The sequence below is a fragment of the Zingiber officinale genome, chromosome 10B, assembly GCF_018446385.1.
Source record: "Zingiber officinale cultivar Zhangliang chromosome 10B, Zo_v1.1, whole genome shotgun sequence".
Lineage (NCBI taxonomy): Eukaryota > Viridiplantae > Streptophyta > Magnoliopsida > Zingiberales > Zingiberaceae > Zingiber > Zingiber officinale.
Window position 1 is genome coordinate 6,030,394 of NC_056005.1, and position 72,089 is coordinate 6,102,482.

The 72,089-nt window shown below is 38.1% G+C and overlaps 2 protein-coding genes and 1 long non-coding RNA gene across 3 annotated transcripts; 2 read left to right on the plus strand and 1 right to left on the minus strand.

Annotated features, from left to right (window-relative positions):
• The first annotated feature begins 20,135 nt into the window (after positions 1-20,135).
• On the plus strand, positions 20,136-21,679 carry LOC122030084 (protein SOB FIVE-LIKE 5-like). The gene is made up of 4 exons (XM_042589240.1): positions 20,136-20,935; positions 21,017-21,112; positions 21,201-21,275; positions 21,392-21,679. The coding sequence occupies exons 1-4, from the start codon at positions 20,561-20,563 to the stop codon at positions 21,422-21,424; spliced, it is 579 nt and encodes a 192-aa protein (XP_042445174.1). The 5' UTR covers positions 20,136-20,560; the 3' UTR covers positions 21,425-21,679.
• Positions 21,680-28,411: 6,732 nt separating this feature from the next.
• LOC122030077 lies at positions 28,412-31,500 on the minus strand. Its single transcript, XR_006125305.1, has 3 exons — positions 31,361-31,500; positions 31,103-31,192; positions 28,412-28,657 (listed from the first exon to the last, which is right to left on the minus strand). It is a non-coding gene; the product is annotated as an uncharacterized LOC122030077 (long non-coding RNA).
• On the plus strand, positions 31,282-35,499 carry LOC122030076 (long chain base biosynthesis protein 2a-like). The gene is made up of 12 exons (XM_042589224.1): positions 31,282-31,806; positions 31,891-31,956; positions 33,031-33,119; positions 33,243-33,388; positions 33,466-33,590; positions 33,693-33,786; positions 33,896-34,059; positions 34,173-34,334; positions 34,422-34,548; positions 34,628-34,794; positions 34,895-35,002; positions 35,176-35,499. Exons 1-12 carry the CDS (start codon positions 31,603-31,605, stop codon positions 35,248-35,250), a joined length of 1,527 nt encoding a protein of 508 aa, XP_042445158.1. The 5' UTR covers positions 31,282-31,602; the 3' UTR covers positions 35,251-35,499.
• Positions 35,500-72,089: the final 36,590 nt, after the last annotated feature.

Consider the following 72,089-nt stretch of genomic DNA (forward strand, 5'->3'; position numbering starts at 1 on the left):
TCTTTCTTGAGGTGTTCCTAGGCATGTGTCTAGTTGATTTAGGGTTTCTACCTAGGTTTTCCTTAACCTTAGAAGTGTTAAACCTAGGGTTAGCATTCCTAGTAGTATCCCTATCTAGGTTGACATGTTTAGCACCTAAGCACATGTGTTGATTTCTAGTGTTAACATGCTCATCATTATTGACTAATGCAATAAAATTACTAGCATGTATCCTACTAGAATTGCACGAATGAGCCTTAAAAGATACCTTAGGGTTTGCCTTAGCTCCCCCTATCGATGTGCTCGATCTCTTGTCCTTGCGAGGTTTCCTCCCCTTCGGACATTGGCTCCTATAGTGTCCCCGTTGCTTGCATTGAAAGCACACCACGTGCTTCTTGCCTTTGCGTGTTGGGACTCCGGCTTCCTTGACCTTTGGTGCCGGTGGAGTCTTCCTAACTCTCTTTGGACATTTGCTCTTGTAATGTCCACACTCCCTACACTCAAAGCATATTATATGTAACTTATTTGAAATTGAAATGCTTGAGTTACCTAGGTTTGGGCATGGGTGTGAGCTCTCTTCCTCATCCCTTCCGGAGGTAGATGCCTCTTCTTCTTGCTCCGAACTTGAACAAGAGGAACTCTCCTCCTCTTCTTCCTTGGATGTTGAGTAGCCCTCAACTCCCAATTCGCTCCCTCCATGATGTGAGCTACTTGGCTCACTTAGCTCCTCTTCATGGCTTGAACTTGAGCTATCCTCATGGAACTTTGCCAAGTTGTTCCACAACTCCTTGGCATTGTTGTATTTACCTATCTTACACAAAACACTAGTAGGTAATGAAAATTCAATTGTTTTAGTTACCTCATTGTTGATCGTGAATTGGTGGACTTGTTCCTTCGTCCACTTGTTCTTCTCTAGAGGCTCTCCTTCTTTATCCATTGGAGGAGTAAACCCTTCTTGTACACAAAACCAGTTCCACATATTAGTCCTAAGAAAATACATCATCCTTACCTTCCAATATGCGAAGTTGTCGTTGTAGAAGGGTGGAATGGTGATGTCTTCTCCAAATTGATCCATCTCTAGCTTGTGCTCCCACGGGTGTGAATCCGATGAAGAGCGGCCTCGCTCTGATACCACTTGTTAGGATCTCTTCGTACTCGGCTAGAGAGGGGGGTGTGAATAGCCGCCCCAAATCGCTCGTTTCTTCCTACAATTCGTTAGCGCAGCGGAAAAATAAACTAGAAACGAAAGGAAGACTACAAACCTCAAACAAACCGATGTAACGAGGTTCGGAGATTAGGGCTCCTACTCCTCGGCGTGTCCGTAAGGTGGACGACTCCAGTCAATCCGTCGGTGGATGAGTCCCCGGAGAACCGGCTAATACAAACTCCTTATGGGTGGAGAAACCTCGCCACAACACACTCTTGCAACAGCAAGTAAGGAGAGTACAGAAATACAAAGAAAAACAGCAAGAAATACAACAGTAAGAAAACTCTTGCTTGCCTTCTCTTCGACTGGAAGAAGCAGCAGCTCCAAGCGCCTACAACAGCAGGTGACCAGCCAAAAGGAAGCTCACGCAAAGCTTCAACGCTTCAAGAACTCAGCAGAGCTCAGCAGCAGAAAGAAGAGGAAGAAGAAGTTCAACAGTAGCTTCTCAACCTCTTTTATAACCTGCGAAGAAGACAGAAGAAACTAGCCGTTGCGTCGCAACGGCTAGAACCCTGATCGGTCTGTGGACCGATCAGGGAAGAGGCCTTTGCTTCTGTTCCGTCCCTGATTGGTCCACAGACCGATCAGGGAACTTCCTGATCGGTCTGGGGACCGATCAGGGAAGAAGCTTTGCTTCTGTTCCGTCCCTGATCGGTCCATGGACCGATCAGGGAACCTCCTGATCGGTCCATAGACGGGGCACGCAGGCGCCGGGCAGCGTCCATCGCCAGATCAGGGTCGATTTCGACGCCAACGTCTCCTCGCGCCTCGCCTGGACGTTCAAGCCCGAAAATCCGCACGAAACCGTCGATATCGGCACGCGATGTTTCTGCTTCACCCAGCAGACGCTGAAACCCGGCGATCACGGTTCGATCCGATCATCGTTTTCGTCGAAACCAAGTTCAAACCAACATCCGGTCAATCTTGACTGTTGGTACATCATGCTTAGCATCCGGTCAGTCCTTGACCTGCTAAGACTCTCCACCAGTGTTCCGTCAACCTTTGACCCACTTGGACTTTCCTCTTCGTGCCAAGTATCTGATCACTCCCTTGATCTACTTGGACTTCCCAACACCAGATGTCCGATCACCCTTGATCCATCTGGATTTTCCCTTGCCTGGCTTCACTCACCAGGACTTTCACCTAGCTTCACTCACTAGGGTTTTCACCTGGCTTCACTCACCAGGATTTCCAATCTGCCTGGCTTCACTCACCAGGACTTCCAAACTGCCTGGCTTCACTCACCAGGACTTTCCCGAATGCCTGGCTTCACTCACCAGGACTTTCACCTGGCTTCACTCACCAGGATTTCCACACTGCCTAACATCCCAGTTAGGACTTTCCCACTGCCTGGCTTCACTCACCAGGACTTTCACCTGGCTTCACTCACCAGGACTTTCCCTTTCACCTAGCTTCACTCACTAGGATTTTCACCTGGCTTCACTCACCAGGATTTCCACACTGCCTAGCTTCACTCACTAGGTCTTTCCCCTGCCTGGCTTCACTCACCAGGACTTTCTCCAACTGCCTGGCTTCACTCACCAGGACTTTCCGACTGCCTGGCTTCACTCACCAGGACTTTCTCCCGTGCCAAACTCCCTGTTTGGACTTTCCCCGTGCCAAGTCTCCATACTTGGACTTTCCGCGTGCCAAGTCTCCGTACTTGGACTTTTCCAGTGCCAAGTCTCCATACTTGGACTTTTCGCGTGCCAAGCTCCCTGCTTGGACTTTTTCGTTTGCCAAGTCTCCATACTTGGACTTTTCAGGTCAACCAGGTCAACCTTGACCTAGGGTTGCACCAATAATCTCCCAACCATCTATTCTTGTCCCATAACAAGAATAGAACTCTCTCACAAGAGTCAAACATCAACATGCAACTCAACTAGGTCAATCTTGACCTAAAGTTGCATCAACAATCTTCCCAAGTCAAACATCAAAATACAACTCGAGTCAAGTCAACTCGAGTCGGTTCACCAACAATCTCCCCCTTTTTGATGTTTGACAAAATCATAATCAAGTTAGGTTAACCCGATAACCTAACTTAGGTTTTCCAACCATCTTCCAATGTCCAATGTTCTTTCCTTGAACATTCTCTGGACATTTTCCCCTTAGGTTAACCCGATAACCTAACTTGGGTTCTCCAATAATTCTCCCCCTTTTTGACACACATCAAAAGGTATTCCAATGTTCTTCCTCGAACATTCCTTGACATTCTTTCCCTAGCTTAGGTTAAACCGATAACCTAACTTGGGTTCTCTAATAATTCTCCAATGAACACTCTCCCCTTTTTGACACACATCAAAAAGAAAAAGGAGAGTATCAAGGTCAAGAGTTTCTTCCTAATGAAAGTCCCATACCTTTCATTGAAACTCTTATTTTCCCTTTGATACTAAGCTCAACAATCCACTTAATGATAATCCCATATCACTAATCCTCAAGGAGTAAAAACTCCCCCTAAAAGCCAACTCCCCCTTGACCATTGCACCAACAATGTCTTGGAGAGTTTCAAACCTTTATAAATCTAAAAACCAACTGTCAGCTGAAATTTCAGACATGCATTCCTGTTCGGCTTCTATCGACTCCGGATCGGTCACCAGACCGATCCACACCGACTGGATCGGTCCGGTGACCGATCCAGCCCTCTGGATCGGTCCGGTCGATCCAGACAGATCACAGGATTTGATTTTCTTCTCCGAAATTCGAAACCCCTAATAAATTCCGAAAATTCGAAAATTGTGAAATTTTGAGGATACATTCCTCATAACATACATTATCATGGAAAATAGTTTTCTATGAAAATAGTTTCCATTTTCAAATCTTGATACAAAATTCAAAACTTTGAAATAGTTCAAAGTTAAGTCATCTTTGTATCATCTTGCTCAATGAAGAATGCTATCACTAGGAAAGCTTCATCAAGGTTTTTCAAATCAATTTTAAAATGCTTTTAAAACCATTTGAATTTAGGACCATAATCTTAGGGCTAAATGTACATGACTTGTACACAAGCTTTCCTATGATCCCTATTTTCTTGAATTAGGCTCATCTAGGTACAAAACCTATGCACCTTGATCCTAACTCATGATCCTAATATCTCACACACATCTAAAGTGTATCAAACACATCCAAGTCAATTTTGATGTGAGATATGGGTTAAGGTCAACTTAGGCTAAGTTCTCATGCATTTTCTAAACACCAATTTGATCTCAATATCAAATTATATGTTTGTCCTTAAATCAATTCAATTGATTATTAATGCAAGAGATGATGACATGGCATAAAATGGTATCATAAATGAAAACATGTGCCAATGTCATGATGTCATGGCATAAAGTTTGAAACTAAACTAACACATGACATATAGATAACCTAAGCATTATCATGACATTTCAAATGATAATAAGATAAATATGATGTCATGGCATGGCATATGGCAACCAATCATGGTAAGTTAGCATAGATAAATATACCTAGATTACCTATCTAAGTATCCTTAACCACTTTGCTAACTTAAAATCTAACCCTAGATTGCCCAAAGTGCTCCAAGAAAATGTCAAAACCCAAATTGGCATTTCTTGATCTCTTGTTTGATTTATACCATTTAAAATTCTACAAGAGTAGCACTTCTAATTTAAGGCCCGGATTGCCTTGATTACCTAAGAGAATATCAAAATCCCAATTTGATATTTCTCTAGGTTTTTCAAAATTGTGTCAACTTAAAGTGAGATTAATATATTCTCACTTTGGCACACTTTACTCTTCCAAGGAGTGAATGATAAAGATTATTCCATTTCATTTTCAAAGGTTCCCAAAAACCTTGAAAATGCTCCTTGAGTGTCAATTTCTTTAAAGTTGGTTTAACTACCCTTCCTATTGGAGTTGACACTCTCAACCCATCTATGGGGTAGAGAAAATGCTCCTAGGAACCCAATACCTACTTGAGCTCATTGGGTTCACTAAAAATTCACTAGGGATAACTTCCCTAGCAACCCTCCTAATGACCCTCTTAGGCTTTGAAGCCTTGGTCATTTGGGTCTCATCAAGGTCAACTATAGGGGTGACTCCCCTTGTAACCTTGGTAATGGTCTTCCTAGCCCTAGGTTTTGTTCCATAATCGAATGGAACATTATGATAGGTGGGCTTGACCATTTGGGACTTAGGTTTGTGACCCAAACCTTTCTTGTCCTTGGACTTGGGTTTTTGACCCCTAGACCCTAGAGTCAAATCCTTAAGAGCCTTTTCTAGAGAGTCAAGTCTTGACCTCAAGACTTGATTTTCTTTCTCTAATACCTCAAGTTTTGGTTTGTCATTCTTTCTTGAGGTGTTCCTAGGCATGTGTCTAGTTGATTTAGGGTTTCTACCTAGGTTTTCCTTAACCTTAGAAGTGTTAAACCTAGGGTTAGCATTCCTAGTAGTATCCCTATCTAGGTTGACATGTTTAGCACCTAAGCACATGTGTTGATTTCTAGTGTTAACATGCTCATCATTATTGACTAATGCAATAAAATTACTAGCATGTATCCTACTAGGTTGACATGTTTAGCACCTAAGCACTGGTGAAGTTTTTGGATGATAGTACGTCAGGGAAGCTTGGGCATCGCATGTCTAGAAAGATATGGCTTCGATCTGGTGCATTTGGCCAAGTGGAACTGACCGAAGCTACCCTTAAACGAATCCTAACCAGTTAGATAAAGATTTAGTACTAAGTTCCGTGGATAGGACTATTCGGAAAACTTCGAAAGGTTGGTTACTTCTAATGATGTCCATGTGACTCACCAAGCTTAGAAATTTATCCGAAGAATGCCTATTTGTGGAAACCAAAACTAAATCTGAATCTAACACAAGTTAAAACAAAACTCTGTAATCAAACTAATTTCATCTCACAAAATCATAGGATTCCTTGATTGATAATATAGATCGGGTGAGATGAATAAAACTTAAAAATTAATTTCAAAATTTTAATTTTAAAACTTAAATTAATTTCAAAACTTAAATTAATTTCAAAATGTTAAAACTTAAATTAATTTCAAAATTTCAAAACTTAAATTAATTTCAAAATTTTAATTTTAAAACTTAAATTAATTTTAAAACTTAAATTAATTTCGAAATTTCAATTTTAAATTTAAAAATTAATTTCAAAATTTCAATTTTAAAACTTAAATTAATTTCAAAATTTTAATTTTAAAACTTAAATTAATTTCAATATTTCAATTTTAAAACTTAAATTAATTTCAATATTTCAATTTTAAAACTTAAATTAATTTCAAAATTTCAATTTTAAACTTAAATTAATTTCAAAATTTGAATTTTAAAACTTAAATTAATTTCAAAATTTTAATTTTAAAACTTAAATTGATTTCAAAATTTAATTTTAAACTTAAAAAATTAACTTCAAAATTCTAAATCTTAAATTAATTTCAAAATTTTAAAATTAAGATTTTTCTACTTAAATAATGATTGATTAAAAATTGATAAACTAAGACTAACATAAAAATCCTACTTGTTGTAGGAAACCAAGTGGATTTTGGACAGTGGTTGCTCCAAACATATGACTGGAGATCACACCAAGTTCACTCAATTAACCTACAAAAGCCTAGGAACAGTTGTCTTTGGAAACAACGGTAAACTCAAGGTAATTGGTATAGGTAATATTGAATTAAAAATAGATTTCATAATTACAAATGTTCTACTTGTTGAAAATTTTAAATACAATCTTCTGAGCATAAGTCAATTATGTGACACTAGATATAAGGTAAAATTTCTATCCACAGAATGTTTGATCAAACATCTAGATAATCCAACTATAAGCCTAAAAGGCTTTAGAAAAGACAATATCTATGCCATTAACTTAACCACTTCTTCAGCCAAGTGTTATTTAACACAAAAAGAAGAAACCTGGCTATGGCATAGAAGAATGTCACACACACATTTCAGAAACATAAGTAAATTAAATGGTCTAGTTAGAGGTTTACCAAAATTACCTAACTTAGATTTAACAATATGTAATGCTTGTTAACAAGGCAAACAAACAAAATCTACCCACAAACCAATTAATGAATCCCAACCAACTCAGTCCTAGAACTTTTACACTTAGACCTATTTGACTCCCATGGAGTTAAATCAATAAATGGAAGTCTATACTGTTTAGTTATAATAGATGACTATTCTAGGTTCACTTGGGTCAAATTCTTAAAAAATAAAGATGAAACCTTTGAAGTTTTTACAAATTTCTGCAAACAAATTGAAAATGAAAAAGGCATAAAAATTAAAAGAACCAGAAGTGATAATGGAGGAGAATTTAAAAATCATAATTTTGATAAATTTTGCCTTGAAAATGGCTACCATCATGAATTTTCTTGCCCTAAAACTCCCCAACAAAATGGAATTGTAGAAAGGAAAAATAGAACTTTACTTGAAGCATCTAGAACTATGCTAAACGAATACAACTTACCTAAATATTTTTGGGCAGAAGCTGTTAGTACAGCCTGCTATGTACAAAACCGAACAACACTAAACAAAAAACACAATAAAACATTTTTTGAAATATTTTACAACAAACAACCTAATATAAAACACTTTAAGGTATTTGGTTGCCCAGCCTTTATCCTAAATACTAGAGAACACTTAGGCAAATTCACTTCCAAAATAGAAAATGGAATTTTTCTAGGGTACTCTCTAAATAGCAGAGGCTACAGAATTTATAATAAAGTTACCTTAAGAATTGAGGAAACCACCAATGTAAAATTCAAAGAATCCAATCAAAACCTAGAACATGCCCAACCTCAACCAGTTGACCCTGTTCACGAACATATCAATTCTGAAGGAACAAACCAAACCCAAAATCATGAAGAAGAAGAACAACTACAAGAAAGTCAACCTTCTAGAACCATAAGAGTCAACCCAAACCATCCTACTGATCAAATAATTGGTGACCCAGACCTTAGAGTCCAAACCAGGTCATCTTTCAGAAACCTAAGTCAAATCTCGTTAATCTCAAATATTGAACCCAAAATTGTAGCTGAATCCCTACTTGACCCAGACTGGGTCATAGCTATGCAAGAAGAATTAGCTCAATTTGAGCGCAATGAAGTCTGGGACCTAGTACCTCCACCTAACGATAAGAAAATAATAGAAACCAAATGGGTATTTAGAAACAAGTTAAGTGAAACTGGAGAAATTACTAGAAACAAGGCCAGGTTAGTTGCCAAAGGGTTCAGTCAAGTTGAAGGACTTGACTATGATGAAACTTATGCCCCGGTAGCTAGACTAGAGTCCATTAGAATGTTACTAAGCTATGCAGCCCATAAAGGATTCAAACTATACCAAATGGATGTCAAGTCTGCCTTTCTTAATGGATTGATAAAAGAAGAAGTTTATGTAGGTCAGCCACCAGGTTTTGAAAGCCTAGAACACCCTGATTATGTCTACAAATTAAAAAAGGCATTATATGGACTTAAACAGGCACCTAGGGCATGGTATGAAAGACTAACCTCTTACTTAACCTCTAAAGAGTTCAACCAAGGTCAAATTGACCCAACACTATTTGTGAAATCAATAAAAGAAGATATTTTTATAGCTCAAATTTATGTAGATGATATCATCTTTGGTTCAACAAACTCAGAGTTTTTAAACGAATTTACAAACCTAATGGAACACGAATTCGAAATGAGTCTGGTAGGAAAATTAACTTATTTTCTAGGGTTACAAGTCAAACAAACAAATGAAGGAAATTATATTTATCAACAAAAATATACTAAGGAATTACTTAGAAAATTTGGAATGGAAAATACTAAAGAAATAAAAACACCTATGGCCGTAAACACAATCCTAGATGATGATCCTAATGGAAAATCAGTAGACTTAAAACATTATCGGAGCGCAATAGGTAGTCTACTTTACCTAATTGCAAGCCGACCTGACATTTTATTTGCAGTTAGTATGTGTGCTCGATACCAAACCTGTGCTAAAGAATCTCATTTGACTCAAGTCAAAAGAATCTTTAGATACCTCAAGGGAACCACAAATGTAGGAATTTGGTATCCTAGGACCAACAACTTTGAATTAATAGGATATTCTGACTCAGATTATGCCGGATGCAAATTAGACCGCAAAAGCACAAGTGGTGGATGCCAACTACTTGGTCCATCCCTTGTCAGCTGGTTTAGTAGAAAGCAACACTGTGTTGCACTATCTACAACTGAGTCAGAATACATAGCTATAGGCGAGTGTGTTGCACAAATATTATGGATGATGCATACTCTAAAAGATTTCAACTTAAATATCACAAATGTAAAAGTATTAATTGATAATATAAGTTCAATTAACTTAACCAAGAATCATGTACATCATTCAAGAACCAAACATATTGAAGTCAGGCATCACTTCATCAGGGATCATGTTACTAAAGGTGATATTGAACTCAAGTACATTGAGTCTAAATCAAATTTAGCTGATATTTTTACAAAACCACTCTCTGAGAGTGAATTTAGCAACTTACGACGACAATTAGGGATGTGCTCAATAGACTAGGAAATTTCAAAATACTTTCAAAAATGGTTTTATCAAATTATAGGTTAAACTTGTTTGTTTTCAAAACTTTCCATTTTTAGATTTTTCAAAAACAGTTTTGGCCTTAGACTGGTTTTGAATCCTTAGAATGCATGTGCCCATAGGTCTAGTTCTTGAGCATCTCACCAACACCTTAGGTTTACCTTGCTTGTGTTTGATAAACATAGAAAGGGGTGAGATGCATAGGCCAACTGTCTGGACTTAAGATGCTAATTTCAGTGCATCAACATAAGTCTGGACGTTAAATACAATTCAGATATTAATCAGATTAAAGTTCATCAGTCAAGTCAAACACTGACTGGTTGTAATTAACTTAATCTGACTAACCAAGTGAAAGCTACTATCTTCTGATAGTTAGTTAGTATCTAATTGGTTAGACAGCTGGTTAAAGTTATGTCAGGTTCAGGGGGAGGAATTAATTAAAAATTTTCCTTTATATAAAATATTTTAAATTTTGTTTGAAAAATGTTCTCTTAAAAATTTCTTAAACCTACTTTTGAAAACTAACTCTTATAAAACTAAGTTGTTTTTAAGAATTGGGTTTTACTTTTTATTGAAAATTGATTTTGAAAATTAGATTTGAAAATTGTGGAAATTAGATTTTTCAAAACTTAAGTTTACAAACTAAGCTTCTCAAAATCATTTCCCTTAATTTTGATTATCAAAGTTTAAAAATCAATTTTCAAAATCAACTTGCTTAAAATTATGAAATTTTTTAAATCAACTCAAAATTGTTTCTTTTAAATCACAAACTTTTTATCCATTTTTCTTAGTTTTTGAAAACTCAACTTTTCAAATATTTTAAACAATGGTTTTGAAACTAGTACTTTTGAACTTTAAAATTTTGATTTTTGAAAATTAGATTTAATTATTTTACTTTATCAAAATTAGTTCTACCAAACTCCTTTGAAAACTAAAAGTAAAGTTCAAAATCAATATTTACAAACTGAAATTTGATTTGCAAAAACTCAAGTGTTAAAAATTATGAAAGTTAGATTTTTTCAAACTTAAATCACTGTCAAAACTTAAGTTTTAAATTAAATCGTTTACAAACTTAGTGTTGAAAAATAAAATTTTCAAACTTAGTTTTGGAATTCTGGTTTTTGAAAACTTGTGTTTGAAAATGAAAACTTAGCTAGCTTTCTAAAAGCTAAAAGCTAATGCTTTAAACAAATTTTCAAAAGCTTAAACTCCCCCAAGTCAACTTGACTATTTTTTAACTTGCTGTTAAAAATTGTACTTTTATCAGTATCTTTGAATTTTTTATTACTCTACACTATGCTTGTTTACCCCTACTTGCTTTTTGATGAATGCCAAAGGGGGAGAAGGGTTAGGTGGTTAAGTTAGCTAAACCAATTTGAAAACACAAACTGACTTTAAAACCACACAAATGCATGTTGTTTCGTACATATGCTTTCACTAACTTAACAGTTGTCATTCCATCAAAAGGGAGATTGTTGGTGCGGGTAGCACTAACGGTCTAACCAGTTTTGATGAATGACAAATAGGTTAAGTTAGTTGTGTTGTTGTCCGACACTTTGATCAAGTGTGCAGAAAAGTCCAACTAGGTCAATGAGCCGGATAGGTGGCGAGAAGTCCAAGCGGTCGACGGGTGACCGGACGCTTGGCGAGAAGTCCACCTAGGTCGACGGGGCCGGAGTAGCGAGAAGTCAGCGGTCGGAGCTGGCGAGAAGTCCAGACGGGTCGACGGGCTGGCCGGACGTCTGGCGGGTAAGTGAGGTAAGTCACGAGAGTGTGAGGACGCGTTCGGGAAGGGACATTAGGCGTCGATCCGGCTTAGATCCATTTCGGATATCTAAGTCGAGATCGTGACTAGATTCCGGTCTCGGAAAGACGGAATCTAAGTCATACTCTTGATGCTAATTTTTATTACTTAGCGTATCTGTAAAAATGTGCTAACAAACTGTGCTGCAGGGTTTATTTGCCTCGGACTAACACTGTTTTGCGGTAGGGAACAGTGAGGGTCCGGGCGCCCGGCCTGGAAGGGATCCAGGCGCCCGGAGGCAAATTTTATCCCCAGGACAACGTTGACACTTGGAGCATGCTGGTTGGGAGTGTTACGTCACACTCCAGGCGCCCGGAAGGGATCCAGGCGCCCGGAGCAGCATATAAAAGAAGCCCCAGGCAGGAGCTTCAAGATATCAGTCTTCTGAGAACTCTGAGTCCAATCACTCTGCTGCTCTGCGCTCCAACAACGTTCACAAAGCTCCGACGACTCACTCCGGCTCTCTTTTTAATTCATTGTTTGTCGGTTAGCTTTGTTTTCTTTCTTTTCATTAGCAATATTTGTACGTAAATTGTAATTATCCGAATTGCTAGTGAATTGCCCAACGAAAGTACTCAAGGAGTACGGACCTTCGAGTAGGAGTCGTCACAGGCTCCGAACGAAGTAAAAATCAACAGTGTTCATCTCTTTACTTCTTTACTTTTCCGCTGCGTCTTAACTCGAGATTTTCGAATCGATATTCACCCCCCTCTCTATCGAATCTAACGGTATTACAGCTGGTACTCAAGTAGATGAATTACAAAACTTAATTGAATACTTATTATGAAAATTAGCTAGGTATAATATCCGAATCAAGTCACTCCAAAAGGATTGGATCCCTTAAGGAAGAAACTAACCCAAGCTCTTTGACTGAACAAGTTCAAGATAAAATCTCAACTTAAGTCCAACAACTTGAGAAACAGAATTCCAACTTAAAAACTCAAGTAAAAAAACTCAAGAACTCATTAGAACGGTTTACTTTGGGTTCTAAGAACCTTGATCTGATTCTTGGAAAACAAAGAGTTGTATACAATCGATCCAGACTCGGATATAAGGCCAAACAAAGATTCAGATCATACCTATCTTTAGTAAATTGATCAAATAGAAACTTAGTCCAAGTATGGGTCTCCAAGTCTAACTTGAGTAATCAAGTTGAACTTAATCAATATTGGATCCCTAAGGATCAAATCCATTACCTTGATAGACCTTATCGAGACTATGATCTAGGGGGAGCCAATAAAAAGACCATTTTTGTCATTAAGTATACTTGTTTGATGTTTAATTTACTGCTTTCCCTATACATGCTTAGATTAGGATAGATAAGGATTTAGGTTTGATCGATATTTGTTTAGTTAGACCAAGGATTTTTAAAAATAAAATTAAATATTTAATTTCTTTAAAAAACTTTGTCTAGAAGTAGTTGTTGTTCTAATATCTAAGAAAGTCTAATGTCCTACTAAAGTCTGGAAGTCAATTATTGAAATGAATATTTAATTAACTAACTATTAAACCTTAGTCTAAATTAAATGTAAATCAATCCTTATAGTTTAATCTAGATTGAAGATTAAAATAACCATCTCACAAAACTAATAAGATTTCCTGGTTGAAAATCTAGAAAGAGTGAGATGGATTTAGGTTTAATTTGAGAATTAGTCTAACTTAATTCAAACCAATCAAATTCAAAACTATGCTCAAAATTTTAATTAATTTTAAAACTTTAATTAATTTTAAAATTTTAATTAATTTCAATTATTTTTAAAATTTAGTTACTCTTCAAACTTAATTATTCTTCTAATTTAATTATTCAAACTTAATTATTTTCAAATCAGAAACTAATTTCAAAATCTTATTAACTTTGAAATAATAATTAATTTCAAAATTATATTGACTTTCAGATATTAATTAATTTTCAAATTTAAATATTTTTATAATCTTAATTATTTTTTCAAATGTTAATTAATTATAATTAAGTTTTAAAATTTAAAATCTTAATTATTTTTAAATATCAATTAATGTTCAAATCTTTGTATTTTAATAAACTCAGACTTAAATATCTTTCAAGTTTTATTTTTAAGACTAAAATTTAAGTTTAATCTGAACTATTTATAAATACAAACTTAAATATTTTAAAATTTTCAAATTCAGACTAAATAATTTTTAAAATTCAAAATCAACTTCAAAATTAACCTAACTCCATCTCACACAAACTAATAAGCTTAACATATTTGACAAGTTATAAAGGGTGAGATAGAAAATAAGGAAAATAAATCATTATTTTAAATATGTTCTTAATTTTATGCTTGGACTCTAGATTCTCAAATTTAAATAAGTTACCTAATTTTGTGAGGCATTAATCAATGGGAAGAAAAAGAGAATTAACTTAGTTTCAAATGTCAAAGTATTTTTCAAAAGGAAGTTAAGTTTTTTGTAGTTTAATTATTTTTGAAAGTTTAACTATTAAAAAAAATAACCTTAAATATTTTAAAAAAGAAAGTTTAAATACTTTTAATATATGGAAAAATAAATTTTTGAAAAAGTATTTTTAACTAGATTTTTATAATATTTTCAAAAGGCTAAGTATTTAACAAAGTTTTTTAAATATAAGAATTTAGCTAAGTTTTTTATTAAGGAAAAAGATAAGTTCTTTTTTCAAAACCCTTAGGTATCCTTTAAAAATTTTCTTTTGAGACTTTACAAAAAAGCTAAGTTTTTTGTTAAATTAAAAGTGGTAAATTTCTAAAAAACTAAGTTTCAAAACTATATATTTAAAGTACTTAAAAAGAAGAGTTTTGTTCCAAAGTATTTTTCAAAGTACTTGAAAAATTACAATATTAGATTTTGAAATTAAGGGTTTGTTCCTCCTTAAATTGTTTTTGATATATGTCAAAGGGAGAGAAAATATTCAAAAGTTAAGGGGGAGAGAGTTAAGTGATTAAGGGGGATCCAACAAGTTAATTCTTTTCTCTATGAATGAATCCCTTAACTTTTGCTATATGTTGCATTTTTGTTGTATGTTGCTATATGTTTTACTTAACTTTTGAATTAAGTTGTTGTTAGAACCCCGGGATAGTTTTGATGTGGTCAACCAAGTTTAGTTAGGTCCTGTTGTGGTTAATCCTTGTGTTTAAGTATGTAGGAGCTTAAGAACACAAGAAGTCAAGCGGAAGACGCAACTAGCGAGAAGGATGACATGAGAGAGAATCGACGAATTCGGTGCATTCGAGGGATGAGGTGCTACGGAAAAGTACACCGGTGGACGAGAAAGACGTGTGCGACGTTCGAGGGATGAGAAGTCTGAGAGGAAACTTGCTCGAGGAGAAGGTTGAAAAATAGGTTCGGGTGAGCCCTATTTCGGTTGGTCAAAATCACCCAAGCAAATAGAGCAGCGAAAAAGCCAAAGGAGAAGTTTGGAGCTCAGTAGCAGCTGCTAAAGACCCCTTCAATGGAATTGAAGGCGCCCTCACGCCTTTCGGGAGGAAGGCGCCTTCAACCCCTTGAAGGCGCCTTCAAACAATGACCATTACGAAGATAAACTTTATCTTCACATGAATAGGAATTGTCATGTTGAAGGCGTCTTCCAAGGTGCCTTCCATGCTATAAAAAGACTCCTGGAGCTAGGAATTAAATAACAACTTCTGTATTAACTTTTTAGCAACTTTCTGAGCTTTTCAAAGAGTGTAAGAGGCTTCTCCGACTTCTCCGACCTAGGTGGTTGCAACCGCCTTAAATTAACAACCACCTAGGTTGTAATCAAGTAAAAATCATAGTTTCTTACTTATTTTCTTTTTAAGTTGTTATTTCGTCTATTATCGTTGCTTAATTAGAATTGTGCTACAAATACAAATCAAAAGAACGGGAAGGAGTTTTATTTTCTTCTTACAGGCAATTCACCCCCCTTTTGCCGGCCCCGCTGAACCAACAGTTGCTATAATCAAAAAGGGAGAGATTGTTGATACAAGGAAAACCAGACGATCAAACTTGAGGTTTGATTATGGAAAAGAGATCAAAAGTTAAGATGTCTTGTGATCTAACAAGTTAAACCGAGTTTGCAGAAAAGTCCTAAGTGTTCTTAGGCAAAAGTCCTAGTGGACTCTAGGCAGGTGGAAAATCCTAGAGGGAGGGAGGTAAACCTAGGTCCTAGAGGGAGGTAATCCTAGGTTGTGGAAAGTTCTAACTGCGGCGAGGCAACAAAGTCCTGGTCCGGGGGGCTGGGCGAAGTCTTGGCGGGTCGAGAGCTTTTGGGCGAAATCCTAGAGTCGAGACTCTAGGTGAAAATCCTGAGGGTCTCAGACACCAGGTGGAAGTCTGGACGGGTCATGGAATGGACGTTCAGCAGAAAGTCCTAGAGTCTCGGATGCTAATTAAGTCCAGATGGCCTGGAGGACCAATCTGACAAAAGGTAATTTCTTGTAAGAGGATTAGGTGAGGGCGGGTTTCCCGAAGAGAGAACAGTAGGCGTCACTTCGACCTAAGGTTTCTGGGAAATCCAAAAGTTAGAATCGGAGAATCCGAAGACTCTCAAAGTTACATTTTATACTATTTGCCTATTTCTCTAACTTTGTTTTGCAGGAAACTAACATTTTGCAGGTTGAAGTTTGCAACCTTGATCGATCGACTGAACTTCTGGATCGGTCAACCGAACCTCGGAGATCATATTAGCTTCCAGCTAAGTTTCAACCAAGGGATCGGTCGACCAAACCTCGGGTTCAGTCGCTCAAACGGTGGATAGACGCTGACTCAATCAGACGGGGTTGATCGGAGTAGGTAAGCTAGCGAGGAAAGTGGAACCGGTCGACCAACCGATGGGATTGGTCGACCAGACGAAGATTCTATCCGAAGCGGCAACATTTGGATGGAATGTCGGGCGGGTTCAGCAGGTTCGGTCGGTCGATCAAGGGGTCGGTCAACCGATCAACGTCGAGTCAAACCTAGCTAATCCCGAGATCAGTGGATCTAGATCAGGTCCAACTCGACTATAAAAGGAGGCCTCGACCTAGCACTTCGTAACATCGAAACTGAACAACTTCTACTCTCTTGTGCGCTACTCAGAGACGATTTGACGATGTCCAAACACTGCTCCAATAAATGACGAACAATTGCTAATCGTTTGTTGTCAGTAAACTTTGTTGTTAATTTCAATACTTGTAATTGCTATCTCTATAAGATTTCTCGAGCTTATAGTGATTGCCCAACGAAAGTGATCAACGATCGCGGGTCTTGAAGTATGAGTCGTCATAGACTCAAAACCAAGTAAATTCTACTTGTGTTTGTGATTGTATTTTTATCTTCCGTTGCGTTTTATTCTGTGCTTTCTGAAAAGAAAAGTGAAATAGTCACAAACGCTATTCATCTCCACTCTAATGCGCATTGATCCTATAGAAATTATATTTTAGTTTGGACTTTTTTGCTAAAAATATGAGACCAATTGAATAAATTGATGTACACTAGGGATTGAAGTAAAGAAAAATTTACGTAAGGGGTGAGAATAAATTTTTACTGACGTTGGGACTCGGGTGAGAGTTGACTTTGCATGTGTCAATCGAGTCATGCAATACAATAATCAATTCACATGCATATATTGCACTATTTCACGTAAGGAAAAAGGTATTAATTGATTGGAACAAATCCAATCGACTAATAAAACATTTTAATGTATTAGAAACTAATGAAATCAATTGATAAAGCTTTTAATCGATGGAATCATTCTGTCGTGAATTTAAGACGGTTAATTAATTAGAAAAAAATTCTCAATCAATTAAAATTATTTTAATCAATTGATCGATGATTTCAATCATGATTTCAAACTGTTGATCAATTGATAATAATTGTCAATCGATTGGTAGTATTAAATTGATTGATCTTGATTGATTAAAATTGATCCCATATTTCATTCAGTCGTGTTAATTGATTGACAAAATTCATCAATCGATTAATGTCAATTAAATATTGGGTAATCGATTCAGCTCAATTTTGTTTATAATTTTAGACTCAGTAATCGATTGACCGACCAAGCCAATCGATGGTTGGCCAATCAATTGAGTCATCATGATTTGACATAAAAATAGGTTAAATACAACAGTTCTTACGCCATTCTTCGTATTCTTCAAGAACTAAAAAAACATAGAAAAGCAAGTCTTTCCTAGATTTTGATATCAAGAGTTTTCAATGATCAAACATGGTATATACTAGAAAATCCTAATCTAGCATCAACACAACAAATCGGAGAAAAAATTCTAACTTTATTACTATGAAAACGATGAAATAATGCCTGGGCTCTAATACCATATGTTAGTTCTTGAAAAACCTAAGCTACATAAATTCTAAAATATGAAGAACTCACATATAAGAAATATAGGAAATAAAAAATAAGAAGATCTAATTTCATCAATTAAATATGACATAGATCAAAATAATAAGAATTGAAATTAAACAATAGAATTTGAATGCGGAATAGCCGTTGTCTCAAGCGTCGTCTTCGAATATGGAATCCCTGTGAAAGAAGAATGATAAGAAGGTTGGTCTTCCATAAGACTTAGGGTTAAGGGCATCGAAAACTCTCTTGTCAATAGTGAATAAGGAGTCTATCAAGATTGCCCTAATTCTCTGGGACTAATCTATTATATAATGCACGTATATTATCAGCACATAGATGATAATGAATATGAATAATAAATTCTATACATAAGAGGTTCACATTTAATAATCTAATAATAACATTAAGTTAGATCATAAATTTAGATACTGTAACTCTTAAATCACATATGAACCACGTTAAGGGATATTAAATCCAACCCAAAGGTGCATCAATATACGTACATATTCACATAGGCATGCAAGAATATATAGAAAGAGACACGTTCATCCTTCGTCCTCAAATTGGTCCGATGATAGAACCCATGCAAGCAAAGGGACGCATTCTCTATGCTGATTGCTGCACATGGCTTGGGCTATGGCACATAATTTGCTAAAAGACGGGCAACTGCTCACTCTCTAAAGCACATAAAGCATCTCTTCATATATTCAAATCAATATAAGTATATATTACTATACAAGTCAACTCTTGGAATTGGTTAATATGATACAGTGAGACATGCAGGATCAACTCCTTTCGCTGTTAGCTCGAAGGATAAAAGTAGCATAGCAGAGGAGAAGATCAAATCAATCATCAGCTACCTCGGCCTCCAAATGGATGGGGCATTAAATTTGACGATCCAAAACTGGCTGGCCAATCTCAACACACAGCAAGCATGCGGGCATGTGACAAGGTAAAGAATCATGGTCCCGAGCTCCGTTACGCGCGAGAGCAAAGAGGTGGGCGCGCGCGCTCGCCATGGGCCATGGCCAACCGTGCATGTTCATGCATGTTTAGACTGAAAAGGATCCAGACTCCAGAGAGATTAGGTGGTTCTAATTAATTCACCCCCCGATTCCGTGAAAATAAGGATGACAACTAATTGAAATGTTTATTATGACATCTATGTTCGAAAGAAATTGTACTAAATTCAATGTAGGACGTACCTTGCAGCTAGCAACTGAACCATAAATTTGCTTGGAATGCAATTTCATCCCTGGTAACCAGCTGTGTCTCGATCCAATTCACTCGCTCTCCCTCCTGTCATCTCAATGATGGGACGCCTTTCCTTGTTTCCCGGAGGGAATAAATCACCCAAACAAAGGGGAAAAAAGTCCTCCGTCTTCTCTTAGCAAGTCATGCAACCTACAAAATAACTAGCTTATAACAACTTCAATTCCATGTTCCCCACTTTGTCCGATGACTCACAAATTAAATCTACTACGCCAGAGGAAAGGAGTCTATTTCTTTGATTGATTAGTGGATTTTGACAGTCAAGATTGAGCATTTAGGTGACTGATCGTTTTGCCGATGCAGATCAAAGTTTGCAGAAGAAATATATCTCCGCTGTATCCATTGCAGTGCAAATTAAAGCTCCGTAATAACTCACACTTGGTAGTTCGATGTCAGCCTGGAGCATTATTGACAATGTTGATTGCAGGGCACCGAGTATGCATGTTTTTTTGGAGCTCTATATTTTGTTTTAACAGTGTGTGCAACTAAAACAAATAACTTAATATTAATATATCTGAATTACTAATCCAAATATTAAATAAAGACTATACTAACTGGATTGTAAATAAATTTTTTAAAAAAACTCTTCATATGAGATTATAGATTTGGAGTGAAATAACTGGTTCGGACAGGAGAATTGACTTCCAGCATGACACATGCTCTTTCATTACTCCATAACCCTGACCGGACTTAAAAAGTGTCAGGTTACACACGAGGGAAGTGATAAAAAGGAATTAGGATGGAAGAGAGTTTCACAGGTCTTAATTGGGCCTTCAATGATTTGTTTTATGAAGAATATTTATTTAAACGAGTGAGAATCATTTAAATGGGGCGACAGTGAGATGGAGGGTTACGTCCGTACAGATAGTAATAGGATGCGTCTCACCTCTTCAACGCCAATATTTCCTCCGTTCACGGGATTTTAAAGGCGAATTATAATGAAACTTAAGCCGGGCTGGAGAGGTACATTTTGCCTCGCTGTATTGCATGTGAGGCCGTTTTGGCTCCATTCCTTCTACGGGATGAGAGAGAAGCAAAGATTTCGATAGAAGCAGAGCATGAGATGAGATCAGAGTGAGTGTATTCATGAGTGAGACACCCCCCTTCTCTCTCTGTTCCTAAATCTATGTGGTATAGTGTTGTAGTCTCACTCACTGTCCTTCAAGTCCAAGTTCACCAACAAAGCCTCCATTGCCCAACTGGCAGTCTTAATTTTTCATGTGCACCGAGGAAAGCAGGGTGCGGGGAAGAAAGAATGGCAAGGGCATAAGGACAAAGCTAGTCTCCGGTTTGGTTCTCATGCTCTTCATTTCATCTCTCTCCGCTTCTCTTCTCCCCCCTCTCCTTCCCACTGCTTCCCACCGCCACACCTACGTACACTGACGGACACATAATATAGAAACTGCAAATACTGCTGGGTAGAGATCAAATACCGATCATGCTGGGGGAGGAGTTGGATGTCAGCTCAGAGTGCAGCAGTGGATGCCAATCGGGTTGGACAGCTTACTTAGACCACTCCTCCTGTGGCTCCTCTCTGTCTCTAGAGTACAAGAAAGGTGATGACTCCTTGGAGGAGGTGGAGGAAGAAGACTTGTCCATGGTCTCCGATGCATCCTCTGGGCCTCCTCACTTTGTTGAACAGGATGAGCTCTCCCTCCGCTGTATCAACTCCCGCACTTGCTTGGAAGGAAATGGCTTGGCCAAGTGTGGTAGTGCCAAGAAGAGGCGAGTTGAGCCAGAACAGCAATGCCAGGAGCATTGCTCTTCTCTGTTGGATGACACTGCCAGTTCACCTCTCCTCGGCCAACCCAAGGTATGTATGTGAATCTGGGTTATGTTCCACTTCGCTTTCTCTCGTTTGTCACTAACCTCTTAGGGTTCACTCGTATTGCAGGCCATCTTCGCTGGCGAGGACAGCAGCAGCTACATGAAGACTCCCATGGAAGGGGATTTGGAGTTCTCTGGTGGCTTCTCAGCTACCCATTTCAAGGTACATATTTCTCTCCCATAAGCGCTCACTTCACGACATCTGCCGGTGTTGCTTTTTGTGTCTTAATTGGTAGTCAAATATTGAGCAGAGAAACAATACGACAGAAAAGCAAATGGGCTTCCTTCAATCCACTTCTCTAGTGAAGCCAATACCTGCAAGACCAGTTAAGAGATTTCCATGATCAGCATTGTCTCATGTTAATAATAAATAAATCAGGTTACGCGTGTGGTGTGTTCTCTGACTCATTCTCGTTTGCTTTGGTTTGTTCGACTTCTATAGATGTCAAGGAAAGAAAGTGGAAAGAAGATTTGAAGAGATTGATCCTATATCCCCTGCTCAGTAGAAGAATCAGAAGGATGAATCTAAGAGATCTCAAAGAGATCTTGCTTAATTTTTTTTGTGTCGTCTCTCTCTCCGTCTCCTCTCTGTTATTTTTCTTGTGGCATGTCAATGTTGTTGGAAGCAAACAGTGGCATGCCAACGTAGTTGGAAGTAAGCACCCTAAGCAACAGAGGAGGGAAAACAGAAATAAACAGTCTTCTGTTTTCTTTATTTTATTTTTTTTAACTTCGTTTTTTTTTGTCATGAATGGAGGTAACCACATGAGGCTCGGAGGTTTTATACAGTTATGGATCCATACTTACCATGATCTTTCTCATTCAGCCTCATCTCCAACTTTCCACGAGCACTCCAAATAGAACATGCCCATGGTCGATCCACAACCTTCCAGCCTGCCATCACGTGATTAGAAATATATCAGTTAACTAATTTATTTACTGCCACAATAATATTAAAATGCACAGACCAAAAACCCTTATCCAATCAGCAAATTTCCCAAGTGCTACGACTTACCGAATAGTGGACAACAAGAGTTACCATAGGATGTCGCTTGTCAACAGAAGTTACACTCGTAGTCACAGTCATAGTCGCTTTCATTATCAGCGTGACAGAGGAACAAAACACTTACCCGTTGATGGGTAAGATCGAAGATTTAACTCCCGATGAATGTTAACGAATGGTACATGTCACTCTCTTGCGAAAAAATGGAAAAAGGAGAAAAAGTTGAACGTTTCCTGCGACTACGACTGCCTGCTGCTTTGTATCAAAAAGGACGCATGCATGACAAATTTATCCATAGGAGGTTTGATCCAACAACAAAGGACACGTGAAAGAGAAACATGGGTACCTTGTTTTGGCTTCAGTGCAATCCTTGTAGGATTCTTTTACTGTTTCCTGAAGGGCCCAAATTCTTTGAAATTTCCTTTCTTTTTCAAATTCTCTGAATTGCTATCCAATTGAAAGCGATATTGATACTAAAGCCTGGGTTTATTTCTCATTTGAGTGATCCTTTCACAGAGATGGAGAATACAGTGGTCTTTTCTTCCCAGTAGACATAGTACGGGGATAAAACAGTGTCTGTGTTTTTGAGGACAAAGTCCACAGGTGCTGCACCCTTTATTTAGTCTAACCAAAGCCTAGGTTTACTTGGTTAATTTGAAGGAAAATTCCAACAAGATGCCCTTGAGCAAGTGCCAGCCAGACCCCCACACAGGATACTTGTGAACTTTTAAATCTGAGATCCTTCCTTTAAATCTTCCATGCCCGGAGCATGTGGTAAATATAAATATAATGATCCCTCAACTCAATGAAGCTCAATATCTTCATGTCCCCCAATTTTTTTTAAGGTCTAGTGCCTACAACACTGTCCCCTTTGGAACTGTCTTTGTCCATGTGTTCGTGCTACTATGTAATTAAATTAATTCTCCAGTCAATCATGCCCGTGGAGCACTTGGAGTTTGGAATGTTCACCCATTTCTACTGTTGTTCTCCTCAGTTTCATTTAAAAATAATCTATCAGCGGAGAGAGAACAGAAGACAACTAAACAAATGAGGGCCAGCCTTGCTGCAGTCACCTACGTGGTATGGAATAAACATCCCATTGTTTCCAATCACCCCAACCTTCTCCTAAACTCTCTCCATCATAAATGGATTTGGTTGTGCCATCAAGTTATCACCAGAGATGGGTCATTCATGGAGAGGATTGGGGAATGGCGAGGGTGTAGCACTTGCCTTGCATGTGTGCCCAACCATCACACTACTCTTCATGTGAGCACGTGCACAGTCACACAGGCACATACTCTCATATGCGCACATGTGCACGTGCAATTAATGCGTATTTCGATGCCGGTCTCACCTCAAACACAGGCCTCATGTGCACTAGGTCTGAGGCTCTTAGCTCCATAGACTCTTAATCCAAGACATAAGCACAAGCGGGAGTAACATGCTACCTTGGTAATCCCGATCACCTTCTCAGAGCGTGATAGTAGATTTACTGACTATTGTTCAACAGCAGCAACGGAAGGCAAATTCTTTGACCAGATTAGTTTCCATCTGAGAATGTTAAACCTGCATTCCTTTGAGTTTGTTGCATAGGAGAGTCCCAACCCCATGTAATCAATGCGCAAATCTGTTTAAAAGCGAAAGTGAGGCTCTTGATGATCTATTCATCAGGGAGCAAATGAAAACTAAATAAAACTACCATCTTGAAGTCACTTTAAGGAGTCTTTCCTGCTCCAGAAATCTTAAAATCACTAAAGAAGAATCCCCCAAAAGGACGGTCAATATATCAAGGTCTGGGATAACTTATAAGAAGAGACATTATTAATGGGAAACATCAACCCTTGAAAACAGTTTTCAAATTGACCATATATCAATAGGAAGATTTTTCCTATTGAGCGAACTGTTCACTCCATCCTTTTTCAAAAAAAAAAAAAAGAAAAAGAAAGTTCCCCCACCCCACCCCCCAATCACTAGTTTGTCTTGCAATAATTTAACAGACTTAACAATCTATCAAGCGCAAAATATAAGGACAGGATAAAAGGGACCTGGCTGCAGAAAGTAATAAGAATGTCTAAGCAAATGAAGTTCATCAGAAGGATGCAGCTTTTGACTTAGTCCAGGGATCCCACAAGTTCAAACAAGACTTAAACTAAGGCACAAACATATGCGACAAGAACCACAACGCCCCAACTTTATGACTGCTTTACTCATCATTATCGTCACCTTTATCAGCATCGCAGGCCACTCATCACGTGCTGGTTCTGATGTTCATTATAAATCACTCTGATCAAAAGCGCGAGGGATAAACCACTTGTATTTTTCTCTAGCGACGACCATTTAGCAGAATTCATCGCTGGCAGTGGCTGGCAAGGCTATACTAAACATCTGAAAGTTATTCCTTTCACTAAATTGATCTGGTCCAGTTATTGATTGACGGGCCAATAAATCAATAGGAGTGTTCTGGCCAAATATCATAGATAGTCAAGTCACTAGTCAATGAATGATTCGACTAGTCAATGAATGATTCGACGTGTGCGTACTTCAAAGATCGTTGGTGAAGAGTATAAGGAGGACTTGAAACACACTTCAAGAGAGTTAGACAAGCGTTGGAGAGTCCTGACAGGCTACTGATAGGCTACTCCAACGCTTAAATTAGGATTTACTTGAGGCATGAAAAGTAGAGCAGGAAGAAGAAGCAAGCGAGAGTTTGATGGTGCCGAAAAAAAGAATGCATGACCAGATCTGATAGTCGTTAGTTGTCTCTCTATCCACTAGGCACCACATGTTTGAAGGAGGATATCTAAGGAACCAGATCTGACAACCACATAACTACTTCTCCATTCACTAGTGCCACGTGTTCTAGAATATTCGCCATCGTTGTCTGCATCTTTTGAAAAAATGATTTCGTCAAATTAGAGTTTAGTGCCAGTCAGATCCAAGGACAGATGAGGAGATGACGTCAATGTTGAGTAGTCTTAAGGATAGATAAAGTCGGCGACTGAAGCTGAGGCACGGAGGATGTCGACGACTAAAGACGAAGGTAGAGATGATACTGAGATCTCAGACTAAAGCATGGAGAATGTCGACAATTGAGCCTGAGAGAGGATGATGTCGAGATCTGAGATTAAGGTCGAGACATGGAGAGTATTAGCAATTGAGACTGAGAGAGGTGCGATGCCGATATCTGAGATTGAGGCGTGAAGGATGTCAGCGGCTAAGGCTAAAACATGGAGAGTGCCGACGATTGAGGTCGAGAGAGGTGCGATGCATGCCTAGATCTAAGACTGAGCCGTGGAAAATGTCGACGACTAAGGTCGAGACATGGAGAGTGTTGGTGACTGAGGCCGAGAGAGGTGCAATGCAAGGATCTAAGATTGAGACGTGGATGATGTTGGCAATTGAAGCCGAGACATGAATGATGCTGAATCTAAGACTGAGTCTGAGAGGATGTCAACGACTGAGGCCAAGACATGAAGGAATATCAACTACTGAGGTTGAGAGAATGTTGAGATCTAAGCCTAAGAGGATGTCGAGTTTCGGTGCGAAGACATGGATGATGCCGGATTCTAAGGCTAAATTTTAGCAGTTATCTTATCTTCAAGCAAATCCTTAGGATGAAGGCACTGAGAAGGTTCGATCAAATCCAAATCCCATCTGGACCAGGTCTGATTTTTTTAGGGTCAAGTTTAACTTACCTTGACTTTGATTGACAGCACAACACCACTTTTGACCATATGAGTCACATGGGAGCTGCAGGATCCCACCACATCAAGGAGAAGTTTGGGGAAAGCAAGAGGAATATAGTAGCTTCTCTTCGAACAGATAATTGGTTTTTAATTTCGTTCTTGAGCAACCATCTGACTTCCAAAGAGAGTCATGTCTTCTACTACATCAACTAAATATCTTGGGCTCCACATCAACAGTGAAGATTACATCCTGGAGGCATCCTAGATAAATGCATTTGCTTTAGTCTTGGCTATTTTGTATTTTAACTATTCATCTTGTTATAGTAGTAACTAATTTTTATTGAAAGAGTTTAGGGAGTCAGTCCACCAGGGGCTGACGTATACGTAATATTATAGGAAGTGAACCAAGAGTTCTACACTAAGTTTCAGTGGAACTAAGTTTATAGCGGGAAAAGTCGTGAATACATATGTGATTTTTTTTCCCATCAATAAATAAATAAATCTTTGAGTCTCTTCTCTAAACAAATCATAAGTGGTTAACTAGTAGGTGTGCAGCAGGTATTCCAAGAGTAGCAATCCGGCTATATATTTGTCCCGTGATTTAGGCACCTGGGAAATTAACTGAAAAACAACTACGTAAGTGGTCGTTTTTGTCTTTGATGATTGTGACATGGCTCTGATGACCACTCCAAGTCGACTTTTGGACAATGACAAGTTTAGGTCATCCAATTCTCCAAGGTTTTGTTTTGAAGGAATGGGACTTCTAGCAAGAGGTGGACCACCCTAACTAAGCAGGACAACTAAGGGACAGCCTTTAAGTTTTCCTTCAGTTCTGAGCTCTGACACCTCGTATCGGGACAGGATTCAACGAGCACAGATCTCTTGGATCACTTTTTTGTGATCCAGAGGATGTGCCACTCGTATTTGTGGCCGGTTCGTGGTCGCAATTTGGCCGCAAATGGTTGCGATCCCTTCCTGGGTTCATCGTCCCTACCATGTTATAGTTTTTGTTCGGAGCGGGCGGCCGGACGGCCTTCGGCCGCCCGTTCTGAACAAAAACTATAACCTGGTGGGACGGTGAACCCAGGAAGGGATCGCAACCATTTGCGACCGGATCGCGACCACGATTTGGTCGCAAATACGAGTGACACATCCCCTGGACCACAAAAGGAGATCTTGCCTTGGATTCAACAGGTAATAACTGCTAAAATGTCCTAATATACAAATCAGAGTTCAAAACAATAATCAGAATATGTAAACAATTTGCGAAGGGCAATGAACACTTTAGATTTCCAAACTGTAATTAGCCATAAAAAATAAAATAAAATGACTCAAAATGCTAAGGCTATTAAGAATTTAGATTATAAGTTCTGATGCGAACAAATAGTATGCTTTGATGTTCAAACCAATTTAAGTAATCCAGAACTGGTCAGAGCTCCCACGACATCAAATTCTCATGTTTGATTAACATAATCAGGTATTTTGACCCTGCAAGCATAAGGGGACAAACATATTGCCAATACCCACCAAGTGAAGAGACGAATCAAGAAGCTCAAACTCAAGTGAAGAGACGAATCAAGATGCTCAAACTCTATTTTCCCAGGGAAAAAAAAGAAGCTGAATAAAGTAGCATAACAAACATGTAAGATCTCTAAATATTTGTGTACCACCTGGATGTAATGCAAGCTCAATCCAGGAACAAAATTTGTCTCTGAATCACAAAGGTCCATCAGCATCCCAGGAGAACTCGTCTCAGATCATATTCTGACTATCTACTCATTTCTGAAGTACAATTTATATAAACAAACCAATGCTTATTCTTCCAAATTAAGAATAATCATAGTCCTTCGTTTTCATTTTGAAGTAATATCTAGTTTCTACAGACAGTGGCATGAACAAAGCATAAAAACATAATTAACCATCAATTTCTAGCCTGGATGCATTACTAGTTCAATTATCCAAATCAGAATAAACTTCAACAACTATCCATCAATTATAACATTTACTGCTGCTGCTTGAGCAGCATAGGGTGTCCCTCTTCTTGGGCCTTTGAATCCAGAAGTACTAGCGGAGGCCTAAGAAAGCACTTGACCTCATACATTAGTAATAGTTACAATAGTATTGTTCAAACTTTCTTGAACATGAATAATTTCTTTTGGTATTCTACATCCATTCTTACGTGAACTAATACGTCCTATGTAAACCAATTAAGCCTTAGTAAGGAAACCTGCTAAGTGGTAACTTCCAAATTCATAGAAACCTTAGAATTTAAAATGGGCAATCTTAAGACAGATCCTTAGTCTGATAAACCTTAGTTTTATCAAACTAAAATAAAAAAAAGTATAGGTGCATGGACTCAAGGAAAGCTGTTCTAACTCTATGGTTTCTGAATGTGACAGAAAATCACACTGACAAAACAATTTTAAATTATTAAGAGTGTCTAGCATCATTAGCTACAAAGGTAGTTTGAAAATGAAAAAGCATGATGATGTTTGGTTGTTATTTGACTTGCGTATTTACAAAATTCTAAAACAAGAAAAATTGATGAGATAATATAAAATAAGTCAGGAGAAACCATTTTGCTTGTTTGTAAGCAAATCTAGCTTTTCCTGAATCATATCTGAGTTCTTCGAGTACTTCAAATGGAACTACATAAGTTTCAGAAATAGTTGATTAAATTGTTAATCCATTAGGATCTGGTTGCGGAGAATTCAAGTTTTTCTGCTACGGTGATTCTCAAGGGATTTGGATTTTCATAATATAAAAAGTGTCTATATAAGCTCGTTAGAATTTGTCACAGTAAATCCATTGAATCAAAGATTAAAAAAAATAACAAATTTGTGAAATACAGATAATAAAAACTAAATGTGGTTATCTTAAGATGGTAACATGTATTGCTCTATGTTTCTCTCTTTAGTTCTCTTCACCAGAGATATTCCCCGTCTTCCCTGGAACTCCCATTATTTCAGAACCTTTTCTAATGCTAATTCATGATGCATCCTTTAGCTTCCTTCGATATCTGGAAATATTCACAATAATAGACTTATTGACAGGTGTAAGGAAGAAAACCGTCAGATAATATCTCACGAGTCGCATTACTGAGATTTGGACAGACCTCAGTAATTTCTATGCAAGTTATAAAAGGCATAGAGGAAAAAGGAAAAGCTTAATGGAGTTTCAGAAAGCAGTGGTTATTCCACCATCCTTCTCTCTGAAATTGCCAGGGTACGAAGTCATATCAATTCATTTGACTCAAAATTATATGCAGAATTGGTTCAGGTAGCAGATTGAGATCAAGGAATGGAAGCATCCTACAAACATAACTAAAGTCTGGTTCAGCACAAATCCTATAATTAAATGTAATATATAAACAATAAAACTGTCAAAATTTTTGATGAGAAAAATACTCCAATGTGAATCCAAAGGAACGAGAAGTGTGTTTTTTGTTTCTTACATTTCCAATTTTAACAAGGAACTATGACATTGTAACATTGTGAAACATGCATTCAAGTTAACTATGGCCGTATAAAGTTTTGTTACACCATGATTAAGCACCGTTAGTACTTCTAGCATAAAAGTAAAATTTAAAAGCATAGAATTTGACTATCTCATACTTTGAAGTTTCCATGTCTTAATCTTTCTGATAGACCAATTAAACAACTCTTATGAAGACAAAATAATAACTGTTTGTGCTCGTGATAGAGGGCCCAACAATATTATACTTAATTAAAGAGCGATTTACTCTTGATTTTATTGTTGGTTTACATATATTAAGCGAATATGACGTCCCTCATCATTAAGTCATATACACTTGCAAGAAGCAAAAGTTGGTATGGTGCTTTTAAAGTAGAAGACTTCCTTAATTGCATTGAGTCCCCATAGGAAAACATGAATAAAAGGAACTCCATCTACCATAATGGCTTCAAGAGCAAGTACAAACGCCCTCGGAGCTATGATGCAGCGGTAGAGTATCCAGGTTATCACCCAGGTATCCACGATTCGAGCCCCAGTTATGATGAATTTGTAAAAAAAATTTCTTCAAATGGGGCACGCAACTAAAAGATGTTGGGTTCCTGGGCTGCCCACTGCGAACGCTTCCCGATTTATCCTGGTGGTCGGTGGGAAACTTCCGTGTGACCGGGCCGATCACCCAGGCTCGATGCTATCCAACCTGATTAATCATTTTTTTTTTCAAGAGCAAGTGCAATGCCCTCAGTGCGTAGCGTAGACGGTGAACGCATGACATCTCTGGCGTAATGGTCGGGGTCGATTCTCAGGAACCGACCTGGGATTTATCCCACCATGTGTCTATGACCTCTAAAATGCATGGAAAGAATAATGAATGACGGAAACACTTAAAACTAGTGTTGAATAGAAGATATATATATATAGTTATAGATTGAAGATAGCGAAAGAATTAGAAAACGAAGAGTAAATTAACTGAGGAAGAACAGTAATAACTAAATTTTTGCATTAATTGTTTCGAATGACTAGTGACCAAGGTGATACAAATAGAAAAATAGCTTTCATATTGCTACTACTTTTATACAATTTGTTGGAATATCGTCCTACCATGATAGCAGAACATATAACAAATTTGAAGTCTTTCTCACGGCTACTACTAAAAGAACGCCAAGGGCATTCAAAGAATTGCCATTACAACGGATGGTACCTCATAAACTAGGAAATTTTCACAAATTATATTGGATAATGGGCCTCATATTCAATTCGGGTCAATAAAACTTCGTAATTGCCATGTTTTGCTTTCTAATTCCTTCATAAACAAACCAATCTCCTACATTATGTTCTTCCAATTGCAACTGAATTCTTATTGTTGAAGGGACCTTGTAAGATGACTCCTTGTTCACATAATATCAAGTTGGAGAATGATGATTTATTAAGTTCCCCCATGGACCAGAGTGGGTCTATAATATGGTGAAGCATTTTTATGCAGGTTGGAATGACTGTACAAAAGACCTTTCGTAAAACTTGCCTACTGTGGACAGAATGAAGGCAGGAACGTAAGTTTGTCAAATCATCTCCCTGGTTTTTCCTATTCTTTTTTCTGGTGGAAATGGAATGTTTTTTCTCTATTCTCTTAGCAAACTGACCAAATGACTACTACATGACTTCAAGATTCTGGCTTCCCTATTGACAAAGATAACAAACTGTAGCACTCATTAAAGTCTCAACAAAAGGGATCAAAGATAAGCTGTATTGCCCCTCTTGGAGCGTTGAGGTATAGTAAGGACTGTTCATGCTTGTCACGGGCCGCCTTGACTGGCTTGCAAATGTTGGTAGAACAAAAAAGTTAACGTTTACTCTTTAAATGTAAACTACCACCCCGTCATCTACCATGGTAGTCACATCAATGTTGGAGCAGTAGACATACTTAAGAGCTAGCATCAGGAAGAAAGAAACACCTTTTTTTTCTATTTAACTTGAAGTATGGAAGAAGCCATACCCAATCCGATCTCTTCGTCTCCTCCAACCATCCACATCCGAGCTGTTAAAGTTGAGGTCGATCCCACCAGGTTACATGGTCAACGTTCACCTGCTTTGGATAAAGAAAGCAACCAGGTCTAAGCACATTCAGTGGTGATGTACATAAATAGACGTGTAGATTGGGGGAGGTGTGGAGGAATACGATTACAAAACGATAAAGTGCCTCCCCAAGAGGAGTACGGGCGAAGTATTAGCAGTCGATGGGGGAGGTGCTTACGAAAAAAAAATTACTGTCACTGGATCCGCCATGGCCCCGCTTCAATTCGGCGCTGGTGCGTGCAGACCTCTCTCAACGCCAACCAAACAACAACTTTAATAACGACATATGTTCGGCGGTCACCGTCCGCCATGGGCGTCGAGAGTAGCCATTAAAAGCCCGACTTAGAGCGCACCCTCTCCCTCCACGAATACTCTTCCCTCCATCCCTCCCCTATCATTTCAGCGGCAGAACGGCCGGCGATGTCGCCGCCGCTGTTCCTCCTACTCCCGCCGCTACCGCCCATTCCCCCACTCGCGGTGCCGCGGGAGATCCGCCGGATGGTGAGGCTCACTTTCCCGACCGCCCTCCTCACCCTCATCGGCTACGGAATCTTTTTCGCTTTCGGTCTCCTCCGCGACCTCTTCCGCAAGCTCCTCAACTGGTCCAAGTCCGACGACCCCAAGGTGTTTGCTCTTTTCTCCTCCACCGCCAGACTTTTCGCCGGTCGCATCAGGGTTAAAGGATCGAGTTTTTTTTATTTCTGGCAGGGTTATGCGCCCATATGTCCGGCGTTCGAGGATTTCTACACCCGTCGCATCTACCACCGCATCCAGGTCGGTCCAATTTCCTTTTGGCATTTTGTTCTTCTGCGTCTTCTTCCTCTTCGGAATTGTTAGGATCTTTGTGCTCGAGTGGAAGTGAAGTGCTGATTGTTGTCTAGTCAGATCGAAAAGCCGAATTTCTTAAACGGTTCAACTCGCACAAATGCCCGAACCCGGTTCAATTAATCTTCCCTGAACACGCCAGCAGATGCTGCTTAGCGCCGCCGCCGCCGCCCCACGCGTTTGTTCGTATTACCACCGGGGAGGCGGGCCAGCGGCGGAGAAACGACACGCTTCTGGAAGACAAAAGGCAGAGTAGGAAAAGGACGTAGTTTTTTTGGTTTATCTTCATCGTTCAGGGTGGATCATCTGCGTCCAGTTTCGTTCGGCTCGGATCGGTCAATGATTCAATTTCTTTTGAATCAAATGACATCGATGCCCAGGATCTTGTAACCTATATACGCCATCTTTTTTACCTGCCGCAATTTTCTTTTGAATGCGTCTCTTTGCTCGGGTCAATGAAAATTTTTCTTAATCGACGTGATTGATGTTGGAAGAGACTTTGTTTAGCTTGTGCTTAGCACGTCCAACTAGTGTAGGCTTCTTTTGGGAGAGGGAGTCTTCTCGCATCAAGTTGTCAGTTAGCTTGGTCAGCATATGGTATTTGGTTTTCTAGTCCGTGAATGGAGATCCAATATTTTTTTCTAGGTTAGAGAATCTTCATAATTTTAATCCACTAATATTTGTTTTTGTTGCTGTTATCCTTCATTTTTGCTTCTATTTTGGATTTGTTTGGGTGTTGCAAAGGTTCTCTTGAACCAATTGCTGTATTCAGTCCTAGTATGTATTCTCCCAGTTCATTACTAGGCAAATAGTAAAAGATTTGACACATGCATGAGGCTGTGGCTGAGTTTCAATTTGCTCTGACGAAGAAGTTGTGGACTATAATTAATTTGAATTAAATTGGAGTTAGGTGGGTGACAAGGAGATGTAGAGATGCCTCAGTAGAAGGGTTGTGATACAGAATGATTTAGGTAAGGCGATGATGTTTCAGATGATCAGTGAACATGTTTGTTTGAATGGCAGGATTGTTTTGGTCGCCCAATTGCGAGTGCACCGGATGCTTGGATCGATGTGGTTGAGCGTTACTCCAATGACAATAACAAGACTCTACAGTAGGTTAATTTTGCATTGATGTCAATCCCATCATGATTTTTTTTTAAAAAAAAAAGAAGAAAGAAGAAAGATATTGTTCAAACCAAGAGGAGTTCTTCATTGCAAACCGTTCATGTATGCAGCCGAACTACAAACACAACAAGGTGCCTCAACCTCGGATCATACAACTATCTTGGTTTTGCAGCAGGAGACGAGTACTGCACACCTCGTGTGATCGAATCTCTCGAGAGTTATGCTCCTACTACTTGCAGCTCTCGGGCAGATGCAGGTATGTAGAGTTTTCTCCTTGAAAAAGTCTAAAGAATTCATTTTTCCCCTAAAGAGGTCGGGCTTCTGCTTGATAAGGGACCACTAAGTTGCATACTGAACTTGAGGAGTTGATAGCACGATTTGTGGGGAAACCTGCGGCTATTACTTTTGGCATGGGATATGTGACAAACTCTTCCATAATTCCTGCTTTAGTTGGAGAGGTTCATATTCAATTTTAACTTGTTTTTCTTCACATGTTCATGCAATCGGGTATCAAAAATGAGTTTATGTGAGTGCTAATTCGTACTCTTGTACTCGAACAGGGTGGTCTAATCATTAGTGATTCATTCAACCATAATTCCATCGTCAATGGTGCTCGAGCTTCTGGTGCCACAGTTATGGTTTTCCAACACAACAGTGAGCACGACATGTTGTTGAGCTTTTCTCAATTCGATTAAACTGTTGACGAATTGATGTTACTGAGCTCCCCTCCAGGATTTTATCAAAGGCTTATTTTGGATGGCAGGTCCGTCTCAGTTGGAAGAATTGCTGAGAAAGCAGATAGTTAAGGGGCAGCCTGGCACTGGCGAACCATGGAAGAAGATAATGGTCATTGTGGAAGGAATATACAGTATGGAAGGAGAGTTCTCTAAGCTGCCTGAGATAGTAGCTATCTGCAAGAAGTACAAGGTTTGTCAAAGTTCCATGTTGAGATTCGACTCTAACACATATTCACCATTTTCTATCCACTTAACCACATATTCTACGAGTATGGAGAAACAGCTATTGTCTTTCTGGGTCAGGCATACATATATTTGGACGAGGCACACAGCATAGGCGCTGTTGGAAAATCTGGCAGAGGTGTTTGTGAGCTCCTCGGGGTGGATCCAGCTGATGTTGATATCATGATGGGAACTTTTACCAAGTCATTTGGGTCCTGTGGAGGCTATATTGCAGCTTCAGAGGTTTACCTCTTGAATAACTTAGTGCTTAATGTGATGTATCTCTGTCCTAAGGCGTGTTAATATGAATTGAACCATTTTGTTTCTCAGGATATCATTCAGTACCTCAGGTACGCTTGCCCAGCTCATCTCTATGCCACGTCCATGTCGCCACCAGCAGTTCAACAAGTAATATCTGCAATCAAGGTTGTTCTTGGGGAAGATGGATCAAACAGAGGTGAGGGTTTACAGCCACAGCAAACCCCCGGTCACTTTGTAATGACACCTAAGTACAACTTGCTTTATGGTTAAACCAGGAGCCAAGAAGCTTGCACAGATTCGCGAGAGCAGCAACTACTTCCGATCAGAACTTAAGAAGACGGGCTTTGTGGTTCTTGGCGACAATGACTCACCAGTCATGTCTATTATGCTATACAACTTAGCTAAACTCCCTGCTTTTTCTCGTGAATGCTTAAGGCAGAATGTAAGTATCTGGCTAGGCAGTGTCGCCATGTTTTGTGCTGCGATATAAGATCATATCATTTGCGTTGCTAGTTCTGATCAATGATGGATCTTTCTTGTAGGTTGCGGTTGTGATTGTAGCATACCCTGCAACCCCGGTTTTGCTTGCCAGGGCCAGGATCTGCATATCAGCTTCCCATACCAGGGAAGACCTGATAAGAGGCTTGAAGGTAAAGAAAATTTTGTCTAAAGATTGCCAATTAGTTTGTGGGATGAATTTTCCAGACTTTGATTATTCTATCTTGAGCTGTTTGGAAAGAGACCAGTCAGACATGGTTGTTTAATTTAACGAGACAGTTAGATCAGAAGTCTTTTTCCAATCCTTGTTGCATAATTCTTTCAGGTCATCAGCGAAGTTGGTGATCTTGTAGGGGCGAAGTGCCTCCCTGCCGAACCAGAGAAGATAAAGTTTGATTGAGAGAAAACAAAGACAGAAACAAAAGAAATACATGTTACCTACATATATATATATTTAATTCCGTCATTCCCTTTTGATCATCGAAAATAGATTACCTGTTTGGGCAAAAGCCTTGTTCATATGTTATTTTCCGATTTACCTCCTCATATGGGGCCGACGATGTGGAAGTCATGATAGATTCTACTTTTTACTACAATTGTTCATATGTTATTTCATATTTATGAAAAGCGAATATTTTGTGATTCTCTGACTGCTGTTTATATAAATTCTTTTTATTAATAAAATTTTATGTAAAGGGTGTGAATAAGTAGACTATAGCTTTCAAATAATTTTAATCATCACACGGACAAGAGTTTTGCGTATAACTTAATTTTTTTAATCCCTTTCTTATCTACATATAATAATTTTTTCCTCTTTCTTCTTAAAATAAAATTATATTTTCTCTCTTTTATTACATACAACAATCACTGTGATACTGATGCTATAATATTGTAACAGTTATTATGTAGTAGCTGCTATAACTATGTAGTAACTATGAAGTAGTTGCTATAACTGTCCAGCAATTACTATAACTATGAAGTAGCTGCTACAACTGTGAAGTAGCTGCTAGAACAGTAAAGTAGCTGCTACAATTGCCAGTAGCTATTACAACTGTGAAGTAGTTACTATAACGTTATAGCACCTATTATGTAGTAGTTGCTATAACTGTGAAGTAGCTACTACAACTGTAAAGTAGCTGCTATAACTGTGAAGTAGCTATTACAACGGTGCAGTAGTTATTACAAATATGCAGTAGTTACAACGCTACAGTAACTGCTACAACGGTGCAGTGCCTACTATAATTGTGCTATAACTGCTATAATATTGCAGCAGCTATAGCTGCTACAACTGTACAGCAGCTGCTACAACGGTGCAGTAGCTGTTATAACTCAGTAGCTATATAATAACTATTACACTTTGTAGTAGCTATATCACTTTTAAAAATCAGCACCACAGTAATTATTGTATGCAAGCATAGGAGAGAGAAATGAGTTGTTTATTTTAATTTAAAAGGAAAGAGAGAAAAGTTGTTATATGCAGATGAGAAAGAGATTAAAAAAATTAAGTTTTGGCCACGTTGGATTTCGCTCATGGTCGTGCAAGAATCATCGGGCAGTGTATCAATTTTGTATATATATATATATATATAGCGATAGCCTACGTGGTCACTTGACGCGACTTTGATTCAAATTTTTTAATATCTCTCATCTGCATACAATAATTCTCTTCTCTCTTCTGCATATAAAGTGGTACTAGTTTGTACTTCTTTTATCTCTCTCTCTCTTGCGTGCAAAGTGGTATTAGCTTCTACAAATTGTAGGATTGAAAAAAATTTAGATATCTACACAATGGTATGATATTGTCCACTTTGGGTCTAAGCCCTCATAGTTTTGCTCTTGGGCTCTACCCAAAAGGCCTCATAAACTTTCCCATGTGTTTTCAATGTGAGACTATGTTTGCAACCTTGCAACCTCAACAATCCCCCCTTAAACAAAAGACCACAGGCTTCCCACGTCTGATCCTCGACCCACCAGGTCTTCCTGCCTCTCGGTCCACTTAACCTACTAGGACTTCCTTGCCTAGCTGCAACTATGACTTCCTGCCTGGTATCTGATCCTCTTGATCCGAACATAGGAGCCCCACTTTGTTTGTTCGAGGTCAATATTATACTCACATGGCTCAATCAGGCCATACCTCTTGTGCACAGTCGACGGTTAAACTTCTAGCAGTCCGGGCTCTGATACCAATTGTAGGATTGAAAAGAATTTAGATATCTCCACAATTGCATGATATTGTCCACTTTGGGCCTAAGTCATCATGATTTTGCTCTTAGACTCTCCCCAAAAGGCCTCATGCTAATGGAGATATCTTTTCTCTTATAAACTTATGATCTTTCCCATATGTTTTCAATGTGGGACTATGTTTGCAACCTTGCAACCCCAACATAAACCAGCACCAACATTGGAGCTAATATTTAAAGATCAGCTCCAACGTGTTAGTCATTAAAGACCAACACCAAAGCAGCACTAACATGGTGTTGGTTTGCACACATTGGTGTTGGTTTGTGTAAAACAACACTAACGTGTTGCTGCAGTTGACATCAATGATCAAACCTGAGTTTTGAGGAATGGTAAGTGCATTAAAGTTAGATGTATTGTGTAACCTAACCTTTCTACCAAGTGTGCATGACTTGATTGGTCTGACACCAGGCTGAAATCCAGTTAGGTCTGGAGGACCTAATAGCTAGCGTAGAAGTCCAGATAAGTCAAAAAGTGACCTGATATTTGGCGAGAAGTCCAGCAGGGTTCGCAGGATCTGATAGCTGGTTGAAGTCCAGTTGGGTCTGTGAACTTGAAAACTGGCGGGAAGACCTAGTGGACCGAGGTAGAGTCAAGTGATTATGCAATGTAAGTAAGGTAAGTCATTAGAGGAGAGTGATCTAGTGAGGACCAGTTACAATTTGGGACTTTAGACGCAGGTTCAATTTATGTCTGTTTCGGAAACCTAAATTGAGCCACTGACTAGATCTTGGTCTTAAGGAGACATGATCTAATTACTAAACTGCTTATTTTTATTGTGCTAACTTTATTTTGCAAGTTAGATATTTTGTGTTGGACTAACATTTTGTAAGGTAAAAGGAGTACAAAAATATCTCGGGTGAACAGTACCCGAGGCGCCTTCACCCGATAGAAGGCACTTTGAGTTAGGCGATGGAAGGCGCCTTTAGTTGGATAAAATTAAACTTTGTCAATGATAAAAGGTGGGATATTTGGGATAAGAGTTTACCTATGGAAGACACCTCCAGTGCTATGGAAGATGCCTTCAACATTCAATTAAAGAGGGTCTCGACCAAGGATTCTAAACAACTCATACACAACTCTTCTACAAGCCGTTGCGCATCCGTTCAACACTCCGATTGCTCCAACTTCATGCTTCTACTCTCTATGACGTTGTTGCACCCGAATACTACTAAGAAGTTAACCAACACTGAGCCTGATCCAATCATCTACAAGTGTTGGGTAATAAAGTTTTCTTTGTGTACTTAATTATTGCTTAAAAGAAAAGTGTAGCTTGTTATACTTATCCTATCTTTTCTATTGTACTCATTTTCCTCTTCTAGCGGATCTAGAAGAGGATTATCATGAATTGTCCATTGATATGGTCTGCGAGATCGTGGGTCTTGAAGTAGGAGTCGCCAAGGCTTCGAACCAAGTAACTAATCGAGTTTTTGTTTGTTTTGTTTTCGTGTTTAGTTTTCCGCTATGTACTTATTTCGTAAAATGAAAAAGAAAAGTTTTTAAAATCACGTGATTCAACCCCTAACCTCCTCCTCCCGGTGTGTAACCATCCAACAAGTTTTATCAAAGCCCTGTTAACTCTGAATTGGTGCAACTACCAATCAAGCATGGGATTTATTTGACTATTATTTTTTTGCTTTAACTTTTTGATTTTAAGTTTTTTTGAATCAATCTGAACTGGCACTGTTGCCTCTTCAAATAAAATTTTCTCTTTAATTTTTGTAAATTGCTCGAATTGGTGTAACACCAATTGAGTCCTTTTTTTCTTCTCCCGTACTATTAATCTAAGACTAAGTCTTGGTACTTTTTTCTGGTTTTCTATTTCAGTAATCACATGACACAAAATGAATTCTTTAGCACTGTGTGTTGGTGCAACCTTAGGTCAAGGTTGACCTGGGTGACCCGACTCGAGTTGACCTGACTCGAGGTATATTTTGATGTTTGACAAGAATAGAGAAGTTGTATTTTGATGTTTGACAAGAATAGGAACTTGGGGGATTGTGAGTGCAACCTTTGGTCAAGGTTGACCTGGTTGACCCGACTTGAGTTGACCTGATTCGGGAAAAGTCCAAGTATGGAGACTTGGCACGGAAAAGTCCAAGTATGGAGACTTGGCACGGGAAAAGTCCAAGCAGGGAGCTTGGCACGGGAAAAGTCCAAGGATGGAGACTTGGCACGGAAAAGTCCAAGCAGGGAGCTTTGGCACGGGAAAAGTCCAAGTAGGGAGCTTGGCACGGGGAAAAGTCCAAGTATGGAAGCTTGGCATGGGAGGTCAGAGAGGGCTCGGTAGCTCGTTCTCTGGACTGGATGGAGTCGGAGAGGGCTCGGTAGCTCGTTCTCCGGACTAGGTCAGAGAGGGCTCGGTAGCTCGTTCTCTGGACCGGACGAAGTTGGAGAGGGCTCGGTAGCTCGTTCTCTGGACTAGGTCAGAGAGGGCTCGGTAGCTTGTTCTCTGGACTGGACGTGGAAGTCAGAGAGGGCTCGGTAGCTCGTTCTCCGGACTAGGTCAGAGAGGGCTCGGTAGCTCGTTCTCTGGACCGGACGTAGAAGTCGGAGAGAGCTCGGTAGCTTGTTCTCCGGACTAGGTCAGAGAGGACTCGGTAGCTCGTTCTCTAGATCAGGAAGGCTTTAGGTTTAAGGCTGGGAAATTGGATCGATCTGCTGACCGATCCAGTGATACTATGGGTATCTAGATCGGTCTGCTGACCGATCCAGTGATACACTGGGTCATCTGATCGATCTGGTGACCGATCAGAAACCAAATAGATTGGGAGAAGGAATGGCCTGATCGGTCCACAGACCGATCAGGGCTCTGGCAACCAACTCTCTGTGAGAGTTGGGATCGGTCTAGGGACCGATCAGCCTAGGGCCTATCGGTCCACAGACCGATCAGGGAACGCAACCAACTCTCTGTGAGAGTTGGGATCGGTCTAGGGACCGATCAACCTAGGGCCTGATCGGTCCCCTGACCGATCAGAGCCATCCTGGACCGATCAGGGTGGAGCCTGATCGGTCCAGGTCTAGCCGTTGAGTCACAACGGCTAGATTTCTGTCTGTGTCTTCTTTTTCGCAGGTTCATATAAAACAAGAGGTGGAGCTTTGTTGAGCTGTAAGCTAAAAGTGTGGACTTCTTCTTGCTCCTGCGATCTGAGCTTTGTTGAGCTCTCCACTGCTGAAGCTTCGTGTGAGCTTCCCTCGGCTGGGTTTCCAACTGATCAGTTGTTGCTGTGGTTGGCATCCGTGAAGTTGCTGCTTCATCAACAGTCGACGAGAAGGCAAGCAAACCAGTGTTTTTACATTCATATTGTTCTTGGCTTCTCGCTGTATTTCTTGTACTCTGATCTTGCTGTTGCAAGAGAGATTGTGGCGAGGTTTCTCCACCCAGAAGGAGTTTTTATTAGCCGATTTTCCGGGGTCTCATCCACCGACGGATTGATAGGATTCGTCCACCTTACGGACACGCCGAGGAGTAGGAGTATCATCTCCGAACCTCGTTATATCGTCACGTTTGAGGTTTGATCTTCTCCATTTTCGTTTCTACTTTTTATTTCCACTGCACTAACTCAAATTGTAGGAAGAAACGAGAATTTGGGGTCGGCTATTCACACCCCCCCTCTCTAGCCGCGTCCGAAGGTCCTAACAAGTGGTATCAGAGCAAGGCCGCTCTTCATCGGATTAACACCCGGGGGAGCACGAGCTAGAGAATTGATCAACTTGGAGAAGATATCACGATTCCACCCTTCTACGATCACGACGACTTCGCGTATTGGAAGGTAAGAATAAAGTATTTTCTTATGACTAACCTAGTAAATTAGAATTGTGTACAAATAGGTTTTATTCCTCCGGTGGATAAAGAAGAAGAACCTCTCGAGAAGAAGAAGTGGACGAAGGATCAAATCCACCAATCCATAATCAACGATGAGATAACAAAAATCTTTGAATTTTCATTATTTAATGATATCTTGTATAAGATAGGTGAATACAACAATGCCAAGGAGTTGTGGAATAACTTGGCTAAGTTCCATGAGGAGAGCTCCAATTCAAGTCATGAAGAGGAGTCAAGTGAGCCAAGTAGCTCACATCATGGAGGTATGGAATTAGAAGTTGAGGGCTACTCAATATCTAAGGAAGAAGAGGAGGAGAGTTCTTCTTCAAGATTGGAGCAAGAAGAAGAAGCCTCTACCTCCGGAAGGGATGAAGGAGAGAGCTTATATCCACCCTCAACCCTAGGTAACTCAAGCAACTTAATTTCAAGTAAATTATATATAATGTGCTTTGAGTGTAGGGAATATGGGCATTACAAAAGTAAATGTCCAAAGAGGATTAGGAAGACTCCACCGACACCAAAAGTCAAGGAAGCCGGAGTCCCGATACGCAAGGGCAAGGAGCACGTGGTGTGCTTCCAATGCAAGCAAAGGGGACATTATAGGAGTCAATGTCCAAGGGGGAGGCAACCTCACAAGGACAAGAGACCAAGCACATCTATGGGGGGAGCTAAGGCAAACCCTAAGGTATCAAGGATACATTCTTGCAATTCTAATAAGACACATGCTAGTAGTTTTATTGCAATTGTCAATAATGATAAGCATGATAACCATAGAAACCGATACATGTGCTTAGGTGCCAAACATGTTAGCCTAGATAAGGACAATACTAGAAATGCCAACCCTAGAATTAACTCATCTAAGGTTAAGGAAAACCTAGATAGGAATCCCAAAACAACTAGACATATGCCTAGGAATACCTCAAAGAAAAATGACAAATTAAAGCTTGAGGTATTAAAGAAGGAAAATCAAGTCTTGAGGTCAAGACTTGACACTTTAGAAAAGGCTCTTAAGAATTTGGAGAAGTCAACTCTAGGGTCTAAGGGTCAAAAATCAAAGCCCAAGGACATGAGAGGTTTGGGTCACAAACCTAAGTCTCAAGTGGTCAAACCTGCTTATCATAATGTTCCATTCGATTATGGAACAAGACCTAGGGCTAAGAAGACCATCACCAAGGTCACAAGGGGAGTCACCCCTAGAGTTGATCTTGATGAGTCCCAAATGACCAAGGCTTTAAAGCCTAGGAGGGTCATTAGGAGGGTTGCTAGGGAAGTCATCCCTAGTGAATATTTAGTGAACCCAATGAGCTCAAATAGGTATTGGGTTCCTAGGAGCGTGATTCCTTCACGCTAGATGGTTTAGGGTGTGCCAACCTTAATTGGATAGGTAGTTAACCTACTCATGGCAAAAGGTGGCATTTTAGGAATTTTCAAGGTGTAATCAAGCCTTGAAAATGAAATTAAAAATTATTCCTAAGGTGATTAGGATGTGCCAACCACATTTGAGGAATTTTCTAGGGTCAATCTAATTGGCACATAGTGATCTAAAAATCTTTAGTATATGATTTTAGGTCTATTACACTTAGGAATATAGAATTTATGGTAAAATGATCAAAATTATCAAAAATGGCAACTAAGGTTAGAATTAGGTATTTTCTATACCTTTATATGTTATTTGTCATACATTGTTTGTCATATGTCATGTCATGACATCGTATTTATTTTATTATCATTTGAAATGTCATGATAATGCTTAGGTTAGTTATATGTCATGTCTTATTTAAGTTTCATACTTGATGACATGACATCATGACATTGGCACATGTTTCCACTTATGATATTATTTTATGCCATGTCATCATCTCTTGCATTTATGATCAATTAATTTGATTTAAGGATAGAAACACAATTTGATATGGAGATCAAATTGTTGTTTAGAAAATGCATGAGAACTTAGCTTAAGATGACCTAAACCCATATCTCACATCAAAATTGACTTGGATGTGTTTGATACACCTTAGATGTGTGTGAGATATTAGGATTATGAGTTAGGATCAAGGTGCATAGTTCTTGTACCTAGATGAGCCTAATTCGAATTTGAGGATCATAGGAAAAACTTGTGTACACGTCATGTACATTTAGCCCTAAGATTGTGGTCCTAAATTGAATGGTTTAAGATTATTTCAAAATTGATTTGAAAAATCTTGATGAAACTTTTCTAGTGATAGTATTCATCATTGAGCAAGTTGATACAAAGATGGATTAACCTTGAGCTATTTCAAAGTCTTTTGAACTTTGTATCAAGATTAAAAAATGGGAGTTATTTTCATAGAAAACTATTTTTCCATGATAATATATGTTATGAGGAATGTATCCTCAAAATTTTACAATTTTTGGAATTTTCTGTAATTTTTTAGGGATTTCTGAATTTCGGGAGAAAAAAATCAGAAATCTTATCAGAGAGCCGTGGACCGATCAGAGGAGATTCTGATCGGTCCAGGGAAGTCTGGATCGGTCACTGGACCAATCCAGGGCAGTGTGGATCGGTCTGGTGACCGATCCAGTGGAGGCCTGATCGGTCTGGTGACCGATCAGAGCGTGCCAAAATGCTGATTTTCGACTGTTGTCTGAAATTTCAGCTGTGGAAGTTAATGTTTTAGATTTCTAAAGGGTTGAAACTCTCCAAGACATTGTTGGTGCAATGGTCAAGGAGGAGTTGACCTTTAGGGGGAGTTTTTACTCGTCAAGATTTCTGAGGATGAGTGATATGGGATTATCACTAAGTTGATTGTTGACTTTAGTATCAAGGGGGAAATTAAGGGTTTCAATGAAAGGTATGGGACTTTCATTAGGAAGAAACTCTTGACCTTGATTCACTCTTTTTGATGTGTGGCAAAAAGGGGGAGAATGTTCAAGGAAGAACATTGGAGTTTGGGGAGAATGTTCAGAGAATGTTCAAGGAAGAACATTGGAGAACTATTGGAAAACCTAAGTTAGGTTATCGGGTTAACTAACTTGATTATGGATTTTGTCAAACATCAAAAAGGGGGAGATTGTTGGTGCAACCTTAGGTCAAGGTTGACTTGGGTGACCCGACTCGAGTTGACCTGACTCGAGGTATATTTTGATGTTTGACAAGAATAGAGAAGTTGTATTTTGATGTTTGACAAGAATAGGAACTTGGGGGATTGTGGGTGCAACCTTTGGTCAAGGTTGACTTGGTTGACCCGACTTGAGTTGATCTGATTCGGGAAAAGTCCAAGTATGGAGACTTGGCACGGAAAAGTCCAAGTATGGAGACTTGGCACGGGAAAAGTCCAAGCAGGGAGCTTGGCACGGGAAAAGTCCAAGTAGGGAGCTTGGCACGGGGAAAAGTCCAAGTATGGAAGCTTGGCATGGGAGGTCAGAGAGGGCTCGGTAGCTCGTTCTCTGGACCGGATGGAGTCGGAGAGGGCTCGATAGCTCGTTCTCTGGACTAGGTCAGAGAGGGCTCGGTAGCTCGTTCTCTGGACCGGACGAAGTTGGAGAGGGCTCGGTAGCTCGTTCTCTGGACTAGGTCAGAGAGGGCTCGGTAGCTCGTTCTCTGGACTGGACGTGGAAGTCAGAGAGGGCTCGGTAGCTCGTTCTCCGGACTAGGTCAGAGAGGGCTCGGTAGCTCGTTCTCTGGACCGGACGTGGAAGTCGGAGAGGGCTCGGTAACTTGTTCTCCGGACTAGGTCAGAGAGGACTCGGTAGCTCGTTCTCTAGATCAGGAAGGCTTTAGGTTTAAGGCTGGGAAATTGGATCGGTCTGTTGACCGATCCAGTGATACTATGGGTATCTGGATCGGTCTGCTGACCGATCCAGTGATACACTGGGTCATCTGATCGATCTGGTGACCGATCAGAAACTAAATAGATTGGGAGAAGGAATGGCCTGATCGGTCCACAGACCGATCAGGGCTCTGGCAACCAACTCTCTGTGAGAGTTGGGATCGGTCTGGGGACCGATCAGCCTAGGGCCTATCGGTCCACAGACCGATCAGGGAACGCAACCAACTCTCTGTGAGAGTTGGGATTGGTCTAGGGACCGATCAGCCTAGGGCCTGATCGGTCCCCTGACCGATCAGAGCCATCCTGGACCGATCAGGGTGGAGCCTGATCGGTCCAGGTCTAGCCGTTGAGTCACAACGGCTAGATTTCTGTCTGTGTCTTCTTTTTCGCAGGTTCATATAAAACAAGAGGTGGAGCTTTGTTGAGCTGTGAGCTAAAAGTGTGGACTTTTTCTTGCTCCTGCGATCTGAGCTTTGTTGAGCTCTCCACTGCTGAAGCTTCGTGTGAGCTTCCCTCGGCTGGGTTTCCAACTGATCAGTTGCTGCTGTGGTTGGCATCCGTGAAGTTGCTGCTTCATCAACAGTCGACGAGAAGGCAAGCAAACCAGTGTTTTTACATTCATATTGTTCTTGGCTTCTCGCTGTATTTCTTGTACTCTGATCTTGCTGTTGCAAGAGAGATTGTGGCGAGGTTTCTCAACCCAGAAGGAGTTTTTATTAGCCGGTTTTTCGGGGTCTCATCCACCGACGGATTGATAAGATTCGTCCACCTTACGGACACGTCGAGGAGTAGGAGTATCATCTCCGAACCTCGTTATATCGTCACGTTTGAGGTTTGATCTTCTCCATTTTCGTTTCTACTTTTTATTTCCACTGCGCTAACTCAAATTGTAGGAAGAAACGAGAATTTGGGGTCGGCTATTCACACCCCCCCCTCTCTAGCCACGTCCGAAGGTCCTAACACTGTGCACCCACCACTCTTCACTGGAAATGACTTCCCATATTAGAAGAGGAGAATGGAAGTATACCTCAAGACGGACATCGACCAGTAGTTCTCGATCCGACGTGGGTACCAGCTGACATCGATTGACGAAGCTACCAAAACACCCGTGGATCCGGGGAATTAGAACCCAAACATGAGGAGGAAAGCTCATATCGATTCCAAAGCACTAAACACTCTCCAATGCGGTTGACCAAGGAGGAACTTAACCGGTTCGGTCCATTTGAAAAATACAAAGGAGATCTGGGACAAGCTAATCGAACAACGCTAGGGCACCAGCGATGTAAAGATAACAAAAAGAGACTTCCTATTAATTTCCTTATTTAATGCCAAAATGCAGGATGGAGAAATGACAATGCCTCTCCACATGAGGATCATAGACATCCTCAACGGTCTGCACCTTATCGACCATGAACTCCAAATCAAGACGTTATAAGGTATTCTTTAAATTCATTTTTCAAAATACACTATGCGCATCTATAATGGATGCCTATAAAGTTTTAAAAAACCTAAGTAAACTTAAATTAGATGAATTATTCTGTGAACTTGAATTGCATGGACAAACTAACACCAAAAAGACTAAGAAAGGTGTAGTTTTCCTTGAAGATTTTACAAAGCAGACAAAGAAAAACTCTAAACTAGAGACATAATATGAGTTTGACCCAGACTCAGATGCAGAAGAGCAATTGATGAACATGGTGAGGAGAATGTTCATAACAAAAAAAGAATGACTTTAGCACAAAGTACCTTTAAAAGATAATCAAGCACAACATCAGCAAATCAAGCATCACCTGCTTTGGATGCAACAAAAAGGGCCACTACAAGCACGAGTGTCCGAACATCAAGGAAGGTAAACTCAAAAACTTCAAGGAAAAGAAGACACTCAAGCGACTTGGGATGACTCATCTTTGGAGGAATCAGATAACGATGAATCGAAGCACAACAACTATCTAGCACTGATGTCAACCGGACCATAATTGAAAAGCGAATTGGAACAAGATGAAGAGTCAGAATACGAGTCGAGTCACGAGTCCATACTCATTTCCGAAGATTCCACTAAGGTAAACTCTATTTTAAGCTCTACATTTTTCAAAATTATTTCATGTCTACATAAGAAATTATCTACTGTTGAAAGCCAATTTAGAATACCAAACTTGAAGAAGAACAACTTAAAGAAGAACAACCGAAGAACTTAGTAAAGAAAAAAGGAGCTAAAAGAAAAACTTGAATCAAACCCTAAACCAAGTCATCTTGAAAATTCAATTCAGAATACCAAACTTGAAGAAGAAAATTCCACATTAAAATCTGAAATATTAAATTTTAAAAGCCTACTTGAAAAATTTATAACAAGAACCAAAAATCTTGACCTTATTCTTGGATTACAAAGAGTTGTCTATAACAAATCCGGACTCAGATATAAAAACATCTCAAATAAAATATTTATATCACTCGTAACCCAAAACAATAAACTAACCAAAGCCTGAGTTCCAAAAGCTTATCTAACCAAGCAAGTAAAACTCAATCAATACTATGTATCCACAAAAAAAAAAAAAATCACTACCTAAAACCAAATCAAAATAAACCAAATAATTCAAACTCAAAAATAAAAAATCAAAATTACTGATTCAAATCCAAACCTAAAATATAAAATAAAATAAAAAACTAAATCAAAGAACTACAAATTCAACTAAACTCAAACTATAATCAAGTTTATTATAACTATAAAATAAATCGACATAAACCTAAAACTTAAAATAAACCCAAGTTCAAGAATTCAGGGGGAGACACCGAACTAGTTGGCACCTCCAAAATAATAGTTTACCCAGTTGGATAATTAGGACTAGATAAATTATGGACTAATTTAACTTGACAAGTGGTACTAGAGAAGTTTGGGATGATAGTAAGTTAGGGAAGATCTGTCTATGCAGGTATAGGAAGAATCTTATGTGTTTGGCCTAGTACATTTGGCTTAGTGGAACTAACTGAAGTTACGTCTTATCAATCTAAACTGGTTAGACCAAAGTTTTGTATTAAGTTCTTTGGGCAAGGCTATTTGAAAATTCTTGAAGCACGCAATTACTATAATGATGTCTATGTGACTTACCACAACCTAGAAATTTATTCAAAGAATGCTACTTGATTAACCCAAAGCTAAACTTGAATCTAATCCAAGTTAAACTAACCTCTAAAAATCTAACTTAACTCATCTTACAAAATGATAGGATATCTTTATTTGAAAACTTAAACTAGGTGAGATGATTAGATTAATAAAATTTAAATTTAAACTAAAACCAAAACATTGACTTAAATTCTAAATTCTAAATTCTAAATTCAAATTGAATTAAATTAAAGTTAATTTAAACTTAAATTAAAACTTAACTTAAAGAAAATTTTAAACTTAAAATTAAAACTTAAATTAAAAACTTAAACTATAATTTAAAATTAAAAAAATATAAACTTATATTAAATTTAAAACTTAAATTAAAGTTAAACTAAAATTAAAGGGTTTTCTTTTAACTTGAATTTTCTTTGGTAAAACTAACCTAAACAAAACTGACTTAATGTCTTCATAATTAAATAATCACTCCTATCTTTTATAGGAAACTAAATGGATATTAGACAGTGATTGCTTCCGATAATGACCGGGGATCAACTAATATTCATAAAATTGGCATTTAAAAGACTAAGAACTGTTGTCTTTAGAAACAATAGAAAATTTAAGGTAATTGGAATAGGTAACATAAAACTTCAATCAAATTTTACTATTCATAAAGTATTACTTGTTGATTAGTTTAAATTTAATTTACTTAACATTAGTCAATTATGTGATTCTGATTATAAGGTTAAGTTCTTATCCTCTGAATGCTTGATCAAGCATACGGACAATCCTAACATAAGATTTAAAGGGTTTAGAAGGGACAATATCTATGCAATTAACCTAACTACCTCCACACCCTCACTTAAGTTGTCACTTGACATAAAAGGAGGAAACCTAGCTATAGCATAGAAGATTATCCCACATTTACTTTAGAAACTTCACCAAACTAAATATTTAGTTAGAGGACTACGAAAACTATCCAACTTAGACTCAACAATTTGTAATACTTGTCAACAAGAAAAATAGACCAAATCAACTCACAAATCAACTAATCAAATTCAAACCAATTCACCATTTGAATTATTACACTTAGATTTATTTAGCTCACATGGGATTAAATGTATTAATGGAAGCTTATACTATCTAGTAATAATTGATGATTACTCAAGATTCACTTGGATAAAATTATTAAAAAATAAAGATAAAATATTTGAAATATTTAGTGACTTTTGTAAACAAATTGAAAATGAAAAAGACTTAGAAATCAAAAGAATTTGGAGTACTGATAATGGTGGAGAATTTAAAAATCATAGGTTTACAAAATTATGCTTAGAAATGGCTATCACCAAGAATTCTCATATCCTAATATATCTCAACAAAATAGAATAGTTGAAAGAAAAAATAGAACCCTCCAAGAAGCCACTAGGATAATGTTTAATGAATACCAGCTACCAAAATATTTATGGGTAGAAGTTGTTAGTATAGCTTGTTATATACAAAATAGAACAATAATAAATAAGAAAAATAATAAAACCCCATTTGAAATTTACTATAATAAAATACCTAATATCAAATATTTTAAAGTATTTAGATGTTTAGTCTACATATTAAATACAAGAGAATGTTTACGAAAATTTACCTCAAAAGTTGAAAATAAAATTTTTGTTGGATACTCAATAAATAGTAGAGGTATAGAGCTTATAATAAAAATATCCTAAGAATTGAAAAAACAACAAATGTAAAATTTGATGAATCTAATTCTAAAGAAACTAACTTAAATCAAACTCAACCTCAACCAATTGACTTTATTAGAGCTAGCACTGATCTAGAGGGAACATGTGAAAACCTAAATCAAATAGATGAACATGAAGATGAACAAAATCAACTATAAGAAAATGAACAAATATAAATTGAATCTAAAATAATAAGAGTTAACACAGACCATCTAGTTGAACAAATAATAGGTGAACTAAACCTAAAGATTCAAATTAGATCATCATTTAGAAACCTAAGTCAAATATCCTTAATTTCTAAAATTGAACCCAAAATAATAGAAGAATCTCTACTTGACCCAAACTGGATTATAGTCATGCAGGAAAAATTGGTCTAATTTGAAAGAAATGAAGTCTGGGATTTAGTATCATTACCTAATCATAAAAAGGTCATAGAAACAAAATGAGTATTTAGAAATAAACTAAGTGAAAATGGAAAAATTGTTAGAAACAAGACTAGACTAGTTGCTAAAGGGTTTAGTCAAGTAGAGGGACTTGACTTTGATGAAACCTATGTCTCAGTAACCAGACTTGAGTCTATTAGAATACTACTAAGCTATGAAGCCCATAAAGGATTTAAAATTTATCAAATGGATGTTAACTCCACCTTCTTAAATAGGTTAATAAAAAAGTGGTCTATGTAGGTCAACCACTAGGGTTTGAGGGTCTAGATTATGTTGGGGTTGTAAGGTTACAAACATAGCCCCACATTAAAAACATATGGGAAAGATCATGGGTTTATAAGAAAAAGATATCTCCATTGGTATGAGGCCTTTAGGGTAGAGCCCAAGAGTAAAACCATGAGGGTTTAAGCCCAAAGTGGACAATATCATACCATTGTGGAGATATCTAAATTCTTTTCGATCCTACAATTGGTATCAGAGCTAGATTGCTCTTCACCGGACTAATCGCCAGAAGAAGCACTAGCCAGAGCCATGATCCATGATTGAACAATGTGGATGAAACCTTGAACAAAGTAGAGGAGATCTTGAGCATGTCAAGAGTGACCCGATACTTACTGAGCAAGTCAAGAGTGACCCGATAATCGAGGGAAAGCCTTGAGTAGGTCAAGAGTGACCCGATGCTTGAGAGGTTGCAAACATAGTCTCATATTGAAAACACATGGGAAAGATCATGAGTTTATAAGAAAAAGATATCTCCATTGGTATGAGGCCTTTTGGATAGAGCCCAAGAGTAAAACCATGAGGACTTAGGCCCAAAGTGGACAATATCATACTATTATGCAGATATCTAAATTTATTTTGAACTTACAGTTTATCCTAACCATGTCTTTAAACTAAATAAAATATTGTATGGTCTTAAACAAGCACTTAGGGCTTGGTATAAAAGGTTAACCTCCTGTTTAATTTTCAAAGGATTCAGTCATGGTCAAATCAATCCAACTTTATTTGTAAAATCACTTAAACAAAATATTTTTATAACCCAAGTTTATGTAGATGATATAATTTTTGGTTCAACTAACTCAAAATTTTTACAAAAATTTATAACCTTAATAAAACAAGAATTTGAAATGATCTTAGAGGTTAAACCAACATATTTCTTTGGTTTACAAATCAAACAAACAAATAAAAAAAATTATATTTATCAACAAAAATACATAAAAGAATTACTTAAAAAATTTAAAATAGAAAATACTAAAGAAATAAAAACCAATGGTAACTGACACAACTTTAGCTAGTGATCTAAACAAAAAAATAGTAAATCTAACATATTATAGGAGTGTCATAGGCAACCCTTATACTTAACTACAAGTCGATCTAATATCTTATTTGCAGTTAGTATGTATGTTAGATATCAAACATGTGCTAAGGAGTCCCACCTAACAAATGTTAAAAGAATTTTTATATATTTAAAAGGCACAACAAATGTGGGAATTTTAATTGGTACCCTAGATCACCTAATTTTAAACTAATAGGTTACTTTGATTCAGATTATGTCGGTTGTAAACTAAATCATAAAAGTACAAGTGACAGATGTTAATTACTTGGACCATCACTTATAAGTTGATTTAGTAGAAAATAACACTGTGTTACTTTATTTACTATTGAAACCTAGTACATAGCAATGGGTGAGTGCATAACACAATTATTATGGATAATGCACACATTAAAAGACTTTAATTTAGAATATAAAAATGTAAAAATCTTTATTAATAATGTAAGTTCAATTAACTTAATTAAGAATCTAGTGCATCATTCAAGAACCAAACTATTGAAATCAAACATCACTTCATTAGAGATCACGTCACCAAAGGAGACATTGAACTCAACTATGTTGAGTTCAAGTCAAATGTGGCTGATATCTTCACTAAACCACTATCACAATTTGAATTTTGTAACTTATGAAGAAGACTAGGAATGCACACAATAAATTAGGACTCTTATTATTAATTAAATTTTCAAAAGATTTGCAAATACTAGGCTACTCTTACTTGTATTTCTTTAAAAAATTCCCTTTTCTCTAGAGTTTTAAAATTTATTTTAGCCTTAGTCTAGGACACACTCCTATAAAGTATGATCCTATAGATCTAGGTAATGAGTATCTCACAAACACACTAAGTCTACCTTGATTGTGTATTAAAAAAACTAAAAATGGCGTGAAATGTGTAGGTTTTTTGTCTGAACTTTAGATACTTATATCAGTGCATCAATATAAATATGGGTGAAAAATATAACATCACATTGATCAAGTTAAGTAGTCATTTTTCAGTAAATTTCTAATAGAACATTAGTACTTAACTTGACTAACCGAGTAAACATTACTATCTTCTGATAATTAGTTAGAAACTAAAGGTTAGACATTTAAGGATAATTTTTAGATGAATATTTTTAAAGTAATATCAGGTTTAAGGGGAGGGTATTTGAAAACTTCTTTCAAAGTATCATATTTCAAAAAAAAATTCTTTTTTCTTGCTACTTTTTACAAACTGGTGGAATATTTTGAAACTTAAATTTTTTTGTTTGTTTGAAAAATATTTTAAAAAGTAATAGATAATTCGAAATTGCTTTGAAAAAGCCTTGTAAAATTTTTCACTTTCTTTTGAAAAAATATTTTCAAAAATGTTTCCAAAACTAATTTGCTTAATTTCTTTGAAAAATTTCTTTGAAAAATTATTTTCAAAATTTTCTTTAAAAAATTAACTTTCAAAACTTTCTTTCAAAACTTGCTTTGAAAAATATTCTTATACTTTTTCAAATATCTAATTTTGAAAATAAAATGAAAATATTGTGAAAATTACTTTATAAATGTTTGAAAATTACTTTAGAAAATGTTTTGAAAAAGATTTTGAAAGATGTTTTCGAAAATACTTTATGGACTTCTTTGAAAATACTTTAAAAAATGTTTTGCAAAAGTTTTATGTTTGAAAATTTTTCTTACAAAATATTTTTGAAAAATACTTTGCCAAATGTTTGTTTTTTTTTAAAAAATATTTTAACAATGTTTTTTTTTAAAAAAAACTAGCTTAATTCTTTTTGAAAAGTTTTTGCAAAATTCTTTCAAAACTAGCTTTAAAAAGAATTTTGAAAAATACTTTTTGAAAAATATTTGGAAATACCTTGCAAAATTTTCTTGAATTCATTTACTCCTCCCTACTATAAACTTGCAAGTTTTTTTGCAAAAAAAAACTTTACTTTGGGAAATGTATTACTTAAAAATGTGGAACCGCCACATCAGCGGCCCCCCTAGAGCCGGTCCCACGGATATGGAGGGAGGTAAATGCAGGTACACAGGTGGAAAGTGCATAGCGGAGACGTTAACTTGATATGCTTACTTGTGGATTTACATATTTCATACTTATATGCATATTTTTTTATGAATGTCAAAGGAGAAGGATTAAGGTTTAAGTAAGAAAAACCAAAGAAGAGCTAAAAAACTTAACCCTAAAATGATCAAGAGAATGAAATTTACCCGTCTCATTTTAGATTTCTCTTAAAGTCATTTTTTACTATATATGTTTGCATATTTTTTTTCTAACTTTAACACAGATTATCATTGCATCAAAAAAGGGGGAGATTATTGGTGTAGTTGACACCAATGATCAAACCTGAGTTTTGATAAATGACAAGTTGATTAAAGTTAGATGTGTTGTGTGATCTAATCATTTTACCAAGTGTGCAGGACTTGACTGGTGTGACATTAGGATGAAATCTGGCTAGGTCTAGAGGACCTGATAGGTGGTGTAGAATTATAGATAGGTTAAAGAGTGACTCAATATTTGGCAGAAAGTTTAGTTGGGTCCACGGGACTTGACAGTTGGCCAAAATCGAGTTGGATCTGCAGACCTGACAATTAGTGGGAAGACCTGGTGGACTGAGGTAGAGTCAAGTGATTCTGTAAGGTAAGTAAGGTAAGTCACTGGAGGAGAGTGATCTAGTGAGGACATGTCCCAATTTGGGATCTTAGGTGTAGGTCCAAATTAGGTCCATTTCGAAAACCTAAATTGAGATCCTAACTAGATCCTGATATCGAGGAGATATGATCTAATACTAAACTACTTATTTTTATTGTGCTAACTTTATTTTATAGGTTAGATAATTTATGTTGGAGTAATATATTTTACAGGACAAAAGGAGCACAAAAATATCTTGGGTGAACAGTACCCCAGGTGCCTTCAACCGATGGAAGGCGCCTTGAGTTAGGCGATGGAAGGTGCCTTCGAGAGCTTGAAAGACTCCTTCAGTTGGATAAAATCATACTTCATCAATAATAAGAGGTCGGCTATTTGGGATAAGAGTTTGCCTATGGAAGACTCCTCCAGTGCTATGGAAGGTGCCTTCAACACTCAATAAAAGAGGGTCTCTACAAAGGATTCTAAACAACTCATACACAACTCTTCTACAAGTTGTTACACATTCGTTCGACACTCCGATCACTCCAACTTCATGTTGCTGCTCTGCTATGATGCTGCTGCACCCGACTATTACTGAGAAGTCATCCAGCATTGAGCCTGATCCAATCATCTACAAGTGTTGGGTAACGAAGTTTTCTTTGTGTCCTAAATTATTGCTTAAAAGGAAAGTGCAGCCTGTTACACTTATCCTATATTTTATATTATACTCGTTTCCCTCTTTGGACAGTTCTAGAAGAGGATTATAGTGAATTTTCCATCGATACAGTCCATGGGATTGTGGGTCTTGGAGTAGGAGTCACCGAAGGCTCGGAACCAAGTAACCGATCAAGTTCTTGCTTGTTTTATTTTCGTGTTTAGTTTTTTGTTGCATATTTATTTTGTAAAATGAAAAAGAAAAGTTTTTAAGACTACATGATTCACCTCTCTCTCACGCATGGAATGATCCAACATAACGTGGTATTGGTTTGCACAAAGCATCACCAATATGATGCTAATTTACACATGTTGATGATGATTTACACAAACCAGCAACACCAACTGCTGGTACTGGTTTGCACAAAGCAGTACCAATGTGGTGCTGATTTGTTTAAATCAGCACCAACATGGTACTGATTAGCACCACTGTTGGTGCTGGACTTGAAAGACCAACACCAGCATTGGTGTTGGCTAGTGCTGGTTTGAAACCAGCACCAGCACTAATGTGGTACTGGTCTTTAAGACCAGCACCAACGTAGTACTGGTCTTTAAGACCAACACCAATGTGGGGCTGGCCTTTAAGACCAACACCAATGTGGTGCTGGTCTTTAAGACCAACACCAACATGATGCTAACTAGTGCTTGTTTCAAACCAGAGTCAATGTTGATTTGTAGAAACTAGCATCACCTTAGTATTGGTTTGTACAAATCAACACCACCTTGCATGTAGGAGAGAGAAAAGAATTACACGCAGATCAAAGGGAGAAATTAAAAAAAATCATTCTTAGACATGTCAGAGCATCCACGTTGGATGTCGTTCACCGTTGTGCAGGATAAGTTATGTAGGGTATCATTCTTATATATATATATATATATATATATATATATATAAGAGGTGCCTCCAATGATCGGAGGTGCCTCTGTGCGTGAAAGCCGCTTGGATAGTCAGCCACCATAGGTGTACAGGCTAAAAATGCCTATGTATATATATAAATCCCATATATTTTATATGCACACGGAGTGTGCGACATAAGGAGTGTGGCATATCAAATCCATATACGAATATGATACGCTAGGTGTGCCCAGGTCTTTAGATTTTTTTTTTGTTTGAGCTCTCGGTTATATCAGTTAGATTTTACCTGTAGGATTTAGGGGTTGAGTTATAGTATTAATCATAAAAAATGTTTAAAATATTTTTATTTTCACTTCTTTACCCTAAATACTATATCCTAAACTCTAAAAAAAAAATTAACACTATGTGAGGATAGGTGTGCAGTATAACATTTTTGTATATAGAAAATGTTTATAGAGGGATGATATGCTACACAGCCATCCGTGAGTACCCCGTGAACACCTAGTGTTATTTTTTCACTTCTTTTAATCTAAATACTAAGCCTTAAATTAACACGAGGGGCTCATAGATAGGTGTGCATCATAAACACTTTTGTTTTAGGGACGAGAGGGAAGCGAAGGAAGAGAAAGAACAAAAATAAGTCGCATGAAGGAAGAGAAAGATTAAAAAAATTTAAGTTTATGTTGCATCAGTGCATCACCAGCCCACATATGCTTTCTCTTCCTTCATGCGACTTATTTTTGCTCTTTCTCTTCCTTCGCTTCCCTCTCTTCCCTAAAACAAAAGTGTTAAACCCACTTTGTTGCTCATCCGCTCCTTTCTTCCTTAAAATGAAAGCCCTAAATCCTCTTCACCACTCATCTGCTCCTCTCTTTCTCCGCTTCCAACCTTAGATACAAGTCATCTTGTTCAACTCTCAGCTCATGCTAAGTGAGTTAGGGTTTTTGCTCACACCTATACTCGAGCAAAAAGGTGTTGCGAAGGTATATTGAGTGTTTGTCTTTTACCCATCATAGTTTCTAAGAACCAGCTATTTAAAACCCACTGTGAGAACACTTTGGTGATTGATTTCAAAGAAAATGATGGTGCTGGTTTTCAAAAATTGTAACATTAGTGTTGGTCTTCAAAAACTAGCATCAACATTGGTGTTGGTTTTAAAAAACCCATTAACTACACATTGGTTCTGATTATAAAAAAATCCATTGACTACATGTTGGTGCTGGTTTGTAAAGACCAACACCATATTTGGTACTGATATTGCAACATCATCTTTGTTATTTGTATTCTTCAACATGCTCACTAGTAAAAGGTTTCATTAACTAAATTATAACTTGAGAATGGTGAAATAACAACTTTGAATTTTTCTCTAGATAAATTAGTGTTCATATCTTGTAAAAAAATTGGAATATTAATAAGAATAAGGACCTGCAGTTACTTATTGTTATATCTTGTATGTATCTTGTTAGTCAGTCACAGTGTTAGATTTTAATCCAGTACTTAAATTATTTTATATTCTATTTAATAGTTACAAGTTATTGCTAGTTATATTTCATAAATTAAAATATATTATGATTTTCTTTTATGTTATCTATCCTAAATTTGGGGTTGTTTTAGTTAGATAGGATTGCTAACTTATTATTTCATGTAAAAATAAAACATTCTTATTTTTATGATTACACATGTATCTGAATGCAAATATTTCTAGGCTCATAAAGGATATAGACTTTGAAAATTCATTTTGACATGAAGAATGAATTTGAAAATTCATTCTATATAAACCATGCATTATTTTATGGTTATTGTAATTTGTTTACATTGATTTGCATTACACACAAATTTATATATGAGGACTGGGCATGCCCCATTCCCTAGCCAAGTTGAAGTTCCCTTAGTATTGGGATTAGGAGTGCTTTCTTAATCTGCAACTGTATGAAACATTGCATTTGCCTTGTTAGACTTATGTGTAGACAATTTTCCTCATATGAACTAGAATTTATAAAATTGAAAATTTTAATTCTTCAATGATATTTTATATCGCTCATATTTTTAACAAAAATTTATAATTTTTTATAAAACTCAATTCTGCATGTGAATTCTACCAAAATTGACAGTGAAATCATACCATTGAATAAAAGGCATTTGGTGTTGTCTTTCATAAAATGTGATGTAGCAATTAAAATAGGATATTGAGTTTGAAGAACCCAAAAGGCAATGTTGTTGTTAGTTTTGAAAGACTAGCACCAACGTGGTGCTGGTTTTGTAAGATCAACACTAACGTCAGTGCCACTTGGCATGCAACCATAAATTCTTGTGTGAGTCTCAGAACCATGGTTGGAGGGCATATATACATTCTATACACTCACCCCTTCCATCCCATACCAAAATATCAGAAATCAAAGACCCCTAGGTCAATCAATAGGTTTTAGTCAAAATCCATTGATGGACCAAAAGGATTTTGATCGGGCTCATTTCAAGTCCTATGGGTTTATGCATATGGATCACAAGAGTCTGAATATGACATCATTTACTTTTCTTAGACCTTCATAGCGTTGTTTCAAATGATTTGAATCTTTATGTACATTATGATGCTGATATGAAAAGATCAACACTATGTTGGTGCTGATCTTCCAAAACTAGCACCAAACTTGGTGATCAGAAGCCAAGGCCAAGTTGGTGCTGCTTTTGCAAGAGCAGCCCCAACATGGTGCTACTTTTACAAGAGCAGCACCAATGTGGTGCTACTTTTGTAAGATCAACACCAATGTCCGTGTCACTTAACACTCGATCATAACTTCTTATGTGAATCTCAGAACCATGGTTGGAGGGTATATATACATTCTATACACTCACCACTTGTTGGTGCAGGTTGCACTAATAATTAGATTTTGATATATGACAAATAGATTAAAGTTAGATGTGTCATTTGTCTAACCTTTTACCAAGTATGCAGGATGGAAAGATAGGGACTCACACCAGGTTGAAGCATAGTTAAGTCTGGAGGATCTGATAACTAGCATGAAGTCCAAATAGGTCAAGAAGTGACCTGATATTTGGAAAGAAGTCCAGTTGGATCTGTGGGACCTGACAATTGGTTGAAGTCTAGCTGAGCATCTAGTAGGAAGAATTGGTGAGTCGAAGAGTCAAGTAGGTCTGCAATGATAAGTAAGGTAAGCACTAGAGGAGATAGTTCCAGTGAGGGTGAGTCCTAGTTAGGGGCTATAGGTGCCGGTCAATTTTAGAGCTATTTTAGAAGTCTAAGCTGAGACCATGACTAGATCCTAATCTTGGGAAGATGTAATCTAATTAATAATCATTTTATTTATTTTATACTATCCTAACTTTGTGTTGCAGGGTAAATTTACTAACACTTTGATGCAGTGAAAAAGCTAGAAGAAGGTTGTCTAAGTGCCCGGAGGTCCAATCACTCGAAGTTTCGTAGGTGCCAGGACAATGTGGGTGTGCTAGGAGGTGACTAGCTGAGGTGGCGACCACTGTTTGGCCAGCACACGTGATGCTCTAGGATCCTAGACCTGTCCAAGCGTCTAGAGGTGGATAAAGTTTACGGGATAAACTTTGACGAGATGTAGTTATGTTAGCTCACCCCAGGCACCCAGAGAGGAGCTCCAGGCGCCTAGAACAACCTATATAAGCAGCTTCGACCAGCAACTTCAAAAGACCAATTCCTATGATTTTCATACTTACGCACTGCTCCAAAAAGGTCTCTGAGATACCGAAAAATTGCTCGACAAGCTACTCTCGAGTCTTCCATTTTTGTATTATTGATATACTTTTAGTTACTACAATTTGAACTTATTTCTATATCTATCATTCATGATTATAGTGATTGTCCAATTAAAGCACTTAGCAAGTGCAGACCTTGAAGTAGGAGTCGTCGAATGCTCCAAACCAACTAAAACTACTTGCATTAGCGCTTATTTTTTTATTCTTTTCCACTATGTATTCTCATGATTTTAGAAAAAGCGATGAACGTTATTCACTTCCCCCTCTAACATTTTTATGATCCTACAAGACCACTTCCATCCCATACCAAAATTTCAGAAATCTAAGGTCCCTAGCTCAATCAATGGGTTTTAGTCAAAACTCATTGATGGATCTAAAGAACTATGATCAAACACATTTTAAGTTCTATGGGTTTATATGGATCACAGGAGTCTAAATATACTATCATTTACTCTTCCTAGACCAATATAGCATTGTTCCAAATTATTTAATTTTTTATATACATTATGGTGCTGGTTTAAGATGATCATCACCACGTTGGTACTGATCTTCAGAAGCCATCACCAAGCTTGGTGATCGAAAGTCAAGGCCACATTGGTGCTGCTTTTGCAAGAGCAGCACCAACGTGGTGCTGCTTTTACAAGATCAACACCAACGTAGTACTACTTTTGTAAGATCAGTACCAATATTCATGTCACTTTGAATGCGACCATAACTAAAACCCATTGATAGGCCTAGAGGACTATGATTGGACTCATTTCAAATCCTATGGATTCACATGGATCACAGGAGTCTAGATTGTTAGGATCGGTTGAGCTAGAGGGGGGGTGAATGGCTCACTTCGTTTTCTTGATCAACTTGATTTTGCGCAGTGGAAACTCGAAGGCAATGCTAACTCGGATATTTACTTGGTATCCACCTCCCCAAGGAGGTGACTAGTCCAAGGATCCACACCACTCACACTCTTCCACTATCAAAAACCCTCCTTCTCGGAATCACACAGAAGGTGGAGAAACCTTATACAGTTACAACTCTCCAAAGTAAAGAATCACACTCACCACAATGAAGAAGAAAAGAAATATTACAGACTTTAGAAAAGGCTTCTTCTTCGCTGCGTGAGATTTGAGAAGATAGTGAGAGGGAGATTCCAAACTTGAGCACCTTTTTAAGATCTTGAGCACTTGAGAGATTTTTGACCTTGGAGAGCAATGGAATAGTATTTCTTTGTTTTCTACTTTCTTTTCTTTTTCTTCCATGCCTTTAAACGTTGAGAAAACTAGTCGTTTCTCACGTAGTCGTCGCCGTGAATCGATCGGAGTCATATTTAGATCTATTCATAAGTATCCGTTGGAAACCATCGCGTCACGATCAACGGCTTAGATTGATTCACTTGAGTTTGAATCGATCGGTACAATTCTTGAATCGATTCAGACCACTATTCGCAGCTTTGTGAATCGATCGCCCGATCGATTGAGTAACCTCAATCGATGGGCTGATCGATCCAAGGGAAATCTGTGCTTCTCATAGAGGCTTCCTAGATCGATCGCTCGATCGATTGGATTGCCCCAATCGATCGGCCGATCGATCCAGAAGCATTCTGTGCGTCGCATAGAAGCTTCCTGAATCGATCGTTGGATCGATTGGTTTTCCCAATCGATCAGCTGATCGATCCAAAAGCATTCTGTGCTTCGCACAGAAGCTTCCTGGATCGATCGCTCGATCGATTGGTTTTCCCCAATCGATCGGCTGATCGATCCAGAAGCACTCTGTGCTTCGCACAGATCCTTCCCAATCGATCAACCGATCGATTGGCTTCCTTCCAATCGATCGACTGATCGATCCAGAGGCATTCTGCCTCACAGCCGTGTCTAAATCATTTTTCCAATCGATTTCTGATACGTGAGGGATCATGCATCCAGATTTATGACCTGCAGGAACTTCTCTTGCCAAGAATCCGGTCCTCGACCTTCTTGAACTTCTCTTGCCTTGCATCCGGTCTTCTGACCTGCAAGGATTCTTTTGCCAAGAATCCGGTCATCGACCTTCTTGGACTTCTCTTGCCTTGCATCCGGTCTTCCGACCTGCAAGAACTTCTCCTGCAAACTCACATTGTATGTTAGATCCAACGTATTAACCTAAACTTAAATAATTGTCAACACATTGAAACTTCCAGGGCATGATTGCACCAACAATCTCCCCCTTTTTGATGTTTGACAATCTATTTAAGTTTAGGCCAATTTCCAATATACCATAATAGTACAATTGATAAATAATGATTGCAACAACGCTAAAAATCATAAGCAGTAAGTATGAGCATACACAGTAAGCTTGAGTTTCAATTTAAATTTTATTTAGCATGAATTTCAACATATATCTCCCCCTTTGTCAAATATAAAAAAAACAGAGCTTCCCCTCAACATGTGCACTAAGCAAACACAATAACCCAAGGAGTACTCCCCCTAAACCATACAGATATTAACAAAATGTAACCATGTGAATTATAGAAACAAAATAAAGGATAGACATAAAACTCAATAATTTGTACAATAGAGTTCACATAACATAAGGACTCCATAAGTCGATGACCAAAAGAGAGTTCACATAAGGACTCCATAACAACCATCCATAAGTCGTACAAGAACATATCACAAAGAGACATAAAACTCGATAAGATCATCGCCCGAAGGAGGGGGATCAACAGCAGTAGGAGGAGGAGCCGAAGTAGTAGCTGGAGCAGGAACCTTCGCAGAGTTAGCACCAGCAACAACCTCAGCCTGGGGAATGGGAGCTATGGAGGGAGCAGACTAAGACGGATTACCCGTCACCTAGGAGCTCACTAAATCCACTAATGTATCCATAGTCGCCTGCATCGAAGTCTGTCGATGGACCATGGTCTCCATCATGGAACGCAGGTCGGCTACCTCCATGGTCAGCTCCTCCAGGCGAGTGTCGACAGTCTCCTCGAATGTCAGAGAAGCTGGCTCGAGGATATCCTCCTCAGCATCATCTGCCGCAGGAACCAATGCCTGTGCATCCCCCCTGCGGCGAGCCCTGGGTCCCTCACCAAGAGCACGCCCATCGCACCATCGAACTCCCGCTGGACCACCAACTAAGCCCGTCTTCGTGAAGGAGCGGGAAGAAATCCGAGAATAAGCCACAGTCATGTGCTCCAGCCGTCCCCGGGAGACATCTATCTTCTGGGACTCCAGCCAATCTGTGATAAGATGCCCGAAAGGCATATGGATCATCTGCTACACGGGCTGGGTAAAATGAATGATGCAATGAAAGATGTTCAGAGCGATGTTGATGTCAAGGGAATGACGAATGACATAGAGGGCAAACATGTGAGGAGGTCGCAGAGCGGCTAAGGCACGAGAAACAATGGGGAAATGACAGTTGATGATCACTTTAAACAAGGCGTTGTTTTCAGCTGACAACTCAAGCGAAGAAAATTTTGTGATTTGAGCATTTGGTCCATCCGGACGAGGACAACCAAAAAGAAACTGATGCATGGATGCAATGTTGATATGCTCAAAAGGTGGAGGTAGCTCATCGGGAAGAGTGGGATAAAAGACAAAATCATTGTTAGATGGTAGACAGTCAAGGAAAGATCGAAGAATCTCATAGGAGAAGTCCAAGCTCCGTTTCGCAACACGAGTGCGATAATTTACACCATCAGAAGTGTGCAAATTATTATAAAATTCAGAGACAAGACCTACATTGACATCCCTCTCACAGGTTAACAAAGAGTCAAGTTTATAATGCTTGAACCGATTATAGGTATCAAAACAAGATGTCCTATAGTATTGCAAATCAACTGATCTAGGGGTTATAAGTTTGAAGGTGTTTTTGCTAAAGGCTTGTTGCATTGCAGCATTTGGGAATCTCAGATCAGTAGGAGGTTGAGGACGTGAGGAAGGTACAGATGATCCTTCGCCCGATTCACGAACCTTTGTTTCTTTCTATGGGATAGAAGATGAAAAAGAACAATAGGTGGCACACGAGTTTGCAGTGCAAAGATGCAGCGAAACATATGCAAAAATGCAAGAACAATGCAAGTAATGCAATGCATGAGGGATAATGCAAAACAATACACAAAAACACAAGATACATATAGATTAGGTCAAGTAGAGAAGCAAAACCCCAAAGAAAATAAGAAGAAAGCAAAGAAGTTTACTTAGGGTTAGGGTTTTGAGACCGCATGTTGTATGAGGACGCGGAGACGAGGAGGAGAGGTTGCCCAGTACGTCAAGAGAGAAGGAGAAGAATCGGAAGAGAAGTAGAAGAGCTCCCCTTCGCCGAAGAAGCACGTCGGAGTGAACGAGCGAGGCAGATGAAAGAGTCGCTTAGGGCAAGACAGGGTCGAGAGAGAGAAAAGGAAGAGGAGAGAATAAGCGGATTGATTCGAGAACTAGTGGATTTAGGGGTTTAAGACGGGTTTTAAATTCTCAATCGATCGACCGATCGATTGAGAACAAGTGAATCGATCGGTCGATCGATTCACGACGCTTCTGTGAGAATCTGAACAGGCGTCTCAATTGATCCAACGATCGATTCAAACGGGATGAATCGATCCATTGATCGATTAAAATGCCTTCTGTGAAAATCGAAAGAGCGTCCCAATCGATCCATTGATCGATTGGAATGGTCTGAATCGATCCATTGATCGATTCAGATGCCTTCTGGAAAAACTCGAGTACGCATTCTGTGGTTAAACGAAAGTGTGTCGTAATCGATCCATTGATCGATCCAAACGATCTGAATCGATCCATTGATCGATTCAGATGCCCTCTGGAGTGAAATGTGAACCTCCCAATCGATTGACTGATCGATTGGGAAGTCTGATATTTCTGCATTTCTGAAAACCTTTCAGATCCAAGTTTTGGAAATGCACAAATAATTGTATATTCCTCTAAAAATCATGAAATTTGGTGTAAACACTATTTATGTCTCATATTATCAAGGAAAACTAAAGATTGACAAAAAGCGACATTCCCTAGACAAGATTTACACAAAAGCGAAAAGTGTCAAAAACTTTAATACTTTGAGTAAGTATGTATCCAATTGTTCAATGATAACTCTCATTTAATACCAACCTTCAATCAAGGTGTCAAACAAAGGTCTTATACATACTGTAAATTTGAAATTTCCAATCATAATCGTAGGGCAAAGTGCACATGATTTGTGCACCTGCTTTCCCTATGATTGGACAAATGAATGTTTCATATGAAAACCACTTTTCTTGACCAAAATGATGCATCATAGCAAGCATCATGACCAAGATAAATGTCCCTAACCTCTCACCCCATCTAAATCATAGTAAGAGGACAAACCTATGTTCTTGTGAGAGGCAATTTTAAGATGAATAGAACTTAAAAAGCTTTACCTATAAAGTGATCATGGAGGATGTGATTTAATCAATACAACACATTCCCAATTCCCTTCTAAGAAAGCTAAATTCAACTTCGGGAAGAGGTTTAGTGAAGATATCGGCTAAGTTTGATTTGGATCCAACATAATTTAAGATGATATCACCTCGAGTTACATGATCACGAATAAAATGATGTTTAACCTCTATGTGTTTCGTTCTTGAATGATGAACGAGATTTTTGGTCAAGTTAATTGTACTCACATTATCACAAAGAACTTGAACATTGGTATAAGTAAGTTTATAGTCCTCTAGAGTATGAGTCATCCACAATAATTGTGATACACACTCTCCCATGACAATATATTCCGCTTCGATTGTGGATAGAGCTACACAATGTTGTTTTCTACTTGACCAACTTACTAAAGAAGATCCTAGAAATTGACAACTACCACTAGTACTTTTGCGATCCAATTTACATCCAGCATAATCGGAATCGGTATAGCCCACTAGGTCAAAAGTTTCGGTTCTAGGATACCAAAGACCAACATTTTGAGTCCCCTTGAGATAACGAAGAATTCGCTTAACGGCAACCAAATGTGACTCCTTGGCACAAGATTGATACCGTGCACATATACCTACGGCAAAAAGTATGTCGAGTCTACTAGCCGTAAGATAGAGAAGACTCCCTATAGCACTACGATATATCTTGGAGTCAACTTCTTTCCCCTCAACGTCTTTATCCAATTTAGTACTAGTGGCCATGGGAGTAGATATTTCCTTTGCATTTTCCATTCCAAATTTCTTAAATAGCTCTTTAACAAATTTAGATTGATGAATGTAAATGCCTTCTCTTGTTTGCTTAATTTGTAACCCTAGGAAAAATGTCAATTCACCAACCAAACTCATTTCAAATTCACTCTCCATGTGATTAATGAATTCATTTAAATAATCTTTATTTGTAGAACCACAAATAATGTCATCTACATATACTTGGGCTACAAACATATAATTACCACTATTTTTCAAGAATAAAGTGGGATCAATTTTTTTCTCTATGAAACCCTTTTGATACTAGAAATGTTGACAATTGTTCATACCAAGCCCGAGGAGCTTGTTTTAGCCCATATAAGGCCTTTTTAAGTTTATATACATGATTTGGACACTCCAAATTTTCAAACCCTGGTGGTTTCTCAACATATACCTCTTCTTTTATAACACCATTCAAAAATGCTGATTTTACATCCATTTGGTACAATTTGAACCCCTTGTGGGCGGCAAATGCCAACATCATCCTAATTGACTCCAATCTTGCTATGGGTGCATAAGTTTCATCATAGTCTAACCCTTCTACTTGATTGAAACCCCTAGCAACCAATCTAGCTTTGTTTTTCACAACTATCCCCTTATCATCAAGTTTGTTTCTAAAAACCCATTTTATATCAATAATCGATTTGTTTGTAGGCCTAGGAACTAAATCCCAAACTTGACTTCTCTCAAATTGAGATAACTCATCTTGCATTGCTAAAATCCAATCGGGATTAAACAAGGCATCATCAATGGTTTTTGGTTCTATTTGAGATATCAAGGCGACTTGGCTTCCTTCATTTCTAAAGTAAGATCGAGTTCTCACTCCTTGAGTGATGTCTCCTACTACTTGATCTAAGGGATGATTTACATGAATCCTAGTAGGTCTTGATTCTTGATTTATTATAGTTTCGGGTTCAAGTGGCAAAGATTCATTCTTCTCACCATCACTTTCTTGACCTTGATGATCTACTCCATCCAATGTTAACTTCTCTAACTCAAAACACATTTCTTCATCGTTTGTTCTTATAGAGTTCAAAGAAGGATTTTCTTCAAAGACAACTGATATGGGTTAGGTCTAGTGGGTCCCCGATAAAAAGGAGATAGTAGAGTTAAGATAGGCCAATATTGGTCGAGATAATACCATTAAGAAAGATAGGTCAATATTGGTCGAGATAATACCATTAAGAAAGATATGCCAATATTGGTCGAGATAATACCATTAAGAAAGATATGCCAATATTGGTCGGGATAATATCATTAAGAAAGATAGGCCAATATTGGTCGAGATAATACCATTAAGAAAGATAGGCTAATATTGGTCGAGATAATACCATTAAGAAAGATATGTCAATATTGGTCGGGATAATACCATTAAGAAAGATAGGCCAATATTAGTCGAGATAATATCATTAAGAAAGATAGGTCAATATTGGTCGGGATAATACCTTAAGAAAGATAGGCCAATATTGGTCGAGATAATACCTTAAGAAAGATAGGCCAATATTGGTCGAGATAATACCTTAAGAAAGATAGGCCAATATTGATCGAGATAATACCATTAAGAAAGATAGACCAATATTGGTCGGGATAATACCATTAAGAAAGATATGCCAATATTGGTCCGGATAATACCTTAAGAAAGATAGGTCAATATTGGTCGGGATAATACATTAAGAAAGATAGACCAATATTGGTCGAGATAATATCATTAAGAAAGATAGGTCAATATTGGTTGGGATAATACCTTAAGAAAGATAGGTCAATATTGGTCGGGATAATAACTTAAGAAAGATAGGCCAATATTGGTCGAGATAATACCATTAAGAAAGATAGGTCAATTTTGATCGAGATAATACCATTAAGAAAGATAGGCCAATATTGGTCGAGATAATACCATTAAGAAAGATATGCCAATATTGGTCGAAATAATACCATTAAGAAAGATATGCCAATATTGGTCGGGATAATACCATTAAGAAAGATAGACCAATATTGGTCGGGATAATACCCTAAGAAAGATAGGCCAATATTGGTCGAGATAATACCATTAAGAAAGATAGGTCAATATTGGTCGGGATAATACCTTAAGAAAGATAGGCCAATATTGGTCGGGATAATACCTTAAGAAAGATAGGCCAATATTGGTCGAGATAATATCATTAAGAAAGATAGGTCAATATTAGTCGGGATAATACCTTAAGAAAGATAGGCCAATATTGGCCGGAATAATACCTTAAGAAAGATAGGCCAATATTGGTCGAGATAATACCATTAAGAAAGATAGGCCAATATTGGTCGGGATAATACCATTAAGAAAGATAGGCCAATATTGGCCAATATTAGCCAATATTGGTCGAGATAATACCATTAAGAAAGATAGGTCAATATTGGTCGGGATAATACCTTAAGAAAGATAGGTCAATATTGGTCGGGATAATACCTTAAGAAAGATAGGCCAATATTGGTCAAGATAATACCTTAAGAAAGATAGGCTAATATCGGTCAAGATAATACATTAACAAAGATAGGCCAATATTGGTCGGGATAATACCTTAACAAAGATAGGCCAATATCGGTCGGGATAATACATTAAGAAAGATAGGCCAATATTGGTCGGAATAATACCTTAAGATAGATAAACCAGGATTGTTTGAGTTAGCACATCTGGACATAGACTAGTATTAGTTGAGTGTATATGATCTCCCGGGTATGAAAAGATGCAAGATTTTACAGAATTTATAGTATATTACTGGGCGATTTGGATCTATATTGAACAATAGCAATAACCAGCCCGGACATAACTTAGGTTCAATTCTGTTCAATACAAATCATAACATAATATCGGGTTGTCTGTAACATAATAAGAACAAAGTAGGCAAGTATGGACGATAAATATATCTCTATATAGCTTATAAGACAGGGCGAGAACAAATATCTTAAGAATATTCATAAATAGCTTAATGAAGATATTTGTAGTATGTGATTGTATAGCAGGTTTTCTAATTTGGCGGGAAGAATGTTTCTAGACTTTTCTACAGGCACTAGGTGACAAAGAAGGTACATCTGGGGTATAAAGAAGATTCCTTAAAAGCTATTTTGTGCAAGTACATATCTTACGTCATCTCATAACAAACTCTAACAAACCGAGGTCCACTTCATGACTACGGAGGTTATATGAAGTGGTATAAAAAGGGGAATCCTCTCCGTTGGCTAGGTAAGTACATATCACTGCTCACATTCACAACCCTAGCTTTCAACTACTGTTCATCTTCTTCTTCCTTTTTTTTTCCCACACAAAGAGAGATCACTGACTTGAGCGTCGGAGGGCCTAGCCAGGGATTACCACCCCGATCTTAGGTCACTGACGATAGTGTTGGTTGGTCTCTTGTGCGCAGGAAACCTTGGAAGCTTCGGATCTCGGTTTTCTTTAGTCAGATTTCTCTCTCGTCATTGGATCTTTACACAAGGAGGGCATTCTATGACTCTATTCTTCCCGATCCGCTTTGGGTTTCTCGGATCGGTGTTCTATAGGTATTATTCTTCACTAGCAGTAGGTTTTTCTCCCAGCTTTCCGTTTTGTCAAGCTTCTCAGACATGATCAAATTTGGCGCCGTCTGTGGGAACTTCACCTGAATCTGAGACTACAAGATGGAAGAGGCTGGAAAATCGAATTTACTCACTATGAGCCGTGAAGATCTAGATTTTCTTATTAATTCTCATGTACAAAAAGCTTTGCAACAACAACAACAACAACTTCAAGCTCATACTGGAGCTACTCTGCCAGTAGCTCATAATCCAGCAATTTCGACTACTGAGCACCGGAAAGGAAAGGAGCCAGAAGAAGAAGAACATGTATATTTCCCTCCGGCCACAGCTTCCCCAACTAGGTGTCCTCGAGCTTTCCTTCGCACTCCTTTGGAACAAGGAGGACGAAAGCCTATATTTCAAGAATCCTCTGGCGAAGCACCAGACAGAGAAAAGCGCAAAGTCAAGATGATAACTAGCGATAGCTCGCCGGAAAGAATCATTTCTCCATTCTCTCAAAGTGTACTGGATGATCCGCTTCTTAAGAGGTATCAAAATCTTCAGATCAGCGAGTACACTGGGACTACAGATCCAGAAGATCATTTGTTAAAATTTGAGAATGTAGCGCTACTACAGCAATTTTTTGATGGAGTAAAGTGTCGGATGTTCCTTACGACACTCGGAGGAGCAGCTCAACGCTGGTTTAAAAGATTGCCGGAGAATTCTATACGAAGGTTTAAAGATTTCAAGAAGATTTTCTTGCATCATTTTCCAGCAACAAGAGGTATCATAAAACTCCTTGGAGCTTATTTTCAATTAAACAGGGATCTAAAGAGTCCATTAGAGCCTATATTAAGAGATTCAATCAGGTAGCCATCGATGTGCCCAATGCTACCACTGATATATTGGTAAGTGCTTTTTCTCAAGGCTTAAATGATAATAATTTCTTTAAAGATCTGGTGAGAAATCCTCCTGTCAATTTTGACTTATTAATTGAACGTACTACTGAGTTTATTAATGTCGAAGAAGCTCAGGCTGCACGCCGAAAAGAAGATACCACTTCTTCTCCTGCTCCTATTAAGGAGAAAACTCCTGCTCCTGTTCCTCCACCAAGAGGACCTAGAGTTTCACCCACCCCGTCATCATCCAAAATATCGTCCACAAGCAATACAGCATGTGGAGATGCAGCAAGAAGCACCAAGAAGATGGTGCACTTATCACAGGACCAACAACCATCATACAGAAGACTATTTTGTTTTAAAAAATAAGAAAGCAAATAAGGATCGTTATTAAAGGCGAAACTATTATTAATAGCAATATCCCAAGAAGCAAAGTCCACTCAAGTATCTGTCAATTGGGGGCTTTAAGTTGGAACCGACCAGGCTTCCTTAAGGATTCTCAAAGACGTTAAAAACATCACAAGGTTGGTGCAAGCATTTTAGTTTCCCTCAAATAATAGTCGATCGGGAAATCTCATGAAGTAACTCGGACGGGTCTTCATGGGAGGAACCGGAGACTTTAAACTATCATAAAAGCATAGTCAATCGGGAAATCTCATGAAGTAACTCGGACGGGTGTTCATGGGAGAAACCGGAGACTTTAAACTATCATAAAAGTATAGTCGATCGGGAAATCTCATGAAGTAACTCGGACGAGTCTTCATGGGAGGAACCGGAGACTTTAAACTTTAAACTATCATAAAAGCATAGTCGATCGGGAAATCTCATGAAGTAACTCGGACGGGTCTTCATGGGAGGAACCGGAGACTTTAAACTATTATAAAAGCATAGTCGATCGGGAAATCTCATAAAGTAACTCGGACGGGTCTTCATGGGAGGAACCGGAGACTTTAAACTATCATAAAAGCATAGTCGATCGAGAAATCTCATGAAGTAACTCGGACGGGTTTTCATGGGAGGGACCGGAGACTTTAAACTATCATAAAAGCATAGTCGATCGGGAAATCTCATGAAGTAACTCGGACGGGTCTTCATGGGAGGAACCGGAGACTTTAAACTATAATAAAAGCATAGTCGATCGGGAAATCTCATGAAGTAACTCGGACGGGTCTTCATGGGAGGAACCGGAGACTTTAAACTATCATAAAAGCATAGTCGATCGGGAAATCTCATGAAGTAACTTGGACGGGTCTTCATGGGAGGAACCGGAGACTTTAAACTATCAAAAAGCATAGTCGATCAGGAAATCTCATGAAGTAACTCGGACGGGTCTTCATGGGAGGAACCAGAGACTTTAAACTATCATAAAAGCATAGTCGATCGGGAAATCTCATGAAGTAACTCGGACGGGTCTTCATGGGAGGAACCGGAGACTTTAAACTATCATAAAAGCATAGTCGATCGGGAAATCTCATGAAGTAACTTAGACGGGTCTTCATGGGAGGAACCAGAGACTTTAAACTATTATGAGTAAAATCATGCGAGATTGATACAGCACAATAATTTGTGGACTTGAATCACTCGGGATCACACGCCTGACCGAAATTCAAAGGCATCTGGATTTCTTTGTCACTCAGAATTACACTCCTGACCAAGATTCAAAATTTAGTGGGAATTCTTTCAAAATTATGCTCCCGGTCAGAATTCATAGTCTTATGAGATTCTTATGATTTCCTTATATATCACTGCTCAGGATCATGTACCCGATCAGAAGTTACAATTATATGGAGGTCTTTATATATAATCATTCAAAATTATATTCCCGGTCAGAATTCATAGTCTTATGAGATTCTTATGATTTCCTTATATATTACTGCTCAAGATCAAGCACTTGATCAGAAATTGCAATCATATGGAGCTCTTTATATATAATCATTCAAAATTATACTCCTGATCAGAATTCATAGTCTTATGAGATTCTTATGATTTCCTTATATATTACTTCTCAGGATCAAGCATTTGATCAGAAGTTGCAATCATATGGAGTTCTTTATATATAATCATTCAAAATTATACTCCCGGTCAGAATTCATAGTCTTATGAGATTCTTATGATTTTCTTATATATTACTGCTCAGGATCAAGCACTTGATCAGAAGTTGCAATCATATGGAGTTCTTTATATGTAATCATTCAAAATTATACTCCCGGTCAGAATTCATAATCTTATGAGA

Bases quoted from the DNA above. Each gene is read 5' to 3' on its own strand.
- LOC122030076 (XM_042589224.1), top strand. From the start codon at position 31,603: ATGTCGCCGCCGCTGTTCCTCCTACTCCCGCCGCTACCGCCCATTCCC. The intron at 31,807-31,890 runs GTGTTTGCTCTT...TATTTCTGGCAG, and splicing joins CCAAGTCCGACGACCCCAAG to GGTTATGCGCCCATATGTCC. The intron at 33,120-33,242 runs GTAGGTTAATTT...TCATGTATGCAG, and splicing joins GACAATAACAAGACTCTACA to CCGAACTACAAACACAACAA.
- LOC122030084 (XM_042589240.1), top strand. From the start codon at position 20,561: ATGCTGGGGGAGGAGTTGGATGTCAGCTCAGAGTGCAGCAGTGGATGC. The intron at 20,936-21,016 runs GTATGTATGTGA...CTCGTATTGCAG, and splicing joins CTCTCCTCGGCCAACCCAAG to GCCATCTTCGCTGGCGAGGA. The intron at 21,276-21,391 runs GTTAAGAGATTT...CGACTTCTATAG, and splicing joins AGCCAATACCTGCAAGACCA to ATGTCAAGGAAAGAAAGTGG.